The sequence below is a fragment of the Tiliqua scincoides genome, chromosome 13 (assembly GCF_035046505.1).
Source record: "Tiliqua scincoides isolate rTilSci1 chromosome 13, rTilSci1.hap2, whole genome shotgun sequence".
Lineage (NCBI taxonomy): Eukaryota > Metazoa > Chordata > Lepidosauria > Squamata > Scincidae > Tiliqua > Tiliqua scincoides.
In genome coordinates, this window is record NC_089833.1 from 6,793,883 (window position 1) to 6,854,830 (window position 60,948).

General features: G+C 50.1%; 2 protein-coding genes and 1 pseudogene across 3 annotated transcripts in view; 2 read left to right on the top strand and 1 right to left on the bottom strand.

Moving 5' to 3' along the window:
- Window positions 1–10,269, top strand: part of XPO6 (exportin 6) — a 51,683-nt gene extending 41,414 nt beyond the window's left edge. For both annotated transcript variants that reach the window (XM_066640431.1, XM_066640432.1), the window contains exons 17-24: window positions 484–673; window positions 1,135–1,290; window positions 2,042–2,156; window positions 3,217–3,388; window positions 4,177–4,338; window positions 7,231–7,329; window positions 7,736–7,966; window positions 9,573–10,269. In XM_066640431.1, the coding sequence (XP_066496528.1) occupies window positions 484–673; window positions 1,135–1,290; window positions 2,042–2,156; window positions 3,217–3,388; window positions 4,177–4,338; window positions 7,231–7,329; window positions 7,736–7,966; window positions 9,573–9,674 (1,227 nt within the window). In that variant the 3' untranslated portion in view covers window positions 9,675–10,269. The remainder of the gene's footprint in view (window positions 1–483; window positions 674–1,134; window positions 1,291–2,041; window positions 2,157–3,216; window positions 3,389–4,176; window positions 4,339–7,230; window positions 7,330–7,735; window positions 7,967–9,572) is intronic.
- Window positions 10,270–17,136: 6,867 nt separating this feature from the next.
- Window positions 17,137–24,266, top strand: LOC136663862 (nucleoside diphosphate kinase A-like). Its single transcript, XM_066640822.1, has 5 exons — window positions 17,137–17,251; window positions 19,760–19,890; window positions 20,861–20,962; window positions 22,204–22,316; window positions 24,108–24,266. The coding sequence occupies exons 1-5, from the start codon at window positions 17,137–17,139 to the stop codon at window positions 24,226–24,228; spliced, it is 582 nt and encodes a 193-aa protein (XP_066496919.1). The 3' UTR covers window positions 24,229–24,266.
- A 739-nt stretch (window positions 24,267–25,005) lies between these two features.
- On the bottom strand, window positions 25,006–51,641 carry LOC136663639 (zinc finger protein 420-like; annotated as a pseudogene).
- Window positions 51,642–60,948: the final 9,307 nt, after the last annotated feature.

Consider the following 60,948-nt stretch of genomic DNA (forward strand, 5'->3'; position numbering starts at 1 on the left):
TACCACAATAGGAGCAGTGCGGTGCATACCACATAGGGCACAGCTATGTCAGTGCTGGAAAGTTGGTTAGGATTGCGCCCTTTGTTTTAACCAATTTTTGCCCGGCCCCCAGGTATATGCATTTGATCCCTGTTGCATCTATGCAACGTTGGGCAGAAATGGCTTAAACAAGTTCATAGCTCTCATGATGGTGGAAAAGGGACAGGGCAGCTTGGGGATCTGCAACCTTCCAGGCAGCAGCTACAACATTTAAAAATCAAGTTGTGCTGCCAGTGCAGCTAGATAGACCTTCTGTGACCTTCCAACTTGGCTGTAATAATGTTAAATGAAGTCTTATCATCTCTGATATAAACAAGGCTATACAGTGGCAGCAAGCCAGGCCACAGTGAACTGTCTGGTTTCAGGAGTCATTTTAGCTGCTCATCTTTTTTTTTTCTCCCCCTCCCCCATTCTTTTTTCCCCTCCCTAACTTATTTTCCATAGGCTCAGATACTGGTCTGCAGAGCACTTTCCAATATACTGTTGCTACCATGGCCAAACCTACCAGAGAGCGATCAGCAGTGGGCGATTCGCTCGACGGACCACGCCAGCCTGATCTCTGCCCTCACCAGGGAGTATCGCAGCCTGAAATCCAGTGCCATCTTACCCCAGAGAAAAACACAGCAGGATGACAGTAAGTCTCCTGCCTCTCAGTAACCCCAGAAGAACTACTAGCATAGTTCTAACTGAAGATAAGGTCTTCCAGTCGCCAGGGCTTGCTTGTGGCTACAACACTGTACCTGTGGGCATAGCTGCAGTAGCATAGCCAGAGGGAGGGGCAGTGTGGTATGTGCTGCAAGGTCTGCATTAGGAGCGGTTTTATGATTTGACCGTGCTAAGTTCAGAGGCACAGCAGGACTGCCCACTCTGGTGAAAGCTGCTTACAAGGAGTCACTGTCAGAACCGTGAATCATACAGGGATGTGACAGCTGTCAGCCTCGATGGGTGGGTACTCTGGGCTCACTAACTGTAGCTTTATTTCCTGTGACACGCTGGCTGTTCAGGGAATAAACAGCTTGGAAACGACCGGCTGATCACGTTTGGCTTAACTGATGATGGCGTCCAGTTTTTGAATGTACATCCTTGCTTTTGCAGCCAAGGGCACTATTCATCAGACACTTAGCGTCTTGGATGATATTGTGGAGAGCATCTCTGGAGAAGCCACCAAATCCCGCCAGATTTGTTACCAGTCGCTGCAGGAGTCGGTGCAGGTTTCGCTAGCCCTCTTCCCAGCTTTCATTCATCAGTCAGGTATAAACTCCAGAGTAGCCTATTCTACTGTGGGTACTTCAGGAACTCCAGTTGGGGAATCCTAGTAGACTACAAGCTTGGTTCCCTTACTGTAACCAAGCTCCTACCTGTTCTTAACCCTCCTGAGACAGAAGTCCCGTGAGATTGGGTTGGCCAGGCTAGGCCCATCCCAAGGCCGTGTGAGGTGCTTGCCTCAGGCAACAACTGGTGAGGGGTTGTCCTCCCACTTGTCACCGCTGCTGCTCCCCTCTCCCCATGGGCAGAGGAGAACAGGGTGGGAGAGGAGGGTGGGCTCCTAATTGTGCTTGCTTGAAAGGAGGCTGGAGAAATAATTAGCATTATCATTATATAATAGTAGTAGTTAATTTTTCCTTGCTATTAGTCATTACAATGAATTATCTGGGATTGAGTGTGGATTTTTTTGTCCCCTTTTGACCCTGCAGTGCCACATTGAGCCACCAGAGTCCGATAGAGTCAAGAATAATCTCTTGTCATGGGCTGTGGAGTTCTTAAAGTGGCTAGCACTCAGCCATGTCATCAAGCAGTTAGCTACCCATTCCTGGCACCCTGTTGGGGACTTGAGCTAAGATATCAAACCTGTGGTGACATGAGCTTGGCAGCGGCGGGGGAGAGGGGTGTTCCCTGTTGATAAGTCCCAGCATCAGATAGGAAAGCAGGCTTCTGACCCCCGTGGAGCAGTTCGAAAATTTCCAGCTTGGTTAATGCTTTGGCTCCTCCCTTTTTTTTCTAGATGTGACAGACAAGATGCTGAGCTTCTTCCTCACTCTGTTTCAAGGGCTGAGGGTACAGATGGGTGTGCCTTTCACCGAGCAGGTCATACAGACCTTCCTCAACATGTTCACCAGGTAATCTGCTTGCCTCTCTTGTTATTGGGGAAGTTGCCCTTGCCCTGGTTTTAAGAAATCTTTCTCTGACCCCAGGGAAGCAGTTGTGCAAATATATTAACTTCACCATTGGCCCAAAAGAGCCTAGCAAAATTTAGCAAGCTGGTCTGAATGGCTCCTTGTGTTGTGCTGAGCTCCCTGGTCATTCTTAAGTTGGAATCCTCCTGGCAATTATAATAGTGCTTATGTAGTGCTTCACAGCAGGCCAGCACCCATACACGAGATCCTCATCAGCTGCTGGAGCCCCAATATCCAGGCAGCCCCATTGCTGACGCTGGGCCTCTCTTGCTACTGCCATCCAGGGAGGATTGGACCTGACGCTCACGCAATGCAAGGTTAAAAGGAATCCGTTGCCTTCCCCCTCCACCCTGCAGAAAGCCCTAAATGTCTCAAGTCAGCTGTGCTGAGGCAGTGTGTGCACTCTTGCTCTCTCCTTGTTGGTCATTGAAGAGTCACCAAAAGGAGGATCAGCGAGGATTAGAACCTCTCCCCTCCTCATCGAAAACAAGGGGACAGTAGCTGCAGTAGGCTAGACTCCTGTCCTCTTGTTCTGCCCCTGAAAAGCTAAAGGGCCCACTTGTTGGCAATACAGCCCCTCCAAATGCGAGTGGCTCCCTGAATTTAGCTGCTCTATGCATGCCAAGTCTGTTCAGTCATGAGGACTAGAAACATCGGTAATACCTCAAGTAACACAGTTTCTTATGGTGCTGTTTTGTTACGGCACTCTTCTTCCTGGGGGCAGTTTTTTTACACAAATAGGTTAAGATCCATAAAAAAAACTGTTCACAAGTTCGGTGTGAAAAAGAACAGGTGTCTTTAGGGTGCTTCCAGCAAATGGGAGCCATTTAATTTTGGCTAGAATAGTCTGGGCCGATGAGATACATCTTCACTGGAGTGTGAAGTTCCATGTTTTTGAGGCTGGAACTGAACTCGGTCAGAAGCAAGTCGTCCTCCACGCCTGCCGCTCTGCTGGCCTAAAGTCTCCCTGGAAAATCACAGGCTTCTCCCTGTTGTGCCTTAGAGAGCAGCTGGCAGAGAGCATCCTCCACGATGGGAGCACCGGCTGCCGAGTGGTGGAGAAGTTTCTGAAGATCCTGCAGGTGGTGGTGCAAGAGCCTGGCCAAGTCTTCAAGCCATTCTTACCCAGCATCATCTCGCTCTGCATGGAGCAGGTCTACCCAATCGTCGCTGAGGTAGGTTTGTTCTGGGGCTGGGGAACTCGGGAAGCCGCCCGATGCCAGGTTCAACCCATTGGTGTACCTAGCTCAGTATTGTCAGACTGGCAGCAACTCCCCAGCAGAGGGTCTTTCCCAGTCCTACCTGGAGATGCTACCTGGGAGCTTCTGCAAGGAAATGAGATGCTCTTCCACTGAGCTTCAGTTCCTTCCCTTGCGGAAATTTGTAGTAGGAGGCTAATTAAATCAGGACCCAGGGGAGCCAGAGTCTCAGCACTCCAGGGACTCACCTGTGGCCTTCTGGAGGTCATATACTGCCTTCCTGCACCTTAGAACACCTCTGAACTCAACTGGAAGTCACCGGCAGGACCCAGAAGTGACTTCTGGTCATGTCCAGGAGGCCTTCTCAAACATCTCAGAACACCTCCTGGATGCAACTGGAAGTCACTTGTGGTTGCATCCAGGAGGTCCTCTGAGGCCATCCAACCACAGGCTGAGGCACCATATCTATTGCCACTTCACTAGCATTATCGCTTCCCTGGCTGAAATTGAATATCACCATCCCAACACACATCTTATGTGGGGTGGGATATATGGGCTGAAAATCCTTTTTACTTAGTGCTGTTTATCAAAGGGAAAAGACGATGTCCAGGAGATAGTACTGTTACAGACTGTAACCCTCAGTCACCAGCCATTGCTGCCAAATAATGGAGCCCTCTGTCCAGCCTTCTGCCTTGGGTGGTATTGAAAATGAGATCCATTCAGGCACCGTATGCTGCAGCCAGTGTGCTCTTCTTGTCCCCAAGCGATCCTCTCCTGATGTGAAAGCAGAGCTGTTTGAGCTGCTGTTCCGGGTCCTTCACCACAACTGGCGGTACTTCTTCAAGTCGAGCATCCTGGCGAGCGTCCAGCGAGGGGTCACCGACGAGCAGATGGAGAACGAAGCTCAGTTCAGTGCCATCATGCAGGTATCGGAGCTAAGCGTTGCTGGGGCCCTCTTGTGAGCACCCAGGTGCAACTGGTTGGTTGCTGGAACTGGAGTGCTGGATTAAGTGAACCTCTCTCTAATGCAGCAATGCAAGTCTTATGCTCTAAAATGTGTATTCCTGGTGGGATGCCGGGAGCTAATGCCTGCAGGAAAGCAGCTGCTGACAGCTGTGGTTTAGGGTGATTGGGCATCTTGTCCTGACGTGTAGATTAGCCATCTTCCACTTGTCAAGAGCTGGGACCCACCTCAAACCCTAGCCTGCAACAGGGGTCCCACCTTCAAGAACCAAGGGCAAGCCGAGCAGGTGGGCAAGGGAGCGACCATGGCTCCTCTGGTTCTTGCCTACTGGTAGCCAGTCAGCTTGAGCTGCTTCTGTGGAGTTCTACCCCTTCCCTTCCAAGCCAGTTGGAAGGAGAGGCAAGGCAGAGAGTGACATGGCAACAGGATGTCCTCCGTTGTGAGAGGTAGAGGAGGAGAAACGAGGGGAAGACGAGGCAAGTCAGCTCAGAGGAAATGTCATGATGGGAAGAACTCTTCCAGTGGGTGGAAGAGTGTTGGGCAGATTTCCCAGATTTTCCTCATCTTTGGATACTTGGCCCCAGCTACTGTGCAGTCCTGAACTTCAAGACAACAAGAGAGTGGCAGCTTGTCTGAGGTTTGGTCCTCACTCACCTATTGAAGATCTTGGGTGTAGAAATGCATTCTAGAACCCTTTATCACGTACTCCGTAGTGTTGAAAGAACTGGGGCTGGTTCAAAACCCACAATGCTTAAAAGTACAATCCTGCATTCTAACCTAGTGACCCTGCAAGGGTATGAGTCAGTGGCAGGATGAGAACGAGCTGTAGGGGTTGGCCATAAATCTCTGAGCACAGCAAACCTCCTCTTGGCCATGTCCCCAGACCACAGTGCAGAGCAAGAGCTCCAGCATCCCTCTTTATTGGTGAGGTTGGCCTGGACACAGAGTACTAGCCTGTGCAGAGTTCGCCAGCATTCCCAGCCTCCTCTTGGGGAGGTTTCCTTTAGTACCCTGCAGTTTTCTCTGTCCAGTCATGTTATCTGTGGATTCATTGGAGGGTTTTGTCATGCCTGGTGCTGCCTAACTGCGCCCCTTTCTCCATACTTCCCTTCTCCCTGCCCAAGCACTGAACATCCCGTTAGTTACTAACCAGGCTATTGCTAACTAACCAAAATCTTCACTGCCTCTTTTCACCAGTGGCTGGTGCCACTGCCAAGAGCGTCTGGCCTTTGGTGTTCCTGGCTGGGTCATAACCTTTGGAATGAGGCTTCTGTTTAATGTCCTCGGACTGTTGTGCAAGGCCCAGCACGCCTTCATCCAGCCAGGTGGCCTCACTGCCACAGAGGTCGGAGTCCAGCCTCTTGGATCTGTGCCCACTTCTATAACTTGTGCAGTTAATCAGAGTCACCCTCTGAACTGGGGAGGAGCTTCCCTCCCTGGCTCTGTTTCCTTTATACAAAAATACAACCAGAGTACAACACCACTGGCAATAAATACAATTAAAATGGTATGACGTGTGCCCTTTATTTCCCCTGTAGCATCAGCTTGATGTTGGAGCAGAGCCACTGAACTCCCTCAGTTCCTGCTTTGCTTTGTTATTTAGGAGGTTGCTCTCCCTCATATTTCTTTGAGGTAGTGTGTGTTGCAATACCTCAGGGTGTCTTAGTGCACTGCAGGAGTCCCTGGTGGCCCTGTTTTCCTGGATGCCACCATCTTGGATCTCAATAAGATTTTGTGAGATCCAAGATGGCAGCACCTGGCTGAGCCTGGAAGAAGGGGCTGTGGGGGCGTCATGATCCAAATAAGTTTGGGAACCGCTGCTTTAAGGGGTCTGTACCAGTGTGCAAACCCCTCTTCAGCTGTGCCAAGTCTTGGGGCACCACAGGCTCCTGAAGCCTTTGTTTCCATCACCTTTTCTTGTTGCTCCTGGTGTTTTAGTCTCTTTCAGAGTTTCCTTATACTCAGGACTGGTCCTTCCATCAAGCTGATTGAGGTGATCTTGCGCAGCAGAATAGCAGGGACTGCCCACCTCCATCAGCCCACTTGCTTCCAATGCTGCTTCTTCTCCTCTGCTACTCCCACCCCGCGCTTCCTTTTCTAGTCCATGGAGTGAGAGGAGCAGGGGTTGGCACATCCCCAGGTCAAGGGATCAAGGGGGGCAGCATTTGTCTTTGCCACCTTAGGTGCCACAAGGCCTTGAGCCAGTCCTGCTCACACTGTGTGTTTGAGGTTGCAAATGTGGTGAGAGGTTGCAAAGGGAAAGACATGAGTAGCAACCGTCTCAAAGTACATTTTCATAGCTGGGGAGGGAGTGCGTACCTCTCAAGAGCTGCCTGCCCTGCCCTGCATCTTTTATTGAGTCTACTGTAAGGATTAATAAATATCTCCATCAGAGTTCGGCTTATTGATCCCCCTCCTGAAAAGGGGCCTACTGGATTGGTGCCATCTAGCCAACATCCTATTTTCCACGCAAAGTTCCACCAAGTGCCAAGGACCTATGCAGCCCCTTCCCACCACTACTTACTTCTAGGCTCCAAAGGAGGGAACATGCAACCATCATGACTAGTCACTGCCAGTAGACTAGCCTGCCATGAATAAAATCTCATTACCTGTGCCAGCTGGAGAAAGCCGCAAGGGTTGTGTTGTGGCAGTGGAAACACCCCACTTGTCATCATGTGCCCCAGGTAGCTGCTGTGCAGCACAAAGTGGGGACAGGCTCTGGAACCAGGCAGATCTACAGGGACTTGTTTTTGAGCTGTATTTTGTGGGTGTTCAGTGCTAGCTTTTGATCGCCTTTGATTGGTAGCCCTGTTTGGTGTTTGGCCGCATCTTGAGAGGCTTTTCTGTCCTGTAGGCATTTGGCCAGTCCTTCCTGCAGCCCGACATCCATCTATTTAAGCAAAACTTGTTCTACTTGGAGACTCTGAACACAAAGCAGAAGCTGTATCACAAGGTGAGCCCACTGATTGTCAGCAGGGACTAATCGGTAGTCCACTGTCACGAGGTGCTGGGGGAAGAGGGACACAATAGATTCCAAAGGCTAGGAGTGATCATTCTCATTGGGCCAGGGCAGGCACAGTCTTACTGCCGGTGTTTTGGAAGAACACAAATCTGCCTTGTCTTTTCTTCCCGATGTTGGTTTCTGGGGGCAGCAGCAGACCAGGAGGCCAGTCACAGGGTCTTAGTCTTACCAGTCTCGCGGAGTTGTTGAAAGGAGGTCGCCTATACGTGGATCACAGCAGAGGAAGGGCAGGACATAGCAGGCCCGCTTAATAAGCAGGCCATTATCCTATTCTGCCCAGTGGTCCTGCAGGGCCTCCATGTTCTGCGTTACTGAACTGTTCCTCCTTGCCTTGCAGAAGATTTTCCGGACAGCCATGCTCTTCCAGTTTGTGAACGTGCTGCTTCAGGTGCTGGTCCACAAATCACACGACCTCTTGCAAGAGGAGATTGGCATCGCCATCTACAACATGGCCTCTGTGGACTTTGACAGCTTCTACTCAGCCTTTCTCCCCGAGTTCTTAGCCAGCTGTGATGGTGTGGACACCAATCAGAAAAGTGTCCTTGGCAGGAACTTCAAAATGGACAGGGTGAGGTTGGCTTGACGCTCAGTTAGTTACCCCTTCTCTCTGCTTCCCCCCCCCCCAAGAAAGGGATGGGTCACCTGCCTTGTACGAGTCTTTGAACATCTATCTGTTATATTTGAGGAATTGTTACAGCCTGGTGAAAGAATGCCTGTTTTGCATGGCAAAAGCTCTTGGGTCAGTCCCTGGCAGCATCTCCAGGTAGGGCTGAGAACAGCCACTGTCTGAAATGAAAGAGCTGCTGCCAGTCAGTGTGGGCAGTGTCTGGCTGAGAGGGACTGAGGAATGGACTTGAGAAGAAAGCAGCTATGATGCAATCTGATACAGCCATTCTCAGTTGACTGGCAGCAGTTCTGCTAGATTCCAGATGGGGGTCTCTCTCTCTCTCTCCACCTTCATTGGAGATGCCAAGGATGGTACCTCCTGTGCACTAGGGCTCTTCCAGTGAGCCACAACCCTATCCATGTGTGTGTTGAATTTGCTGTCACATCATTGTCCTAAGCTGTGAATGGAACTCCACTGGCACCCATGTGCTCGCCACACCCACAATCTCCTTTCCTTGGTCCGTTCTGAATGTGGGGCAGGAGAACCCAGAGAATGTGTTCTGCAGGCATGAAGGTCTATGGTTCAGTCCTGGCTTCTGCAGCAGCAGTGACCTGGAAGAATGGCTGCCATTTGGAGTACCTGAGACCTGGTACTGCCATTTGCCAGTACCTGAGACCTGGAAGAATGGCTGCCATTTGGAGTCACCAGCACTGCCCTTATTGGGCCAGTGGCAAGAATCTCTGCGATGCGCCATCCACTGGCACTTGCAGGAGTCAGATCTAAGATTTGTGTGGAAACAGGGAAGAGAGAACAAGCCAACTGCCTTCACGGCAGGCTGTTGAGTAGCACGGCTGAACTGGGAGCTGGTGGTGCTCTGGCTTCCTCATTGACACAGCCTCCGAAGTGTGTGGGGCGGCAGGCACTGCTACTTCAGAAGCCAAGGGCTTGCACCAGGCGGGCTTTTCGCCCAGCTGGGAGCTTGTGCCGTTCCTGGGGGTTCCCACATCTGTTGCAATATGTCCTGCTTAAGTGTCTACTTGTTAAGTGGGGCTTATTTAGGCAAAGGGGAAGTGGTAGCACCTCCCAGAAAAGGTAGTAGCAGAGGGAACTCTGGAGCACAGTGACATTCTCCTGGTGTTCCCCAGTATTTGTGGGAATAAATTCGGGGGGGGGGGGGGGGAGGTTATCTTTTGATTAGTTCCTTTCTATATCCCGTCCCTTCTCTGAGCTCTTGAGCTGCATTTGTGTCTGCTTAGCTGTTAAAAATAATGACCCCACCTCGTACTGTTTCCTGGACTCATCAGCCTGTCTTTCCTTCTGTTTGGGGTTCATCCCCAAGTGCTGTAGGTGTGCAGACGAGGCTCAGAGCTTCCTGCCGCTTCTGCCCTCCTCTTATTAAGTCAGGACTTAAACCCATTTCTGCCCAACGTTGCGTATGTGCAACAGGGGTCAAGTGAGTACACCTGTGGGCAGGGCAGAAATGGGCTAAACAGGGAGGAAAAACCAGTGGAAACCCGTTCCCTGCAGTGGCTGTAACCCCTTTCCCTTGGACTGTTCTCCCTTTCAGGATCTGCCGTCGTTTACACACAACGTACACAGGCTGGTGAACGACCTGCGCTACTACAGACTCTGCAACGACAGCTTGCCCCCTGGGACTGTGAAGCTATAGTTCTCCGCACTGGACTCGGGTTCGAATCACTGAAAACAGTGGATCCCTACGCCTCGTGTTGCCACTGCCTCTGCTCTCCGATTTTCGCCAACCCTGCAGGACGCAGCACCGCGCATGTAGGGGACCATGCGTGGGAGTCGCACATGGCAGCCCCTCCCTAGTTTTTTCCCCACCACCCCAGCTCATCTCCCCCCCCCCCATGGCTGAGTTGGCAGCTCTGTTTCTTCCAGGTTGTCTTAAGGCCCACCACAGGCCATTCCTCTCACCGGGCGTGTTTGTCTTAATACTGTGGCATTCAGTTGTGTCTGCAGGTTTCAGTGGCTGGTCTTGTGGATCAATCATGAGGCAGAAATGCCAAAGACTACTTCGGTTGTTCCCACCTTCGCGTCATTCCACCTGCCGTCGGGGGATGCACCCCTCCAATCACCCCTTCTTTGTTTTTAAATTGCCTTGAAGCCAGCCCCCCCTTCTGTTGGTGGGGGAACTGAGAAAGAGAGAGAGACTTCTGGTTTTTTTAAGAAAAACATTTTTCTCATTCCATTGTGATACTAAAATGTGCTTAATGGAAATAAAGTGCTTACTTGGTTGTTTTAAATGGACCTGAGTTCTGCTTAGATGCCCCAAAAGCTTTCAAAAGAGACGGGGAGGGAATGGGCTACTACGGCCCTCGAGGTATTCGGCAGGCAGAATGTGCCGGTGGGTTTTTTGTGTGTCCCTGGCCTGGTGCAACAGGTCAGCAACCTTACAGAAAGGCTTCCCTATCACCATAGCCTGTTTACCCAGAATGAAAGTGCATGTTTTCTCTGTTGGGATCAAGGTTGTGGATTTGGAAGACGCCCATCCCCAGCTCCAGATGCAAAGCCACCACTCGTCTCGTCTCCCCAGAAGCTTGGGTTCTCTGTGTGGCGTCTGCTTAATCATTCAGAATTTAATTTATATCCTGCCTTTTTCTTCCACGGAATCCAAAGTGGTGTATTTGGAGGAGCTGGAACTCTGTGTTGGAGGACATGAATGCAGAAAGTCTTGGGCTCAGTCCCTGCCTGAAACCCTGGAGACCTGCCACCAGTCAGGGCTAAACAGAGGAACGGATTGCTAGATCAGGAAGTTTCACATGTTCTGTGCTTTCCAGGTGGTCTCCTGTCCAGGCACCAACCACAGCCAAATGTGGCTTCACCAATATGGCTACATCATAATCCTGGACCAAATATACAATTGCATTGGCCTCTGTAGACTGAATCCCCAAAGCCATTGCCGTTTGATTTAGAGAAGCCCCAATCTCCCCATTCTGCCGAGTGGGGTGGTTGAGTCCTGGACTGTTCCACTTCAGACTGTAGGGCGGGAGTTCTGTTTTGGAATACGCCCGTATGCAAAGGGGGAGCTGTGGGCGTGCAGCCTGTTCTGGACAGGGTTGCACTCCCCTTGAAGGACCCAGGTCCTCAGTTTGGGAACGCTTTTCTGGATCCAGCCTTCACCCTAGAAAACCAGGTGTGCCTTTTGGCTTGTCTTTTAGGAAGGCAGATCTGACCACTGTAAACCAGAGGCAATGTGACCGTAATGTGGTTTCCATGGGGTTGTGGGAAATGGTTCAGAAACTTCAACTGGTTCAGAATGTATCCGTGTGGGCCCATTGATCTGACTACATTACTCCCATGGGTTTCTGGGCCCAAGTGAAGGTGCTGGTTGTTACCACGATAGCCCTACAAGGCTTAGGATCTTGAAGAGACTGCCTTCCCTCAGTGCTTGCCCAAGACCTCCTGGCACCGGTGCCAGTGTGCCCCATACCTCTTACCTGGTAATGTGCCAGCCTCTCCTTCCACTCATTGGAGAATAGGCTGTAGCTGCCACTCTTCTTCCACTCCATCTTTTTCCAATCCAAGGAGTGGAAGAAGGAGCAATGGAGGCAAGTGAGCACTGTGTGAATCCTGGCCGCGTGGATGGGCTGACCCAGTTTCTCCTACAAACCTGCCTGTGTGCTTTGTTTCTCATCTGGGGCCTTAATCCAGACCCTGCCTCTGGATGAAGTAGGACTCACAGCAACAAGGGGCAGGGCCTTTTTTGAGGAGCAGCAACTTGCCTGGGTAGCCTTTTCCCTCCAGGAGGCACGAAATCGCTCAGTCCCTGGCCATCTCCGAAGATAGGGTCAAAACCTATTCTGATTGTCCTATTGTCTATTGATGTTCTGCTTGCTCTAGTATTTACTACTGCTTCCTTTTATATATCATGATCTTTTATATTTTGTTGATTTTATTGTTTTAGCATGTATAAATTGGGGGGGTGGAAGGGCAGGGGAGGACAAACTATTGTTAATGATAATGCAAAAAAAAAAAAAACAGTGCAGGTGCTAAACAAACCCTAGATCTCTCTCTCCTTGAGTACTTTGCAGGGTGTTTCTTGCTCAGAAGAGAATTCAAGACTATGACTCTCCACCTGCAGACTGATTTTTGGAGCAGCCCAAATCCTACCACCTTCTGCTGTAGTGCACGGATTGTGTCTTTAGTGCTTCTTACAATTCCTACTCTTAAAAAAATGGAGAATGCAGTCTAACGGTGCTTAAAATGTACTGAATGTCTTGCATGTAGGGGGGGGAAATATTCAGTATTTTGAGCATTATGTTTGGCTTACAAATGTCAGCTGATTTGCTCATCTGGGGAAGAGGCTTCCTGTGGGGATTGGGACAGCTGGAGCATCAGATGAGGGTTAGGATAGAGCAGGGGGGTGCCCAAACATTTTGGCAGGAGGGCCACATCATCTCTGGTGGGCCAGCGGCTTGTTGAAGATTGGGTGCTCCCTACAGGCTGGATTCAGGATCCCTGAGGGCTGCAAATGGCCCCCAGACCAGAGTTTGGACACCACTGGGATAGAGCATGGGGAGAAGAGAACATAAGAACAGCCCCACTGAATCAGGCCATAGGCCCATCTAGTCCAGCTTCCTGTATCTCACAGCGGCCCACCAAATGCCCAGGGAGCACACCAGATAACAAGACCTCATCCTGGTGCCCTCCCCTACATCTGGCATTCTGACATAGCCCATTTCTAAAATCAGGACGTTGCACATACACATCATGGCTTGTACCCCATAATGGATTTTTCCTCCAGAAACTTGTCCAATCCCCTTTTAAAGGCATCCAGGCTAGACGCCAGCACCACATCCTGTGGCAAGGAGTTCCACAGACCGACCACATGCTGAGTAAAGAAATATTTTCTTTTGTCTGTCCTAACCCGCCCAACACTCAATTTGAGTGGATGTCCCCTGGTTCTGGTGTTATGTGAGACTGTAAAGAGCATCTCTCTATCCACCTTATCCTTCCCCTGCATAATTTTGTATGTCTCAATCATGTCCCCCCTCAGGCGTCTCTTTTCTAGGCTGAAGAGGCCCAAACGCCGTAGCCTTTCCTACGAGGACCAAGTGGGCTTCCTTTAGAAGTGTCGGGAAGCAGCTGCCCCAGGTAAAAGTGTTGTCCTTAGGGCTTGTGCTAATATTTTTCATGGGCTGCCAGTCCAGAAGCGATGAACTCCCAAGAGGTCGGGCAGTGCAGTTTGTCCTCTGGATTACAGCCAGTTCAGTGTGAACGAGCAGTACACGGAAAGCAAGGGGGAGGGCTTTGCAGAGGGAAGGGGGAACGCTCCAGTGTACAGATCCTGGTTTCATGAAATAGATTCTACATAGCGCATGGGGTTAGAATGGAGGAATAGGAACCAAGGAGATGTCCTTTCAAAGCCATGCTTAGCTGTGAACCAGTACTGGTCATTCTTGGTTTGGCTGAGTGGGCTGTTGGGAGGATAGAAAGGGGAGTGCCAGTCTGAACTCTAGGGGGGGAGGGAAGATGGGAGAAAAATGCAAGGAAAGAATGTTTGTTTTGAGAGCCCTCTGAGGGAGCATGGACCCTTCATTCTAGTGGGGAATGTTGGGGGGGGGAGTGAAAGCAGCCGGATCCCATAGGTTACATAGAAAGCTGAGGCCAATCAAGTCCAGACCACTGGTTCCTCTAACTCAGTCCTACCTACACTGACTGGCAGCAAACAGGGAGATATCTGGGATCTTTGGAGGGCAAAGCAGCCACTTCACTGCTGAGCAGAGGAATAAAATACCGCCCCCCCCATTTCTGAAATAGCCAAGGGGAAGGCTTGATTCATTTTCATTAGGGCTGTTTTTTTAATGGGCTAATTAAAAATATTTTCAATGACTTTAAAAGATTCCCTTGAAACAAGCAGCAGATGTTGCCCCCCCCCCCTGAATAATTTCTCATACTAGGACTTGTGTAAACTGAGGCATTTCCCCTCTTCTAAGACAATACCTACTGGGACATCCTGGACAGTGTACAAAGCACTGCTTAGAATTATCGTGTGTTCTTACAAACTTCTGCAGACTTAATTGACCAATTAACAGAGCAGGCCCAGGTGCATCTCTCTGGAAGTGGGTTCCACTGAGTTCAGTGGGACTTTCCCAGCTTAAATGTGTGTTGGGGTTGCAGCTCCGGCCATGCAGTTCATCAAGTAAGATGTCTTTAATCAACCTCATCCTCTTCTGTGTGTCAAAGGGAAATGCTCTCCAAACAGCCCTATGGCTCTCAGACTTTTTTTGACTGGTGACTCCTTTAACCCTACTGGACCAATGGCTGCGGCTTCCCATTAGGGCTACAATGCTGTGCATTGTACAGGGTGGTGGTTTTCCAGAAGGGTTCTGTGGATCCCCTGGCTGCTTTCCATGGCTCCCTGGGGAGCCATGACTCACAGTTTGGGAACCACCGCTATATGGTAACACCTGTCCCGGGAGCATGATTTTTCACAGAGATCTTCAACTGGGAATATCCATTACGTTTTCTAGACTCCCAGTCCAGGTACCACCTTCACTGGGCTGGATTTGACCCAGGGATGAAGGGGTTGACTACTGGAGGGGGGGGGGAAGAGTTGAAAGCAAGCTGGTTGGATATTACAAAATCCCTGCATTGTGGTTGGGTTGTGGTTGGGGGTTAAGAATAGGCCCTCAGTTTGGCTGTACTTGTCATAAGAGGCAACTAAACAGCCACCGGGTAGATGGGACTCGTCAGCCTGGGAAGGCAGCTCATCTGAGAGAAGGACAACTCTGATCCCAAACCTCCACTGCCTTGTGGCTACATCCAGTTATGGAAAAGGCTTCAGGAGTCAACCTTGAGGCAAAATCCGGAGCCGGAGTCCCTGAGGCAGTTCATGGCTGAACACAGTCACGTTCTGGCAACTCCTGTGACGCCACTGGAACCAACCGTATTGGCCTCTGCCTTTCCATTGGACCATTTCAGCGACGTGGAGAGGGGGGGATTTGCTGCATGGGTAACAGTCTATCCTCCATATCTACTTTACCCAGGCTTCGTGCACTGGAGAGGATACTCTGTTCCAGAACACTATTCAGAGTGTGATACCATAGTCTTCCGAGACTGAAGGATGCCAACAAGGTTGGGTATCATTGCCGGTTACCTCCAGGATGACAAGTTTGTGATTGTGGTGTTTGTAAAGGATGAGGTCCACTGTATGGCTTGTTGTATCTTGGACCACACATCTGCTTGCACGTGGGTTAAAAGGCAAAGCTTTTTCCAAAACATGCATTCTTGGCCGCAGCTACATTGACGCGCAGGGCAGGATGGGCTGTGCTACAACAGACCTTGTGTTTTCCCTTAATCTCTCCTAATTAGATGTTCTCTTTATTGTCCCCAAGAGCTCTCACTGTCCAGGAAACCAGACTCCCTTGTTCCTGCTTTCCTGCCTGGCTTTTGCCCCTTGGCCTGATGGAGACACATTCAAAGGAAAGGCTCTCTTTTATCTGCTCAGCCTAGCCCAGTCTTCACCAACTGTTTTGTGGCTTCATCCCTACAGCATAGGCTAGCGTTGGTGGCTAAAGGGTCCAATCCTATCCAATGTTCCAGTACTGATGCAGCCATGCCAACAAGGCATGTGGTGGTGGGGACAGTCCCAGAGGTCTCCTCAATGTTCACTGTGACTGCATCAGTGATGGAAAGTTGGGTAGGGCTTGGGCCTAGGGGACTGAACTACAGCTGGGGAAATCCTTGTCTCGGAATCCTCAAGCCGAACCAAATGCACTCGGCCTCAGTCATTCAAGCTGCAGAATGGGAATAATGCAGACCTAGTTTATAAAATACTGGCAAGAATTACAGCAACTGCCTTGAATGGAGAAAGGCCCAGGGTTCAACCCCTGGTAGCTTCAAGTAACTTTAGGAAAGACCCCTGCTTGGAACCCCTGCAGTGTTGCTGTCAGTCAGGGTCCATGATCCTGAGCTAGGTGGGCCAGGGGTCTGGAAGGTCGCTTCTTCCATTCCCAGAAGGAGCAACAGTTGGGTAGACCTCACTGCTGTCTTGGCGTGGGATGGTGCTGAATTATGGGCAATGGAAAGGGTCTTTCTCCTGGGGTGGTTCAGAATTGAAAGAGCAACAGACCTGATGTGTCATTCAGTTGTGTCAGACTCTTCCTGACCCTATGGACCACAGCACACCAGGCCCCCCCATTTTCCACTACCTTCCAAAGCTTGTCCAAATTCATGTTCACTGCGGTGGTGACGCTATCTAACCATCTCATCCTTGGCCATCCCCTTCTTTTGCCTTCAATTTTTCCCAGCATCAGGCTCTTTTCTAAAGAGTCCTCTCTTCTTGTGAGATGGCCAAAGAGTTGGGGTGACCTGGGTTCAAAACTTGATGTGACCGTGATGCTCTAGGGGCTTACAATGAGCCCCTTCCTAGGTCAACAAAACATAGAACATTAAGCTGTCCTCATCCTCCTGAACCTAAGCAGAGCCACACTTGATCAGACCCAAGGCCTAGCTACTCCAGCTTCCTGAGTCTCAGGGAGTACCCAAGACCACAAAAGGCCTGCATCCTGTTGGCACTCCCTTGCACCTGGCATTCAGCCTACTTCTAAAACCAGGAGGTTTCACAGACCCATCGCGGCTTGTTGCCTGTGCTGGACTTTTCCTCCAGAAATCTGTCCGATCCCCTTTTAAAGGCATCTGGCCCAAGTGCCATTGCCACATCTTGGGGCAAGGAGTTCCACAGGCCAATGAGCTGCTGGCTGAAGAAAGATTGTGCCTGTCCTAACTCTCCCCACCTTCGCTATAAGTGCTTCTGGACGAGGGAGTTGTAGGGAGGGGAAGCAGGTAGGGGCTCCCAGGGCAGAGCAGAGATGGTGTGGGGCGCTGGGAGAGGAGAGGAGGGTCCCATCCCCCTGGCTTGTGTCCTCCCCTGCAGGGAACAGAGCCTGCCCCAAGGGAGCTGCCTGCAGAAGGGAAGCCGGCTTGAATGGGCAGGACTGTAACTTGATCTTCACTCCGCCCTCCTGGAAGCTCAGCTAGGGGGGCTAGCCCCCCCCCCCCAGGCGGCTGCGCTCCGTCGGCGGAGTATAAACCCTGCCGGGCAGGGCTCCTCCTGCCCGGCTCGGTAGGCACCAGGGGGGCATCCACCCACCTACCCACCCACTCTGATGGGCTTCCTCCAGCGCTGCCTGGCTCGGAGCCTCCTGCAGGGCCAGCGGAGTTTGGGCAACCCAGAGCGCCTCAAGCCACCCCTGCCAACCTGGGGGCTGCTGTACAGCACGGGTGAGTGTTCAGCCACGCTGGCATCCCCCAGCCCCTTCCTTGGGGTTTGGCTTTGCTGTGCAGAAAGGAGCCAGGAGTTCCTTCTCTCCTCCCCCCCTCTAGGCACATCCTTCAGGAGGGGGTGTGGGGGGGGGGAGCCTGCATTGGCTGGCCCTCCCTGGCATCCCTCCTGCCTGCAGAAACTGGCACTGTTTGGCCTGGAACCCCCTCCCACCTCCTCCATACCCCTGGAGTTCTTTTAAGGCAGCACCCCTCAACCGTCCCCATGCCACGACCCACATAAATGCATCAGGGATGAGACTGGGGACCCACCACTGAACGTACTACGCCTCCCGGAACCCAATCCACCCTTCCAGTGGCTTGCGTCTTCACAACAACCCTGTGAGGTAGCAGCACAAGCAGGGCCAGCTTTAGGAACTGGTGGGGCAAGTCAGTGAGAAGAGGCTGTGCAGGATTAGATCAAGAACTCAGATTTTTTGATCAGGCAGAACTATTAATGGATTGGATCCAAGCCCCTTCTCACACAGGCTTTGAAAGGTTGCTGTGACACCCCCCCCTTCCAGGAGGCTTCACAGCCCCACTACTTTGAGGAATACTTTGGCCCTGCAAAATGCTGGGGTGGGGTCACTTTTCCGAGAGCACCCCCTTTGGACATTCCTTTGGGGTGCACCCTGTGGGGCATCATCCCCTGTGGTTGCAACTTGCCCAGGATGGGGAATTTGGACAGTCTTTTCATTATTTTATTATTTTATTTTCCACATTTTTATACCAGTCTTGAATCCTTCTCCAAATGCACTTCCTGGGCATATCAGAGATGCAGGCTGGCACTTCCTCTTTTGGCATAGACAGTGCCAAACAGTGCCCTTCTTGAGTGCCAATCCCTGGTTTTGGCTTCTGGTGGCACAGGCTGGCACCCCCTGGAGTGCTTCTGCAGGGGACACAATGGGCTCTGGAGCTAGCTAAGACAAGGATCTTGCATGAACTTGAATCTGCAGTGTCTACGACATCACCCTTGGAGAGACCTGTGGCTTGAAAGCCTGGAGACCTGGGCTTTGACACTAACTGGTTCTTAAACAGCCTTTTGGACATTGCCTTTGTAGTGGTTAGAGGTCCCTGAAATTCCTTTACTACAGGCAACTGCCTGTAGTATTATTTTACCTTGCCTGTAAACTGCTTTGTGAATTTTTGCTGTTGCTGAAAAGTGGTGTATAAATACTGTTAATAAATAAGACTCAAGCCCATGGTTGGCAACCTTCAGTCTCGAAAGACTATGGTATATAAGCCTACAGCACCCAGTATTCCCAAGCGGTCTCCCATGCAAGTACTAACCAGGCCTGACCCTGCTTAGCTTCCGAGATCAGACGAGATCAGACATGGAAAGACTATGGTATAAGCCTACAGCACCCGGTATTCCCAGGTGGTCTCCCATCCAAGTACTAACCAGGCTTGACCCTGCTTAGCTTCCAACAGCAGACAAGATTGGGCATGTGCAGGGTAAGCCCACTGTTAAGCTTAAAACAGAGTGCACTACGGTGCTGGGGCCAAGGGCAGCCCCTCTGTTAGGCAAAGGGATGCGGGTTGCTTCAGTGACCAATTAGGGGAGTTTAAGAGTGGGGGGTTTGGGGGGGCCTTTGCCCCAAGTCTGCTGCTGCCACTACCTCCAGCCTGCCACAGATGCAACCCCTGATCTGATTTTTGCCTGCTAAAAGCAGGTGAAAAGTGGTGAAAAGGTGGATCACCCCCTCCCCATCACCATTTTGGGTGATTTTTTCCATTGCAGAAGTGCAGGACTTTTCGTTTGATTTAGAAACTAGAAGGCTCAAAAACAAGCAGGCTAAACAAGAGCGCAGTCCAGCGAGGTGTGAGTCTTCTCTATCCCAGGCTCTCATCCCACGCAGGCAATTACCATGCGCTTTGGAGGAGATGTGGCTTTATGAACAGAGACTTCTCCCCTGAGGCCTGCCCACAGCTTGTGACCTGAGGCTTACATTTCCCAGTATCCCACAGAGCCACAGTGATTATATCTGGGAGTGAACATCAAGCAGGGCCTCCTGTTGTGACAGTATTTCAGTGACTGTAAATATTGTAACAACAGAAGCCGTGGGAGGCCCTGCTTCAATGACCGCAGAACAAGGAGAGACCACTTTTGCTGTCACCAGAAGCTCAGTAGAGAAGGAACCTTTAGACCAGGGGTCTCCAAACCCTGGCCCGGGGGTCAGGTGCGGCCCACAGCGAGACTTTTTCCGGCCCGTGGCCAACCTCTTGTCCCCTGAAATCCTCTGGCCCGCTCAACTGAACATGACCAGAACTGTGCTCTGGTTGTATCTGGAGGGTGTTCTGAGGGCCAGAGAGGTTGAATGAATGAGCCCATTTATTCACTTATCTAAGTTCCATGCTCTGGTACGGGAGGAGGTCCACCATGGGGGGTAACACGATGAGTTCTCACACCGGGTAACCCAAACCCTAATGCAGGTGTCTGGCTCTAACTGCCTCTTCTCCCCCCTCCAGGTGTACCTGGGCTACAGGAGCGCACGCTGATCGCTGTGAAGCCAGATGGGGTACAGAGGAGACTGGTGGGTGATGTGATCAAGCGCTTTGAGCAACGAGGCTTCAAGCTGGTGGGTCTGAAGTTGCTCCAGGTACAGTACCAGGGGGCAAGAAACGGCACCCCAGGGAATTTTCCTTCCACAGATAACTCAGATGTTCTTCTCGACCGGGTATTTCTGGAATCCTCCTCAGTGCACTCCGGTGGTGTAATTTGCAGCGAGAGGAGCCCCACTAGGGTGGCCAGCTTTCTCACTGGCCCTTTTCCAGTGTGGCTTAAAGCAGCAGCCTGATCTGCTGGCATTCCCTGTACCTCCTTGCTGGGAAAAGCCGTCACTTGTCGATTCCTGCACAATTCCATGTCAAGAGCATGGCTGTCCGGTCCAAGAGGCTGGGGGAGTTGGTCCTCTCAGGCCATGGATTGGTGAAGGCACTTACCTCCAGCAATACTTCTCCCCTTCCCACATCCTGGATTTAAAAAGAAGAGGGGGACAGAGTGGAACCAAGAGTGGTAGGCCGGAGTGTTAAAGACATTCTAGCCAACCTCTCTCCTTGCTGCCATATTTTCTCTTCCTTGCCGTCCTCCTCCTTCAAGTCCAAGAAGTAGAGATGGTGTCAGATGTGCTAGCAGAGTAAGGTGAGCAGTATTTGACCCACCACCACAAGTGCTGGGAGGTGAGAGAGAGGAGTGGAAGCTGGCATCAGGAGTTGGCAACCCTAGGAAAACCTCAGGCAGCAGAAATGCGGAGAAGCTGAAGATCAGAGTGGTGGGTTTGGGGGATTCCTCTTCCTTTGAGGTCCCAGATCACAACATCACAAATTTCTAAACAAAGCCCCCTGATTGCAGATGACAAAATCCTACTGAAATCGATATATTGCTAGGGAATGAATTCCAGTACCAGGCGTCATCCACTGAGAAAAGGCATGGTGAATGCACTGAAAGACGACCAAAATTTCTATACAGGGGGATGTGAATTGGGGCCTGGCTTGCAGATCTCGAACAGTGGGGAGGTGGATGACTGTGGGTGCAGCTGTGATGACTGGGAGCGTTCCTCTCCTTTGCAGGCCAGCGAAGGGATCCTGGCAGAACACTACCATGAGCTGCGCAGAAAGCCCTTCTACCAGGAGCTGCTTCGGTACATGACCTCTGGACCTGTGGTGGCCATGGTGAGGCAGGCTGGACGCTGAGCCTGGCTGATGTTTTGGGGGGTGCTTGTGTAGCCTGGCTATGAAGTGGTTAATGCACTGAGGACAAGCATCTATGTAAGGAGAGAGACTGTGTGTGTATAGGAAGAAACTGTAGCATAGCACCAAAAAAAGATTTTTAGGTTAGGTTAAGCCAGTGGTTTCCAAACTGTGGGTTTGGAGATTGGGGGGGGGGGTCGTGACCTGATTTTTGGTGGGTCACAACAGAATGATGGAAAGAACTAATTGCTTCAGGCCCGGAGGCTATTCAGAAATCAAGTACTGTAGCTGGTAATTACCCTGCAAAGAGCTCAGCTGCTGCAGTTTGCAAGCATGCGTAAATATAGGGAGATAATGTTTGAGGGTCTGATTATCATTACTTATAAATAAAATATTTCTTTCTAGATCTCCTTTTTTGAAGAAAAAAAAAAAGTCTGATAAACCTAGGTGGGCACCTGATAAGGGTGTCATTTAAAAAAGTGGGTCCCGGCGCTCAAAAGTTTGGGAACCACTGGGTTAAGCCATTTGCTTGACTTATGGCCCACCAAAGCCAAATGCCATCACTTATCTAGCAACTCCCCTGGAGTACCATCAAGCTTCTGATGGCTGCCTGCCTGGGCTTGGAAAAACAGGACAGCAGGCCTTAAAACAGACTTGTCAGCGGAATTTGGCTTGGTGGCTAATGGGTTGTGCAATGGGACATACACCCCCAATGAGTTTTGCTACCTTGGGCTTTTGACAAAAGTACCAGCCAGAGAATCACATAGTAGTCTGTGTTTTCCCTTCCTCCAGGCTTCGGGTGGGCTGTCTACCTTTTATTTTTTTTAAAGCACAACGTATACAATATACATCTCTCTGTCTAAGGAAGAAACAAAAACCAGAATCAATTTTACAATGTTGAAAAACTGCTTTGGGGAGGTGGGTTAGTGACACCACTGGTTTCTAGCCAATTGGTGCTGGGCACAGCTAGCTTCTGCACCTTAAGGGCACAGAATTGCTTCCCCCTGGGCGTGATCTGGGGGAAAGGATTGTACGGTGCACCCTGATGCATTTGAAGAGACATGAAGTTTTGTCCTTGATACTAGTGCAAGCCTTTAAATCCATAACGATCAGGGAGAGCAGCATTCTTAAAGAGCTGCTTCCCCACAGGGTAGGTGTGCATGGGAATCTGGAGCCCCCAGCTTGATGACTTGTCTGCCCTCCTCCTCCGGTGTCTGTTACAGGTTTGGGAAGGCTACAATGTTGTCAAGACCTCTCGGTCCATGGTGGGAGAGACGAACCCTGCAGAAGCCAAACCAGGCACTGTCCGGGGAGATTTCAGTGTCCATGTGAGCAGGTAGGAGCTGGGCCAAGGTCAGTTGTGATGTCACTGATGTCACTCATTTCAGACCTGGAGAATCCCCTCCAGTTTTTTTTAAAATATGTATTAAAAAAACTGGGTGCAAATATAAACTGCTGCTGTGGGTAAGTCCTGTGCCCTGATCTAAACAGCTTGACGCATGAATGGGCTGTAGTGGAGGGGTCCATGCAGGTATCCGAGATTGCCGAAGAAAGGAAAGAAAGCTTGTGTCCCTGCTGGGCCAAAATCAGATACCATCAGAAACAGCAATGGGCGCCCCCGAAACCGAGGCAAGCACCTCCATTGACCTCATGGACAGGCCAGCCCCAAACACTGTAATGCATGAATAATGGCAAAAAGTAAACATTTGTTTTAGGTCAACTCAGTGGCATAGCTAGAGGGGGTGCAAAACTTAGCACTTTGCATCCCCTCTAGCTATGCCACCGGGTCAACTAATTTATTACAAACAGTTAGTAATATCTAGTCACTAACTTTGGCATGACAATCTCCAGTAGATAATCTCCTCCTTTCTTTGCTCTTATCTTCCCAATTTGTTGTACACGAAACCAGATTCAGTGTTCAAAATTGTGGCCTTCAAATTCGGTTTTCTGGTCAACTAACTAGAGTTTGATCTCTGCCTGCAAACAGCCCAATCCTAACTAACTTTCCCGAACGGATGCAACCGTGCTAATGGGGTATGTGGGGGACATCATGTATGTCGGGGGGGCACTTATGGAGGCCGTGTTTGTTCCCTCACCTCACCACACCAGCACGTTGGATAGGACTGGGCTGAGTTGGTAGAGTTCAGAGCTAGTAGGAGAGGCTGCACCATGTCAGACTACAGGGGGAGACAGGACTGCATGTTTCAATGCCCGCTTAAAATAAAACATACTCTTTGTAAGGGGGAAAAAAAAGTAGCCATTCAAACAGCAGGCTAAAAATGCCCCCGTTTCTGCCTGCAGCCAACCTGTTTACATGGGGGACCGTGATAAATGGTCTGGCTCTACCTGCAGCCAAAGTGGCTCAGAGCCCAATCCTATACATGACTACTCAGAAGTAAGTCCCATAATAGTCAATGGGGCTTACTTCCAGGAAAGTGAGGATAGAAATGCAGCCTCAGAGCCCAATCCTATGCATGTCTGCTCAGAAGTAATTTCCATTAGAGTCAACAGGGCTTACTCTCAGGAAAGTGTGGCTAGGACTGGGCTGCCAGTCCATTCTACCAGCCCAGATGCCACTGTGTTTTGGATGTCTCATTCTACTTCATGCCACACCTGGGACTGTGGCCCAAGCTAAAAGGTTCTTTCTCCATCCAAGGAGAGTCTTGTGGCTTGACCACATCTGAATGACCACAGAACTTGACTTTCGGGGAGGAAGGGGATGGTTCAAGAGCTGATTTTAGAGCCACTGAGGGCATATCCATGTGATGGCTCAAAGCTACTGATCCTTTCCAGGGAACTGCAGTTCTTGCAAGGCAGTCTTGGCACCAGTTTGCAAGGGGCCGTGGGGCAAAGCTCTGGACTGGGCCTCCCATGGCCTCCTCCACCTACCTGCTTAGGGTGAATTTGGTACTTCCACTACCTCTGTACGTGGAAGTTCAGTGTTTGGCCCAGCTGGATGGACTCTCTGGTGGGTGTGGACCTTCAGCAAATGCCCAGCCTGGCTGACCTCTGATAACACCAGCAATTCCTTGGAAATTTGTCATTTTTAGTGCTCTGAAGTTTGCAGTGTAGCTAAGGCTTTACCATTTCCAATGGTCTCACTGTGGCTTCCCTTGTCTGACTGTAGGAATGTTGTCCATGCCAGCGATTCCGTGGAGACGGCCCAGAGGGAGATCAGCCTCTGGTTCCGCCACGACGAGATTGTAGACTGGGACTGCTGCGATCACAACGTCATGTATGAACTCTGAGGGTGTCGCCATGGCCACATTCTGGACATAAGGTCCTACTACCTCTGCCAGCACGGCCAAGTGCAAGCTGACCCCTGTCCCAAACTGTGCGTTCCTTTGAACCCAAGGGCAGGAAGGCATAAGCTGAGGATTTGATGCTTCAGCCATCAGCTCAGCTCAGGGGAGAGGATGCCTCTTGCACAGCCACCCTTTCCATCTGCTCAGGGCATCAGACTGAGCCCAGGGCCCAAACTCTTTGCACGTGTGGCAGGATCGCCAAAGGTTCTGAAAGGAATACGTATTAAAAGCAGGTTTATACAAACTGGATTCTGTGTTTCGTTTCCAAATGGTTGTGATGGAAAGAACCTCTTTTGTCTGGCTAGCAACTTGTCAGTCTTACATCTCCATTTTGTGTTGCATTTATATCCCACATACCTCCAAGGAGCTCAGGTAGGCAGACACTCTCCTCCCTCCCCTCTCTACTACTTCAATAGGTAGATTAGGCCAGGAGGGGTTGGCTGACTGAAGGGGTCACCTTGTGACATCTAGCCAATCTATTGGCCACATCTAGCCAATTGTGGGGCCAGCTGAGCAGGAAAAATGGCTTCAAAGGAAAGGGTCAATTAATCCCACCCTTCCACACCAGGGCTGATTATTCTGGAGGAAAAAAGAGGCTTTCCAGTTAACAATTTGTTGTGTAAAATGCTTATCTGTTTATTTATATCAAAATTAGTAACAGATATACATATACAATACAAGCACATAAACTGTCTAAAATTAAAAAAAAATATAGCAGGTACGAAGCTGTATAACATATTTACTTCTATCTCTCCCCCATTCTGTACTTCAAATCACCCTACAACATTGCGCTAGCCCTGTACACTGGCAGCCAAAGATCACACCCATTGCTGCAGAACGAGGGAGAATGAAGCCCCTCTGTTGGGCTGAAAGGCTCAATCGGCTGAGAAGAGGACTAAGAGCACCAGCCAAAACACATCAGAAACTTCGTTAATTTTAGATCTGCATCAAAGCTGGACTGCAACACACCATACAGCCAACTAGGGTCATTCCGCTTGAGCTGCTGCCCGCTAAAAGGAATGGATTTAGCCGAGAGCATTAGAAGGACTTGTGTGGTTCAGGATATTCCATCCCAAGAGATCCACACAAGGGCATATGCTGGTGGACATCTGAACGTGGCCTGCTTTCTGGGCAAGTAGTAGGGTGATGAGATGCAGTGCTGAAGTTGCATATAACAGGGGGAGGGAAACAACATGGTTCAAATTCTGGGAGCCGGTCCATCCATGAGACAGACTGAGACAGATGCCTCAGGTATACTGGGGAAGGGGCCAACTCTGCCTCCTTGTCATTCTCCACCACTCCCTGGATTTCACAAGGAAGAGGGGGATGGAGCAGAAAGAGGGTAGAAAGGGGTGACTGTGGTTGGAGTTTTTCCCCATTACCTGCAGCATATGCCAGGGCAGTGTTTTTCAAACTGTGGGTCGGGAGCCAGTTTCAGGTGGGTCCCCATTTAATTCATTTCCATGTGTGTTTTACTTTTAATATATGACACCTGATGCTACCCTGGTATGTGATGCATTTGGGGAAATGTGACAGATCCATCCATTTAACTGGCTACTCTGTATTTGCTTTTAACCATGATAGTCAGGGGGCTCACTCCTGAGTAATTGTGGATAGGATTGTGGCCATTGGGAGGTTGGGGGAATTATTTCAAATCAGCAATTGCTTGGAAAAGTTGGGAGCTTCTTCTTTATTTTATATAATTCTTTTAAACTTATACCTTACCCGAACTTTTGATTTTCTTAATTAGATTTGACTTTGTTGTATGGGGGGGGGGGAGTGGCGTTAAAACGTTCCTGCTTGTTGATGCCACTTCCAGCCATGACAAATCTTCCATGATAATTACATCACTTCTAGTGAGTCCTGATAGACTGTTGTTCTAAAAGTGGGTCCTGGTACTAACATGTTTGAGAACCACTTGGCCAGGGCAGAAGGAGGCCAGAAGGAGCTTTGTTGCCCATCACAGCTGCAGCTCATCCACCGCAGGATTTGGTTCCAGTCAATGACATGCAACATGAAATGTACGTCATGCTTGTTGCTCCTTCTAACTTCTCAGTCGTTCTGTCCTTTCTCTTCTGTGCAGAAAGCTACCTTGTGTGAATTCTCTGATGTACAGCAAGGCTTCTACTCTGCCTGAAATACTTTCCATACTCCCAGCATTTATACGGCTTCTCTCCTGTGTGAATTCTCTGATGTAAAGTGAGACTTCCGCTCTGACTGAAGCTCTTTCCACACTCCAAGCATTCATACGGCTTCTCCCCTGTGTGAGTTCGTTGATGTGTAGTGAGGTTTGCGCTGCGACTGAAGCTCTTTCCACACTCAAAGCATTCATACGGCTTCTCCCCTGTGTGAGTTCGTTGATGTAAAGTGAGGGTTCCGCACCGACTGAAGCTCTTTCCACACTCCAAGCATTCATAAGGCTTCTCCCCTGTGTGAGTTCGTTGATGTAAAGTGAGGTTTTCGCTATGACTGAAGCTCTTTCCACACTCCAAGCATTCATAAGGCTTCTCCCCTGTGTGAGTTCGTTGATGTTTGCTCAGGTTTTGTCTATAATTGAAGCTCTTTCCACACTCAAAGCATTCATACAGCTTCTCCCCTGTGTGAGTTCGTTGATGTAAAGTGAGGGTTCCGCACCGACTGAAGCTCTTTCCACACTCCAAGCATTCATAAGGCTTCTCCCCTGTGTGAGTTCGTTGATGTAAAGTGAGGTTTGCGCTATGACTGAAGCTCTTTCCACACTCCAAGCATTCATAGGGCTTCTCCCCTGTGTGAGTTCGTTGATGTCTGCTCAGGCTTCGTCTGTGACTGAAGCTCTTTCCACACTCCAAGCATTCATAGGGCTTCTCCCCTGTGTGTGTTCGTTGATGTGTAGTGAGGTTTGCGCTGCGACTGAAGCTCTTTCCACACTCAAAGCATTCATAGGGCTTCTCCCCTGTGTGTGTTCGTTGATGTGTAGTGAGGTTTGCACTGCGACTGAAGTTCTTTCCACACTCCAAGCATTCAAAGGGCTTCTCCCCTGTGTGTGTTCGTTGATGTGTAGTGAGGTTTGCGCTGCGACTGAAGCTCTTTCCACACTCCAAGCATTCATAAGGCTTCTCCCCTGTGTGAGTTCGTTGATGTGCAGTGAGGTCTCCCTGTCGGCTGAAGTTCTTTCCACACTCCCAGCATTTATACACCCTCTGTCCTGTGTGAATTCTCTGATGTAAAGTGAGGTTTGCCCTCTGACTGAAGACCTTACCACACTCCGGGCATCTATACAGCTTCTCCTCTGTGTGAGTTCGCTGATGTCTAGTGAGTTGTTCATGCCAAATGAAGCTCATTCCACACTCTGGGCATTCATAAGGCTTCTCCCCTTTGTGAAATCTTTGATGTACAGTGAGGGCTCCACATGTATAGAAGGCCTTACCACACTCTGGGCATTTATACGGCTTCTCTCCTGTGTGAATTCTCTGATGTACAGTGAGACTTCCACTCTGAATGAAGCTCTTTCCACACTCAAAGCATTCATAGGGCTTCTCTCCTGTGTGAGTTCGTTGATGTTTGCTCAGGCTTCCTGTGTGACTGAAGCTCTTTCCACACTCCAAGCATTCATAAGGCTTCTCTCCTGTGTGAGTTCGTTGATGTGCAGTGAGGTTTGTACTCTGACTGAAGCTCTTTCCACACTCCAAGCATTCATAGGGCTTCTCCCCTGTGTGAGTTTGTTGATGTTTGCTCAGGCTTTGTCTGCGATTGAAGCTCTTTCCACATTCTGCGCATTCATACAGCTTCTCCCCTGTATGAGTTTGATGATGTAAAGTGAGGTTTCCGCACTGAGTGAAGCTCTTTCCACACTCCCAGCATTTATATGGCTTCTCTCCTGTGTGAATTCTCTGATGTACAGTGAGACTTCCACTCCGAGTGAAGCGCTTTCCACACTCAAAGCATTCATAAGGCTTCTCCCCTGTGTGAGTTCGTTGATGTATGCTCAGGTTTTGTCTGTGATTGAAGCTCTTTCCACATTCTGAGCATACATAGGGCTTCTCCTCTGCTTGAGTTCTCTGAGTTGCAGGGGAGTATTTATGCTGAGGAAGAAAACACGGAGACTCCTCTTCCTCCTCTGCTTCTGTCCTCTGCTGTCCTTCCTTCTTATGCTGGGCTCTTTCCAATGCTCCATGTTCTTCTCTGTCATCCTCAGTTTCCCCCCCATCATCTGGAGGAATGAACAGAGAAACCAGTAAGAGACACAGCCAGAAAAGGAATGGCAGCTCTTTCAGTAACCCAAGTTAAAAGTGTTCTGATGAACTACCAGAGTCAAGAGGGAGGCTGTCATTAACTACATGCAGTAGCGCCTAGTGGTTAGCACCCTCATTCCCTTCCTGCTTCCTTTTCTTTCCTGTTTGGACACACACCTGAATGGCACAACACCTTGGTTGATGGAATCTGCTGCCACCAGCCCAGGAGATCTGTCTAGCCAGAGGGGCTCCCTGGGCAGAACCTCCCTCCTAGAAAAACTGGACCTCAGGCATTCCTCTCAAAATCATTCTCAGGGTAGCACCTGCAGAACAAGAAAACGTGACTGCACTGCCCTGCCCTTTCCGTGCCAGGCAGACTCAGGGTTCAAATAGCTGATTAAAGTTCAAATTAGCAAATCAGGTGAACCAAAAAAATGTATTAAAACTGAACCAGGAAAAGTAGCTTAGATATCTTTAAGATGAAAAAATACACATTTAAGGTGTCCAGGAGACATGCATCCATGCGCACACACTGGAAGCTGCCTGCCTGCCATGAATAGTTCCACAGGCCAGGAAAGTCACTCTATTGATTGAGGCCACAATCCTGTGCACATTTTCCTGGGATCTGGCTGCAAGGGGACTTAGGTCATAAACCACGCCTCCCATTTCTCCCAGACACTCCATACATTCAAATGGAGTTCTTGGCTCCCATTCAAATATTCTGCTGGAAGACCAGAAATGGCACCTTCTGACCACCAACACCTCTCAAGAGCTCTTGAGTTTCAGAACGAAAAGTTTGACCAAACTCTAGAGGAATCCCCACCAACTCCAGGACAGCTGAATTCTAACCTGCCTTGGAACAGCTGGACCACATGCCTTGCACTGTATGCAGCACAGGTTAGGAGGCCTGATGTCTACTTGGGTAAGGGGACATTTGTTCCCTTGCACCAGGTAAAGTCACAGCCTGCCCAGTGTGGCTTCTCCATTTGCACCAACAAAACAGTTGACCCAAGTCCTGGAAGCCCTGTGTAAATCCTGTGGGTGCAAGGAACCAGGTTAGAACACAGCAGATGCCTGGCAGGCCTGCCCCACTGCCAGACCTATTCCAGCCCCCATTCTGCCATCCCCCTACCGTGTTACAACCTCTCCCTGCCTCTGGAACAACCTCCTGCCACCCTCTCCCAGCTTCTGCACTGCTTGGCCCTCTGCCTTCCTTCTTCATTGGCCCTGAGCCACCCCGGCTCCTGCAGGCATTAAGATTCCCCTTGTGTGGCACCAGAGCAAGTGTGATATTTCTGAGGGTTCCAGTTGAAACTTCCTGTTTCGTTCCAGAGCGCCCTTCAAGGAAACTTTGGTGCCCTCAAGTCTTCCCTCAGTCGTCCTCTCGCAGGGGACAACTACAGGGATGTGTCCTGAGTTTGGATTCCTCCACCTGACAGAGGACCCAATCCTACCCAATTTTCCAGTGCCTGTGCCCCCGTGCCAATAGTGTGCGCACTGCATCCTGCAGGGGGGACACAGTCACAAAAGCCATCTCAAGCTATGGAAACATTTATTCCCTTCCCTTGGGGCTGAACCGGTGCTAAAAAGTTGTGTGGGATTGGGGCCTGATTCTCTCATCATGTGTGCACATGGCATGTACTGAAAAAAGCACTGCCTGGAACAACGGGGGGTGCCACTTCACGCCCCATCTGCCTGAGACCTCTGTTCAGCTTCTCTTTCTGGCCAGAGGCGTAGCGAGGTCATTTGACTACCCGGGGCCCACAATTCTTGTCACCCCATACAACACTATTTATTTATTTATTTATTTATTATTAATTAATGAATTCACATCTTTATACCACCCTTCCCCTAAGCAGCTCAGGGTGGTGTACATGGTTCCTCCCCTTATTTTGTCCTCACAACAACCCTGTGAGGTAGGCGAGACCGAGAGATAGTAATAGTCATGTCATGAAATGAATAATAATAATGGCCAGAAAATAAATGCAGGGAATATTTCCCCACAAGCAATGGATGAAATTCTGCATCAAATGGTATATAACATGATGGTATTATTCCTAAAAGCCATGATTTCCAGAATTTTGGTCACTAGGGTGTCACACCCCCCCCAGATGTCTCATTGGCCTGCTTTGAGTTAAAGCAGTGGTTCCCAAACTTTTAACACTGGGACCCACTTTTTAGAATGACAATCTGCCCAGGACCCACCAGAAGTGATGTCATGGCTGGAAGTGACATCATCAAGCAAAAGAGAAGAAAAAGGCCTCACAGGCCAGAAACAGAGGCCACTGCGTTGGCTGGCAAGAGGCACAAATGGAGCAGCAGGGCCAGAAGTGATCCAAAGTGACTCTGAATTTTCAGGGGCTTCTATCAAGCCAGGGAAAGAGGGAGCCTTACCTAGCGAGGCCACGTCCCCCACATTCGCCTCCATGACTTCCTGGGGAGATGTTTTTTGGTCTGGATCCAGATGAGCCCACTCCTCCTCGGAGAAAGACACAGCCAACGCCTCCAAGGACACTGGACTCTGGAAGAAAAAGACACTTGTCTCTCTCAGGTAACTGAATTAACCTTCAATGCACCATTTCAAAGCCTGCTCTCAGTGATCAGAATGGCAGACTGTAGCGTCACCCCAGAAGTCTGCCTTTGGCCACGATTTCCATGAGCTAATCAAGTTCCCAGAGATCAGGTGCCGAATGAAGACTAGGATCCTGCCCGTGGCCTGGCTTTGTGGTGATCCTCCAGAAAAGTACAAGGGGGCCACTCAATTAACCAGACGGCATATGACAGCTTTGCTGTTCTCATGGAGTGGGGCTCTGGAAGCCTTCCAGCTAAGAGTCTCCCTCCCTAAGCCCCACCTGGGAGGTATCTCTGATGCCACTGGGATTAGAGACACAGCCAGGTCAGGCAGAAGATATTTTTCCTCCCCTCAGTGACTATCTGATGGCCATCCTGGAAAACCCTTGAGGAAGACATCACACCTGTCCAGAGAGGTGAAGATCCCTTTGCTCTTTGGCCTCCCGCCCTCTCCCGCTTGGCTAAAAATCCTGTCTGTATCTCCAGGACTTGCCCCACTTGTCCTGGGAGCAAAGAAAGCCGCAGCACAGCTTTGCTGGAATGTCCGCCTTGAAAGAGGAGAAGGTGGAGCTCAGAACCAACCCTGAGCCCCTTTCAATCTGGATTCCTTGTCCTGGGGCAGCTTCTCCAGTTCAACTCCTAACAAGGCACCCCTCATCTCAGGCAGCTTCCTCTGGTTCCCCCAACACTGGCTGGGTTAGAGGATCACAAATTGCGCATCAGACGGAGAAAGTGCCTGGGCTGAAGCAGGACTGGCAGCAGGCCCCGTTCCCAAGATCAAGCTGCCTTCACGACTGATGGTGACTGACTCCAGAACCGCCTCTCCGCTTCCCTTTGCCTGCTTTTTTCTTCCCATATGGGACCCTGAAACCATCCACTCCCCCCCCTTCAGCCTGCAAGGTGGGTGGGATTCCCCGGAAGTGTCAAAGGTTTGTGAAAGGCATTTGCAGCTCCCTTAGAGGGCAGATTCAGTGGAAGGAAAGCGAGGCAGGTTCCTTCAGGGCCTCAGAGAGGTGCTGGGGAGCAGAGCGCCTGGCCTGGCCTGGGACCAGCCTCCCCATGACCCTTCCCTACCTGCGCAGGCTGCACTGAAGCTGCTTCTGCCCCACCTCAAGGAAGGAAGAAGGTGCACAACCTGCCAGTGTCGCTCCAGCACCTGTGAGGAAGAGGAGAGGGAGGAAGATGCTGCATGAGGCTCCCCTTGGTGCCTTTCAATGGGGTTTGTGGTGCAGGTGCCATCGGATCAGGGCCACTGAATACATGCACAGAAGCACCAGGACTGATGCTCCAGGTCCACATGCTGACATGTTCTGGGCAGGGCTGGAGACCTGCCTCCCTCTGTGCCCTCAGGAGCATCCAAGAAGGAAGGACTCCTGGTGGGGGAGATCTCCACTTGATCTCCCCCCCCCCGCCCAGTGGCGCCCCCATCAGGGCTTCTCCCCAGTGCCCCCTGGGTCTCAGGGCTGGGGGTTCACAGTCACAGGCTTGGGGGACTCCAGTCCTGCTTGGGGGCAAGGAGGGGGGTCCCTGCAAGGAAGCCTCTGGAGGCCTCTGGACAGCAGCGGGTCTTTCCTTGCAGGGAGTCGGACGTACATGGAGGCTGGTGGAGGGATCGGGATAAGGGAGCTGCGCCCCCCCCCAAGCCTCTCCTGCCAGCCCTGCTCAGCCCTTCCCCTGGCCGGGGTCAAGGGGGCGTCCCGGCTCCCTCCCTCCAGCGCTATCTCCGGACCAGCCTGAATATAAGGGGAGGGGCTGCGCGTGGGTGTCCTCGGGGCTGACTGGTGGGAGGGGGCACCGCTCAGCCCCCCTGCCCTGCATCTGCTGCTGCCTCCATTGGCCCAGATCCCCCCACACGCCTGCCCCAGACCGATCCCCCCAGGTCAGCAGCCCCTCCGGTGGTCTCAGCGCAGCCCCTCCTCCAGCCCCCCCCCCCGGTCGCGGGAGATGCCAACACCCTACCCAGGCTCTGGGCGTCCCCTCCCCGGGAAGAGACTCTGCTGGCGGGCAGCAGACGAGGAGGAAGAGGAGGAGCGGCGGGGAGGAAGACCCGGCCAGGAGCCCCGCCTGCGCGGAGCGGGCACTCCGGAGGGGGGGGGAGCTTCCCCGTGCCCGGCCTGAGTCCCTGCAGCACAGAGGGGGCTTCAGCCCTTCCCTGCCCTGAGCCCCTCCAGGGGGTCTCCCAGCGCCCCCATCCCGACCTCTCCAACTCAGCTCCCCCCCCATCGTCTGATGGAGACCTTCCCTGGGAGGAGGCTGGCGCCCTCTGCAATTCGCAACAGGATCGGGGCCCCTCTCATCGGGAGGGAGGAAGGGGGCAGCCCCACTGAATTCCCAGGGACGGGCTACCTTGGAAGGGGGTGCTCAGGTGGGCTTCCCGGGGCTCGCCGGGAGGGGGGCTTCCCTGCATGGGATACAGCACCTTGACGGGGTGGGCAGAGCCAGTCCTACTCGCGAGTCCAGGCAGAGACCCAGAATTTCTCCCCACTGACAACTAGATCCGCCTCAGGAGGAGCTGAGAGTCTATGTGTGCCTACTCAGAAGTAAGTCCAATTACAGTCAATAGGACTTCCTCCCAGGTAAGTGTGGGAGCTCTAGCTCAGCCTCGGGTTCCACCACGAGGAGGTGGGAGGCTGGGACATGTCTGGTTCTGGATGCCCTTCCTCCCACCTCTGCCAGGCAGGGCCACCCGCTGCACCAACCCACTCTGACCTGGGCATCCTTCGCACCCAGCTCCAAGGGAAAGGGTCACTTCCTCCCCTTGCTCCCTCCCTCCCCTGGGCTGCTTTTTCGGGGGGAAAAAGAGGCTTTCCAGGGAAACTTATTATTTGGGTATGCAAGTAGAAAGAGAACAAGATGGAAGTTTTCTTCTTAGCCAGAAAGCAAAGATTCTGGACTTGCTGGAGTCACTAGGACTCAAAGATGCACACCCAGCAGCTACACCAATGGAGACCAACTTTCTCAAACAAACAGATGAAAGTGAACCTCTCCCAAACAATACTCAGTACAGAGAAGCAGTGGGCCTATTGCTTTATGTTTCAAACACAACTAGGCCTGACATTGCAACTGCTACTGGAATTCTGTGTAGGAAAAATAATTCTCCCACAAAATGGGACTGGCTTGGAGTTAAGAGGGTTGCAAGGTACCTGAAATGCACCCAAGACTTCAAATTGAAGTTGCCAGCCAGTGAAAGACCCAGGTTAGTAGTCTACAGTGACTCAGATTGGGGAGAAGACAGAACTGACCGGAAATCGACCAGTGGACACTGGGTTCTGTATGGAGATGGAGCAATCAGTTGGTCAAGCAGAAAACAAACCTCTGTTGCTCTTTCTTCCACAGAAGCAGAATACATGTCTGCATCAGAAACATGCAGAGAGGTAACATGGCTTTGTAAATTGTTGGATGATTTGGGTATAGAAGAACCAAGCCCAATCCAGATGTTTGAGGACAACCAAGGTTGTATTAGGTTGGCACACTCAGAAAGCCACAATGCACGCACTAAACGCATAGACATTAGAAACCACTTTGTGCGTGACATGGTTAAGAAAGGACTTGTCAGGATGGACTACTGTCCAACTCAAGAAATGACAGCAGATATCCTGACCAAGCCAAAAGATAAGTTCCAGAGTCTACGTGAAAATATGAATCTGCTGGAGTTGAGAAGGGGTGTTGGAGTTGGTACAACTCCGTCTGCTTCCAAGAGGTGGCAGGAGACTGTCCTAAAAAGGGTTAAGCTGTAGCCCAGTGTCCTTTGCATTTTTACCTGTCCCTTTTGGATGACCTATGTGGGGCGTGGCCCCAGACCCTATATAACTCCCTTCTTCTCTGAGCACACTCTTCTCTTCTTCACCTGACACTGACCAGACGAGATGGGTCACAGCAGGGCTCTGCTGGTGACGCCATCTTGACCACATGGCACATGCAGGAGGAGGCAGCTTTAGGGCCTTGTTATCTCTTAAGTTAGTGTACCTCTGAACATATTCAGATGCTATAACCATACTATTAATGAATCCTGAGTAAATGAATCTCCTTTGCAACTACAACCAGCAAATGTTGTCTGTGTTTCTTGAGTAGCAGGCAGCCGGGTGTGGGAGGCTCCCTGGGGTTGATTCCCAGCAAGAAGGGGGGTCTGCTGCTGAAGCTACTCTGCTTCCCCCTTAAGGAGGAAACCAGGTTTAAGAAATTCCTCCAACACAATCCAGTCTCTCCTTGCTTCCTCAAGCTTTCCTCCTCCTACTAGCACAAACCTTTCCTGCATCAGGTGCTCCTTATATTCCTAGAGACCTCATTGCCTCTAGTGCAGCCATTTTCAATCTTTTCAGCTCATGGCATACTGACAAGGCACTAAAGTTGTCAAGGCACACTACTAGTTTTTGATTACATTATTCTGTTACCATTAATTTAATTAATATAACTAAGGGCACAATCCTAAGGTCTCAGAAGTAACTCCTATTTTGTTCCATGGGGCTTACTCTCAGGAAAGTGTGGTTATTCCACAGCAGGATTCACTGGGGTGGGGGGAGAGAGAATGGGAGGCAACTGACTCTGGAGTTTGGAAGGTGGGGAAGAGGGAGGGGAGGGGAGGGGAGGGGAGGGCAGAAAGAGAGGGATAAACTGCAGTTATGGGGGGAATGTGTGTGCAGGAGGGGAGGAGGTGGGGTGGGGGAGAAGAAAAGCCTCACTTGCCTGCTCAGCTATTCAAGAAAGAGTGCAACCAAGCCTTGTATGCCTACTCAGAAGTAAGTCCCACTATAGTCAATGGGGCTTACTCCTAGGTAAGTGTGGACAGGATTGTGGCCCAGCGCCCTTACTGCCAAAGCCCTGCCAGTGGTCACTTTGGGGTCTCTCAGGGATCCTTTTCCAGCCAGCTGCTTCTGGCTCTGGACCCTTTTCCACCTTCCGGCTGGCCCTCACTTCCTCCACATTCCTCAGGCCTGGAGCTCTTTCAAGCTTCTCTCCCTATCAGCGCACCAGCTGGCAGGCAACAGCAGGTGTCCATCGTTTTCTTTGTTGTGCCATCCACCCCTTGGTCTGCCTCATCCTCTCCATTCCTGTTGCTGAAACCCCCATACAGCCCAATCCTGTTCTAGCCATCTCTATTCCGGATCAGTTCATGTCATGCCCCATTCCAGGGGGAAGCTTAACTGCAGGACCACTGAGATTGATAAGACCAGAGGCCAGCCTATTAATTGCAGGAATGCAGGCTCCTCCCCCTCCACCTGATCCCCTCTCCAGGGCATCCTCAAAACTGTGAGGCATTGCATTTCTTGGGAAGTCTCTTTCAAACCCACCTCCAGCTCCATTTCATTCATCCTGCCAAGCCCCCTTTTAGGAGGGAAACAGCCCAAGCTCTCCATGCCAAGGAAAGGGCCTTCTGTTCCTCCCATGGTGTTCATCCTAAAGTCCAAGCTTTTTATACCCATTCCCCCAGGTCACAGGTTGCCCATCCCCAGGTCTGTGTTCAAGTGGTTTGCATCAATAGGTATCCCTCCTGGTCCCAGCCCCATAGCAATGTCCCCAAGTCCATGAGGAAGCTGCTGGAGCCGCTCTGGAGGGAAGCAGTCTCCTTTTGGTAAGGCTCGTCCATCCATCTTCACATGCGCAGGTCTACCAAACAGTAACCGCCCAATGAACATGGAGATGGCCTGAGCAGCTCCAATCGCTTGCTCAAAAGTCACAGTGCCAGTCCCTCGGCTGACTTTTGCCATCTACGTCTTTAAGAATGTCTACAGGAACAACCACACTGGCCCTGCTGAATACCTCCTTCAGCTTCTTCCAGCCAACTTTGTAATTCAGATTAGACACAAACACTTGGGTGCTTCCCAATCTGCCGGCCTGAAAAGAGTCAAAAAAGAGCTGGGAGGCTGGGACATGTTTGTTCCTGGATGCCCTTCCTACCACCTCTGCCAAGCAGGGACACCTGCTGCATCCAACCCACTCTGAATTGGGCATCCTTGGCACCCAGGGGCAGCAGAGCACAAGGGTGCAGATTCCGCACTTCAGCCCCTGCCTCCACCCACCCACCCAGCTCCTGCCTCTTGCCTCTCCCTGCTCCTGCAGCCCTGCCCCTTTACCTCTAGCCAAGGCTGGCACTTCTGTTCAGCCAGGTGTCCTGCCTGGACCTTCTTAAGGCTTTCTGCTGCCTTTCTTGCAAGACGGCAAGATATCTCTCTCTCTCTCTCTGCGAACTATCCCTTTTAACTTGGCAACCTCCTCCCCCAGGGTGTTCTTTTCCACATCTGACCCTCTGAGCCTTTTCAGGGAGCGGATGCCACATTGAGTGAGTCCCCCCCATATACTGCATTACCTGAAATACGGTCCCCCAAAATGCTTCAAGTAGCCCAGGCATTCCATATTATAGCAGGGGCACTTGCGTCCTTCATGGAGAGATTCAGCAGCTCCCACATCTGCCACGGATCCATTTGCTCTCCTCCTTGCTTTGCTCTCCTATTAGTATCACAGGGGGTTACTAATTGCTTTGGGCTCACACCCCACTCCTGGCACCAATTTGTTTTGCCTGATTCCTAATCCAAGCTCTGCCTAGAGAATTATGCCCACCTTAAGCTAACTAGCTCCCCTTCTTTCCCCAGCAGTGACCCTAGTTCTGCCCTGCAGCACTGCTGGATCCCATCACCTAGGGTAGCTCGCCTGTTCAAGCTGGAGAGGTCCTCCTTCCTCCTCTCTCCTACCCGCAGTTTCTCCAGCCACTGCTTCGTCCTCCGCAGGTCTTGGGCCTGACAGCCACACACCAATCTCAGTGTCTCCAGCAGTCTCTAGTAGTCCTCAGAAGTCCATTCATTCATCTGTCCATTAGTCAGCTCGTCCATTGGTTCCATAGTCCATTCATCCATTCATCCAGGGGTGGCCAAACCCTGCACCTGAAGCCACATGTGGCCCTCGAGGCCACACAATGCGTCCCTCAGGGAGCCCCCACTCTCCAAAGAGCCTCTGGCCCTCCGGAGATTTTTTGGAGCCTGCACTGGCCCAGCACAACTGTTTGACCTCTCCTGTGAGCTTTGGGATGAGGGCTCCCTCCACTGCTTGCTGTTTCATGTCTGTGAGGCAGTAGCAGCAGCAAAAGAAAGGCCAGCCTTGCTTTGTGCAAGGCCTTTCTGCAAGACCCTCATTCATTCATATAAGTTCCATTTCTAATATATTCATTTATGTAAACTTAGTTAAATTTATTCAAATTTTAAATGTATATTAATTCTTTTTTGCCCTGGCCCCAACAGTGTCAGAGAGATGATGTGGCCTTCCTGCCAAAAACTTTGGGACACCCCTGCTTTAATCCATCAATCCAGTCTCCCTTCCTCAAGCTTTCCTCCTTCTACTACCCACAAACCCTCCCCCCTCCAAGAGGCTTCACAGCCCCACTACTTTAAGGAATACTTTGGCCCTGCAAAATGCTGGGCAGGTCACTTTTCCGAGAGCACCCCCTTTGCACATTCCATTGGGGTGCACCCAGTGGTTGCAACTTGCTCAGGATGGGGAATTTGGACAGTCTTTTTATTATTTTATTTTCCACATTTTTATACCAGTCTTGGATCCTTCTCCAAATGCACTTCCTGGGCATATCAGAGATGCAGGCTGGCACTTCCTCTTTTGGCATAGACAGTGCCAAACAGTGCCCTTCTTGAGTGCCAATCCCTGGTTTTGGCTTCTGGTGGCACAGGCTGGCACCTCCTGGAGTGCTTCTGCAGGGGACACAATGGGCTCTGGAGCTAGCTAAGACAAGGGTCTTGCATGAACTTGAATCTGCAGTGTCTACGACATCACCCTTGGAGAGACCTGTGGCTTGAAAGCCTGGAGACCTGGGCTTTGACACTAACTGGTTCTTAAACAGCCTTTTGGACATGGCCTTTGCAGCAGTTAGAGGTCCCTGAAATTCCTTTTGGCAGGCAAGTTGGCTCACAAGATAAGAATCAAACCACATCCCAGGTAAGGGGCATTTTGAAAAGACTGGCACAGAATGCCCGCTGGAATGTGCCAGCCCCTTCCCAATGGGAAGAATGTGCCAAATGTCCAAATGCATTCGAGGAATGCATTAAATGAAGGCCATGATCCTACACATGTTGTCTTGGGAGCAAGCCCTCTTGAGCACAGTGAGATGGACTTTCCTCTTGGGTGCCTTGATAGAATGACTGTCGCAATTCTCTTGCTCGCTGGGTAGAACCTGTATACCATCACTGCAGCCAGCATGTACCTTCAGCTAACACTCTCACCCAGCCACCCATATGTCCCCCTCTTCTCAAATAAAGTGAATGGAGTGATTCATTTAATTGATTATAACTGGCCTGCTTTGCAAGGCTGTTGTAGCCATTCCTGAGTCGGCGTACATGTGAAAGGGTTGCCATCTTCACCTCTACAACAAAACCTGTAGACTAATGGACTTTTGATGGTTGAAGCTTTCATGAAGGAGAGCTCATTTAACTAGGGTTGTAATCCTATCCTCACTTTTCTGGGAGTAAGTCCCATTGAACACAATAGGACTTACTTCTGAGTAGACCAGCATAGGCTTGTGCACTAGATAAATCAAATGCTGGCAGAGAGCAGGCTTTTGTGCCCTGGTTGAATTGGGTTCTCATGAAATTGTGTGCCACCAGGAAGCCTGTAAGAGGCCACAAAACACTTTGTAAAGAATGGCTAGGAAATGTTTGGCATTCTTGAAATGTGCCCTATGAAGTCAGAGTAGCATAATTAACCCTTTCACTGTGATGTTTTTTAATGGCTGCTCTCAGGTGATTACTGGCTAGTTTTCCACCTGTGGTTCCACCTGTAGCTTAGTTAGCTCCATCCCTGTGCTAAATCCTTCTGGTAGCTCTTTCCCTTTTGTGAAGAATTCCTGCTGCTCAGTCTCCCTCCATTCCCAGGCAGCTTGGTTTTCTGCTGCAGGAAGCAAAGGACCTTTGGGATAAGAGGAAGGGTGCATCAAGGCTTCTATCTTGCCACTTCCTTTGTCCGGCCTTCCCAAACTCCTTCAGTAGCCTCTAGACCAAAGCTGCTTAAAAGGCTGGAAATGAAGGGTAGCCCCTTCCATCTCCCTGATAATCTTCCTCTTGGGTGCTTAATACAATTTGATGCTTGTTGTCACAGCCGTAAGTTACAACACAAACAAAAAATTACAGGCAGCCGTGCCAGCCCTTTAAAAGAAAAGTCCTTAGTCCAGAGTAGAACCAGCCAGAAAGGGTCAAGGCAGCGAACAGCAAGCAGCTTTTGGGTCTGACAAGAGTCTTCTTTGGGCTAGGTAGCTAGCAAAAGGCTTGCTATTGTGAAATCAAAAGGTGGCATTTAAGAGGTTTCCATGCAGAATTTTGTCCACCTCGAAAGGACCCAGGATGGTTTCAACACACACACACACACACACACACACACACACACACACACACACACACACACACACACACACAGGGCTGCGGAGACCAAGGAAGTCAAAAATGGTTGAAGACCTGCCCCCCTGCAAAGTACTAGAAATTGGATTGACAGGCACTACCTCAGTCCAGTCTCCAGTGCTAACTTGGAACCCAGGTTCCTTCCCAAGGCACAGGCACCCAGGAAAGGTGTAGAGCATTGTTGGTCTTCAACCCTTCTTGTGCCATGACCCCCATCAATAATGAAACTGCGGACCACCAGTCCCACCCTGCTTCTGGTACCTGATCCATCCACACCCATCCTGTCCCCTAACACCCACCCAGTTTTCCCCTTATGTCTCATGTCTTCACAACAACCCTGAGGCTGCAGCCTGAGAAGGGCTGGCCTTAGGAGCTGCGGGGCAAGACGGCAAAAAGCAGCTATGGAGGATCACATCAAGAACTCAGTTTTGAGAAGGAAGGACCATTATTGGATTGGGTCCAAGTCTCTTGCATTCTTGATAGAAAGAATTTAGATTTCTTTGTTTTCCAATTAGGAGCCGAAATCAAAAATCAAGAGTTGCTCTTTCAGATGGTTTATTTTACTAGCAGGCTCGGACAGACTTGTCAAGGACAAGACCATACCCCCTTGTACCTCCCCTTTTGTGATCACTTTTATAACAGTAGAAAAACAACTGTCCATAACAACCATGACGCAGTTTGGCTTCTCGGGACTTTCCAAACTTTCCAGAATTCATAAACCTGAGTCATTGCGCCCTAGTACTGTCTGACATGATCTTCTCTGTTCCCTTGCAAAAGTCCCTGGCTGTCAGCCACAGTTTAAAAGCTGAAAAACACATTCCTTCTTATCTGCGTAACCAGACAACTGCACAACCAAAGTCTGTATCCATATTTGTAGGCCCGAGAACCAGTTTCAGAGAGCAATATACATTACTTGAGTTAGACAAATACATGAGTTTACATAAGAAGATATAGCAATACAGGTAAACCTTAAAAATCTCCCTCAGCTTGTTGGGGAATAACAACACTGAGTAGTGGTTATTAGTTGAGTATCTGGTTCTTTAATGTTGAAATGCTATGTGGTCCCTTTAATGGTCTTTTTAAAGGGTGTGTCCCCTTGCTGATTCCTCCTTATGTATATATAGCTTCTTGTTTGCTGACTTTAGTAGAACAGGAGAGTGTATTTTAATCTCTGTTTTAACCAGGGCTTTTTTTTGTAATGGAACAGCAACTTTTCCCCCCCTCCTCTCTGCCCCCACCCTTTTCCCCCCTGCCTGCACAGCCCCACCCCCTTTTTTTCTCTCCTCCTTGCCCCCACCTTTTCCCCCCTGCCTGCACCACCCCACTCCACACTGCTGGCTAGGGAGGGATTCGAACCTCCAACCTTGTGCTCCACAGCCCAGCACTCTCTCCATTGGGCTATAGGAAAGCCTATTGTTAGAGTGTTCAGAACTAATATATAAGGTCTTCAGCCCAGCTGGTGGCTATCAGTGCCTCAAGTGTTAGTTCCAAACGCTTTGAGCCTAAGAGCTCTGGTGGCTCAATGGATAAACTGCAGGTCTGCTAGGGGTTCAAATCTCAGTGAGGAATAATTTTTTTTTTTTTAGGTGGGGAGGTGCTCCATGGCTGCAAAATATAAAGGTTGGTTGCTGGTTGCCAAAAGGGGGGCCAGTTGAGGCTGCAAAACTCCTCAAATTTCAGTCCCAGGCAGGCTCTTTTTTGACCTTTATTTTTTTTTTAAGTCCCAGGTAGGACTTAACCCACAGCCTCCAGCAGGGGGCTCACTCCAGGAGCTTAACTGTGGGTTAAGTCCTAACTGGGACTTAAAAAAAAAAATAAAGGTCAAAAAAGAGCCTGCCTGGGACTGAACTTTGAGGAGTTTTGCAGCCTCAACTGGCCCCCCTTTTGGCAACCAGCAACCAACCTTTATATTTTGCAGCCATGGAGCACCTCCTCACCTAAAAAAAATTATTCTTCATAGGGATTTGAACCCCAATCCTCTGGCTCTACAGATCTGCAGTTTATCCATTGAGCCACCAGAGCCCTTAGGCTCAAAGTGTTTGGAACTAACACTTGAGGCGCTGATGGCCACCAGCTGGGCTCAAGACCTTATATGTTTGTTCTGAACACTTTAACTACTGTATAGGCTTTCCTATAGCCCAATGGAGAGAGTTTCCTATAGCCCAATGGAGCACCTCCCCACCTAAAAAAAATGGGGTGTTTCACGCCAGCTGTTGCAGGAGTGCTTTTGCTATCAGGGAGCTCACATGGGATGGACGTGTGTGTGTGCGCGCGCGCGCGCACGCGCGTGTGTGTGCGTGTGCATGCGCGCACGTATAAAAATGGTTTAAAAATAAATAAATAAATAAATAAATAAATAAAAGTTGTGAGTTCCTGCACCTATTTTTTTTTTTACAAAAAAAGCACTGGTTTTAACTATTGTTTTATCATACTTGCATGCATCCAGGGGCAGCTTTTTAGGGCTCCTGGTCTTCTAGTTTTAAGAACCTTGATGTGAGAAATGTTTGTATAACTCTGCATCAGATTGTAAGTAAACTGCCTTTGTTCTTAACCTTTGGATCTGAGTTTTTGTGCCTTGGCTTGCAAGCAGCCTGGGTAGAAGATGTTAAGAGTTTTTCCCTGAACCAACAAGGCTTTGAAATGTTGCCGTGATGCCCCCCCCCCCAAGTGAGGCTTTTCAACCCCTGTGGGGTCCTGCTGAATAAAAGTGGTACAGAGTAATTTTCCCCAGAAATTTTCAACATTTTAATTCTCATGGCACACTGACCTCTGTGGTCTTCGCCTCTTGTAATGTCACATCCAGCTTAGGGGAATCTCTTCTGGGTTCTGAGGCTCTGTTTCCAGGGCAACTGCCTGTAGTATTATTTTACCTTGCCTGTAAACCGCTTTGTGAATTTTTGCTGCTGTTGTTGAAAAGCGGTGTATAAATACTGTTAATAAATAAGATTCAAGTCCATGGTTGGCAACCTTCAGTCTCGAAAGACTATGGTATAAGCCTACAGCATTCCTAGGCAGTCTCCCATCCAAGTACTAACCAGGCTTGACCCTGCTTAGCTTCTGATAGCAGACAAGATTGGGCATGTGCCGGGTAAGCCCACTGTTAAGCTTAAACCAGAGTGCACTACGGTGCTGGGGCCAAGGGCAGCCCCCCTGTTAGGCAAAGGGATGCGGGTTGCATCAGTGACAAATTATGGGAGTTTAAGAGCGGCGGGTTTTGGGGGGCCTTTGCCCCAAGTCTGCTGCTGCCACTACCTCCAGCCTGCCACAGATGCAACCCCTGATCTGATTTCTGCCCGCTAAAAGCAAGTGGAAAGTGGATCCCCCCCCCCCCACCATGCATTTTGGATGATTTTTTCCATTGCAGAAGTGCAGGACTTTTAATTTGATTTGCAAACTAGAAGGCTTAAAAACAAGCAGGCTAAACAAGAGCACAGTCCACCGAGGTGTGAGTCTTCTCCATCCCAGGCTCTCATCGGATGCAGGCAATTGCCATGCGCTTTGGAGGAGATGTGGCTTTATAAACAAAGACCTTGCCATACCTTGGCTCAGGTTATGCTGATAGGAGACGCCTTAAATTTGACTGAGGGCACAATCCTAACCCACTTTCCAACACCAATGCAACTTATGGGTGAAGGATCAAACCTTGCCATACCTTGAGGAGGCCTCCATGACTGCCCCTTCCAACTGCAGAATGCAGCACATGTCCCACTGGTGCAGCTATGCCTGTGCTGGAAAGTTGGTTAGGACTTACAGGGCTGCTTGGAAATCCAGTTTGTATTCTGCAAGAGAATGTCCCTGGCTGCCACTGTTGCCCCCTTTCAAAATGGAGGTGGTTCAGTCCTATGCCAGAGGCAGTCCTACACGTTTGTGACTTGCACCGCTAATGACAAAAGGCAGCAAGCCCCATCAGTTTGCAGTGCATCAGAACCTTCACTTTTGCTCTGTCCAACCAACCAGTAGTGTTACTAGGAATGTACAGGGAGTGTGGGTCGCACAGCATGATGCGCACGGGTGGGGGGGGGAAGGTCACACCACTACTAGCCCAAATTTGGTATTTTTGAATAATACCATCATGTTATATATTGTTTGATGTGTAGCCAAAGATCACACTGGCAGCCAAAGCTCTCACCCATGCTGAAGAAGGAGGGAGAACGAAGCCCCTCTGTTGGGCTGAAAGGCTCACTTGGCTGAGAGGAGGACAAAGAGCACCAACCAAAACTGAGAAGCTTCCTTAGTTTTAGATCTGCATCAAAGCTGGGCTGCAACACACCATACAGCCAACTAGGGTCATTCCCCTCAAACTGCTGCCCACTACAAGGAGTGCATTTAGCTGAGCGTATTACAGGGATTTGCTTGGTCCAGGATATTCCATCCCAAGACATCCACACAAGGCCAGATGCTGGTGGACATCTGAACGTGGCCTGCTTTCTGGGAAAGTAGTAGGCTGATGAGTTGCAGTGCTGCAGTTGCATATAATGGGGAGGTGGGGACAGAAAACATGGTTTAAATTCTTGGAGGCAATAGGTAGGTTAGGCCAGGAGGGGTTGGCTGAGTGAAGGGATCACCTTGTGAGTGGGTGTCACTGGCTGGGGGAGATTTCAACCCCAGGGCTCCATGGTCCTCGACTGACACCCTAACCCCTGCGCTGTCCAGACTGAAGGGGAAACAACATGAAAATCTCCAAGAATGGTGGGGCGGTACGTCTTTGCTCCCCTGCCCCGGCCCTACTACAAAAGGTCATGGAGTATTAAAAGTAGTTTCGTCACACAAGATACTATCTACTGTGATATTGGAAGTTCTGCAACCCTCAGAATGCTCTTTGCAACAGCCACAAATAGCCAACTGTGGGGCAACTTCAGCAGGAAGAATGGCTTCGCAAGAAAGGGTCAATTTATCCCACCCTCCCATACCAGGCTGATCATTCTGGGGGGGAAAAGAGGCTTTCCAGTCAACAATTTGTCTGTTTAAAATGCTCTCCTATTTATTTAGTTATCTCTCCAACTAAAGTTCTTTTTACACTCCTAGAATTTACATAGCTCCTCTCTCCTGTGAGTTCGCTGGTGTCTAGCGAGGTTTCTCTGAGCATTTATGTGTGAGTTCTCTCCTGTGTGAGTTCGTTGCTGTTTAGAGAGTGATCCACTATCATGGAAGCTCTTTCCACACTCCCCACATCTCTATGGCTTCTGCCCTGTGTGAATTCTATGATGTACAGTAAGGGCTCCACCCTGTCTGAAGCACTTTCCACACTCCCAGCATTTATATGGCATTTCCCCTGTGTGAGTTCTCTGATGCTTTCTGAGGCTTCCACGCCAACTGAAGCTCTTTCCACACTCCATGCATTTATAGGGCTTCTCCCCTGTGTGAATTCGTTGATGCAGACGGAGATTTCCGCTCTGACCGAAGCCCTTTCCACATTCTGAGCATCTATATGGCTTCTCCCCTGTGTGAGTTCTCTGATGCATTCTGAGGCTTCCCTGCAGAGTGAAGCTCATTCCACACTCTGAGCATTCATAGGGCTTCTGCCCTGTGTGAATTCTCTGATGTACAATAAGGTAACCACTCTGACTGAATGACTTTCCACACTCCATGCATTTAAATGGCTTCTCCCCTGTATGAGTTCATTGATGTTTTGTGAGGTCTCCCTTCTCACTGAAGTTCCTTCTACACTCTGCACATTCATACGGCTTCTCCCCTGTGTGAGTTCGTTGATGTTTAGTAAGGGATCCACTGTCACTGAAGCTCTTTCCACACTCTGAGCATTTATATGGTTTCTCCCCTGTGTGACTCCTCCAATATGTAGTGAGTTTGCTGTCATTGCTGAAGCTCCTTCCACATTCTAAGCATTTAAATGGTTTCTCCCCTGTGTGAGTTCGTTCATGGCGATGGAGGTGTCCAAGTCGACTGAAGCTCTTTCCACACTCTGCACATTCATGGGGCTTCTCCCCTGTGTGATATCATCGATGTATATGGAGGTTTCCCTGCTGACTAAAGCTCTTTCCACACTCCAAGCATTTATATGGCTTCTCCCCTGTGTGAATTCTCTGATGTAAAGTGAGACTTTCACTGTGACTGAAGCTCTTTCCACACTCCATGCATTCAAAGGGCTTCTCCCCTGTGTGAGTTCGTTGATGTTTGCTCAGGTTTCGTCTGAGATTGAAGCTCTTTCCACATTCTGAGCATTCATATGGCTTCTCCTCTGCTGGAGTTCTCTGAGGTGCAGGGGAGTATTTATGCCGAGAAGGAAAACACTGAGACTCCTCTTCCTCCTCTGCTTCTGTCCTCTGCTGTCCTTCCTCCTCCTTCTGGGCTCTTTCCAACGCTCCATGTCCTTCTCTCACATCCTTAGTTTCCCCCACATCATCTGGAGGAAAGAAGACAGTAATCCAAGTTAAAAGTGTTCTAATGAACTATCAGGTTCAAGAAGGAGGCTGGCAGCAATGACATGCAGTAGTGCCTAGTGGCTAGCACCCTCATTCCCTTCCTGCTTCCTTTTCTTTGCACACACACCTGAATGGGGCAACACCGATTGAATCTGCTGCCACCAGCCCAGGAGGTCTGTCTTGCCAGAGCGGCTTCATGGGCAGAACCTCCCTCCTGGAAAAATCCTGAACCTGAGGAGTTCCTCTCAAAATCACTCTCAGGGTAGCACCCGCAGAGCAAGGGAATGTGACTGCACTCCACTGCCCTTCCCGTACCAGACAGACGCAGGGTTCAAATACAAACAGTTGATTAAAGTGCAAATTAACTAAGGGGTGAACCAAAGGAGTGGAAGAGAAGATAGCAGGAGTTTGTCTTCCCCCCACAACAAGAAAATGTATTCAAACCTTGGCAGGAAAAGTAGTATAGACACCTTTAAGATGAAGAAATACAGATTTAAGGTGTGCAGAAGACATGCGTCCATGTGCCCATGCACACACGCTTGAAGCTGCATGCTTTCCTGCCATGAAGAAGCACAGGCCTGAGCAGTAAAGTTGCCACTTGGGAACCACAGTTCAGAATAGATCCACAGGCCAGGATGTTCACACTATTGACTGAGGCTACAATCCTGTGCACATTTGCCTGGGATCCGGCCACAAGGAGACTTACCTCTGAGTACAACCAAAGAGGATTTCGTTATCAGCCCTGCCCCCCATTTCTCCCAGACACCTGCTTACTCCTGAAATTCAAATGGAGTTTGATCTGGGCTCTGATCTGAGTTGGGCTCACACCTCAGGCAACACACCTGAGTTGTGAGTCTGGTCACAACACATGAGTCAACGTGCTCTACAGTTGTGCCATTGTGTATTGGTATTTAATGGTAGTCAGACACCCTGCCAATTCTCCCACTTTTAAGGCAGGATACACAAAGCTTTCAAGAAGAAGAAAAAGGCCTCACAGGCCAGACACAGGGCATTGCATTGGCTGGCAAGAGGCACAAACGGAGCAGCAGGGCCAGAAGTGATCCAAAGTGACTCTGAACTGTCAGGGGCTTCTATCAACCCAGGGACAGAAGGAGCCTTACCTGGCGAGGCCACGTCCCCCACATTCGCCTCCATAACTTTCTGGGAAGATGTTCTTGGTCTGGATCCAGATGAGCCCACTCCTCCTCGGAGAAAGACACAGCCACCTCCTCAAAGGCCACCGGACTCTGGAAGAAGAAGACACTTGTCTCTCTCAGGTAATGGAATCACCCTTCAACTCACCATTTCAAAGCCTGCTCTCAGTGATGAGAATGGCAGACTGTAGCATCACCCCAGAAGTCCGCCTTGCCTTGCCTTGTAAAGATCCTCCAGAAAAGTACCAGGGGGCCACTCCTTTAACCAGGTGGCACAAAAGAGCGTTGCTGTTCTCATGGAGTAGGGCTGTGGAAGCGTTCCAGGTTGGAGTCTCCTTCCCTAAGCCCCACCTGGGAGGTATCCCTGATGCCGCTGGGATTAGAGACACAGCCAGGTCAAGCAGAAGGTATTTTTCCTCCCCTCAGTGACTATCTGATGGCCAGCCTGGGAAACCCTTGAGGAAGACATCACACCTGGCCAGTGAGGTGAGGATCCCTTTGCTCTTTGGCCTCCTGCTCCACCCCGGCTCCTGCAGGCATTAAGATTCCCCTTGTGTGGCACCAGAGCAAGTGTGATATTTCTGAGGGTTCCAGTTGAAACTTCCTGTTTCATTCCAGAGCGCCCTTCAAGGAAACTTTGGTGCCCCTCAAGTCTTTTGTTCCCTTCCCTTGGGGCTGGACCGGTGCTAGAAAGTTGGATGGGATTGGGGCCCAATTCTCTCGTCATGTGTGCACATGACATGTACTGGAAAAAGTACTGCCGAGAACAACGGGGGGGGGGGATCACCTCACGCCCCATCTGCTTGAGACCTCTGTTCAGCTTCTCTTTCTGGCCAGAGGCGTAGCAAGGTCATTTGACTACCCGGGGCCCACAATTTTTGTCACCCCATACAACACTATTTATTTATTTATTTGTTATTATTAATTAATGAATTCACATTTTTATACCACCCTTCCTCTAAGCAGCTCAGGGTGGTGTACATGGTTCCTCCCCTTATTTTGTCTTCACAACAACAACCCTGTGAGGTAGGCGAGACCGAGAGGTAGTAATAGTCATGACATGAAATAAATAATAATAATGGCCAGAAAATAAATGCAGGGAATATTTCCCCACAAGCAATGGATGAAATTCTGCATCAAATGGTATATAACATGATGGTATTATTCCTAAAAGCCACGATTTCCAGAATTTTGGACACTAGGGTGACTCCCCCCCCCCCCGGATGTCTCATTGGCCTGCTTTGAGTTAAGGCAGTGGTTCCCAAACTTTTAACACTGGGACCCACTTTTTAGAATGACAAACTCTCCAGGACCCACCAGAAGTGATGTCATGGCTGGAAGTGACATCATCAAGCAAAATAGAAGAAAAAGGCCTCACAGGCCAGAAACAGAGGCCACTGCATTGGCTGGCAAGAGGCACAAACAGAGAAGCAGGGCCAGAAGTGATCCAAAGCGACTCTGAATAATCATAATCTGTCAGGGGCTTCTGTCAAGCCAGGGAAAGAGGGAGCCTTACCTAGCGAGGCCACATCCCCCAAATTCACCTCCATGATGTACTGGGGAGATGTTTTTTGGTCTGGATCAAGGTGAGTCAACACCTTCTTGGAGAAAGACACAGGCAGCTCCTCAAAGGACACTGGACTCTGGAAGAAGAGACACTTGTCTCTCTCAGGTAACTGAATCAGGCTTCAACTCATCATTTCAAAGCCTGCTCTCATGATGAGAATGGCAGACTGTAGCGTCACCCCAGAAGTCCGCCTTTGGCCATGATTTCCAAGAGTTATTCAAGTTCCCAGAGATCAAGTGCTGAGAGAAGACCAGGATCCTGCCCGTGGCCTGGCCTTGTGTAGATCCTCCCAGAAAGAACCAGGGGGCCACTCCTTTAACCAGGTGGCCTAATGGAGTGGATCTCTGCAAGCCTTCCAGATAGGACTCTCCCTCCCTAAGCCCAACCTGGGAGGTATTCCTGATGCCACTGGGATTAGAGACAGAGCCAAGTCAAGCAGTAGATATTTTTCTTCCGCTCAGTGACTATCTGATGGCCAGCTTGGGAAACCCTTGAGGAAGACATCACACCTGGCCAGAGAGGTGAGGATCCGTTTCCTCTATGGCCTCCTGCTCCCTCCCGCTTGGCTAAAAATCCTGTTTGTATCTCCAGGACTTGCCCCACTTTTCCTGGGAGCAAAGAAAGCCACAGCACAGCTTTGCTGGAATGTCTACCTTGAAAGGGGAGAAGGTGGAGCTCAGAACCAACCCTGAGCCCCTTTCAATCTGGATTCCTTGTCCTGGGGCAGCTTCTCCAGTTCAACTCCTAGCTAGGCACCCCTCATCTCAGGCAGCTTCCTCTGGTTCCCCCAACACTGGCTGGGTTAGAGGATCACAAATTGCGCATCAGACGGAGAAAGTGCCTGGGCTGAAGCAGGACTGGCAGCAGGCCCCGTTCCCAAGGTCAAGCTGCCTTCATGACTGATGGCAACTGACTCCAGGACTGCCTCTCTGCCTCCCCTTGCCTGCTTCTTTCTTCCCATATCTTATGGGACCCTGAAACCATCCATTCCCCCCCCCCCTTCAGCCTGCAAGGTGGGTGGGATTCCTGGGAAGAGTCATAGGTTTGTGAAAGGCATTTGCAGCTCCCTTAGAGGGCAGATTTGCTGGAAGGAAAGCGAGGCAGGTTCCTTCAGGGCCTCAGAGAGGTGCTGGGGAGCAGAGCGCCTGGCCTGGCCTGGGACCAGCCTCCCCATGACCCTTCCCTACCTGCGCAGGCTGCACAGAAGCTGCTTCTGCCCCACCTCAAGGAAGGAAGAAGGTGCACAACCTGCCAGTGTCGCTCCAGCACCTGTGAGGAAGAGGAGAGGGAGGAAGATGCTGCATGAGGCTCCCCTTGGTGCCTTTCAATGGGGTCTGTGGTGCAGGTGCCATCGGATCAGGGCCACTGAATACATGCGCAGAAGCACCAGGAATGATGCTCCAGAATTTTGGACACTAGGGTGACTCAAGTGGAGTGGGCTCAAGTGTGGATCCCCCAACCCAGTGCCGCCCCCAGTGCCGCTTCTACCTGCTGCCCCCCTGGGTCTCGGGGCTGGGCCGTTCACAGTCACAGGCTGGGGGACTCCAGTGCTGCACTGGGGCAGGGAGGGGGGTCCCTGCAAGGAAGCCTCTGGAGGCCTCCAGCCACCCACTGGCTCTGTCCTCGCGTGGGAGCCCTGAGCGCCGCTGCTGGTGGAGGGATCGGGACGGAGAGCGGGTCGTGCGCCTGGCCGCCCCCAAAGCCTCTCCTGCCCTGCGGAGGGTCCTCCCCCTGCCTGGGATGCAAGGCGGCCCCCTCCCTCCTGCCCAAAGACGAGGGCTGCACGTGCCTCCCTTTGGGGCGAAGGGGGAGGGAAGAAGATCCCCTCCCCCTTCGCAGCCCCCACCCCGATGATTCCCAGGCCAGGCACTTCCCCGCGCCCCCCCCCCCCGTGGGAAGGCGCGCTGCTCAGCCTCCCCAGCCAGCAGCTACTCCTGGCTGCCTCCCTGACCGAGATCCCCCCTCACAGCAGCAGAGACCCTTCCTCCGCCCCGCCCGCCGCAGCCCCTCTTGCGCCCCCCCCCCCAGCAGGGGGAGATGCTTCCCCAGACCTGTGCGGGCCACGACCCCGCAAGCGCCGGGATCCCTCGGAGCAGCCGATCGCGGAGGAGGCCGAGCAGAAGCGCCGCCCGGCGGGGAGAGGAGGAGCCTGGCGGGCAGGGCGGGAGCAAGACCCGGCCAAGGCAGCCCCGCCTGCTGCGGATCAGGCGCTCCGGGGCTGGGGGGGCGGTGGGAAGGGGGGGCGCTTCACCCAGCCGGCCTGAGTCCCTGCAGCACTCTGGGGGGCTTCACCCCTTCCCTCCCCTGAGCCCCTCCCGGGGGTCTCCCAGCCCCCCCATCAGACGAGCTGCCCCCCCCACCTCAAGGCTGGCGCCCTCTGCGAGTTCTGGCAGAATCGGGGCCCCTCTCCTCGGGAGGGAGGCAACCTCGTTGGGTTCCCAGGGAGGGCAGCCCCAGGAGGAAGTTCCCAGGAGGGCAGCCCCAGGACACCCCCCCCCCGCAAGAGGCGCAGCACTTGGATGGGCGCCGTCCACTTTTGAGTCCGGGGTCCCAACTCTTTCCACTTGAGGCAGGGCGGCCAACAATGTTCCCAAAAGGAATCTGCCTCAAAAGCAGCTGGACACCAACTGCATTCTGTGTTTCCTTCCTGAGTCTGTGATGGGAAGTCCCTTTTTGACTCTGGCTAGCAACTTGTGGGCCCTGCACCACCGTTTTGCTCTGGGTCTATATCCCCCACCACCTCCAAGGAGCTCAGGTGGGCAGATGCACTTCTCCCTCCCCTCTACTACTTCAATAGGTAGGTCAGGCCAGGAGGGGTTGGCTGACTGAAGGGGTCACCTTGCGAGCATCTGGCTGGGAGGGATTTGAACCCCAGGGCTCCTTGGTCCTCTGCTGACACCCAACCCCTGCACTGTCCAGTCCAAACTGGAAACCACGTGACAATCTCCTAGAATGGTGGGACAGTCTTTGGCCCGCTGCCCCAGCCCTACCGCAAACAGAGAGTTTAAAAAGTAGCTTCCTCGCACAAGATACTATCTACTCTGACACTGGAAGGTCTGCAACCTTCAGAAGGCTCTTTACAACAGCCACAAATAGCCAACTGTGGGGCAACTTCAGCGGGAAGAATGGCTTCACAGGAAAGGGTCAACTTATCCCGCCCTCCCCCACCTGGGCTGCTTATTCTGGGGGGAAAAGTGGCTTTCCAGTTCACAATTTGTCTGCTTGTGCCCCAGCCCAGTAATTGTTTCAGTGGCTCTCTTCCATTGCCACTATGTCCTTTTTGAGATGTGGCGACCAGAACTGGACGCAGTACTCCAGGTGTGGTCTAACCATTGATTTGTACAGCGGCATTACAATATTAGCTGTCTTATTCTCAGTGCCTTTCCTAATGATTCCGAGCATGGAATTAGCCCTCTTCACTGTTGCTGCACTTTGGGTCAACACTTTCATCGAGCTGTCTACCAGCACCCCAAGATCTCTCTCCTGATCTGTCACAGACAGCTCAGAACCCATCAGCCTATATGTGAAGTTTTGATTTTTTGCCCCAATGTGCATGACTTTACACTTACTGACATTGAAATGCATCTGCCATTTTGCTGCCCAGTCTCCCAGTTTGGAGATATCCTTCCTCACAATCTCTTCTGGTCTTCAACACTTGGAAAAGTTTGATGTCATCTGCAAACTTGGCCACCTCACTGCTCACCCCTGTCTCCAGGTCATTTATGAACAGGCTGAAAAGCACAGGTCCCAGGACAGATCCTTGGGGCACTCCACTTTCCACCTCTCTCCATTGTGAAAATTGCCCATTGACACCCACTTTCTGCTTCCTGGACCTCAACCAGTTCCTAATCCTGCCCTCTAATTCCCTGTGGCGTTTTCTCAGCAGACTTTGGTGAGGAACTCTGTCAAATGCCTTCTGAAAGTCCAGATATATGTCCACAGGTTTTCCCACATCCACATGCCTTTAGACCTTTTCAAAGAATTCTAAAAGGTTTGAGAGGCAAGACTTACCCTTATGAAAGCCAGACTGATTCTCCATCAGCAAGGTTTGTTGGTCTACTATGTGTTTTGAGATTCTATCTTTGATGAGGCATTCCACCATTTTACCAGGGACAGACGTTGGACTGACTGGCCTATAATTTCCTGGGTAGTTAGAGGGCTCTGCCATCTCTAAGTCTCCTTATATCTCACCTTCCCTCCTTCACCATCCAGAGGGCCAACAGGCTTCCTGCTTCTAACATATTTGAAGAAGGTTTTATTATTTCCCTTAATATTGCTGGCAATATATTCCTCAAAGTCTCTCTTGGCCTCCCATATCACCTTCTTAAATTTCCTTTGCTACTGTTTATGTTCCTTTTTAGTCTCCTCATTAGGGCAAGACTTCCACTTATGGAAGGAAGCTTCATTGCCCTTTATAGCCTCATTAGCCATGCTGGCATCCTCCTAGATTTAATCGAACCCTTCCACCTTCACAGCACACACTTCCACTGGGCCTCTATTACTGTTGTTTTAAACAGCTTCCACTGACTCTGGAGAGATTGGACCCTCCTCACCTTCCCTTTAAACTTCTTCCTAACTAGCCCCCTCATGTGAGGGAAGTCTGCCCTTCAGAAGTCAAGTGATTTTGTGTCAGATTTGTTTGGCACTCTTCCCCCGACACATGGTGAAACTAATTGCTGCATGATCACTGTTCCCCAACAGTTAAGTAACATTTACATCTCTAACCTGGTCCTGAGTACCGCACAATATTAAATCCAGAGTCGCCTGTCCTCTGATAATTAATTCGGTTTGATTTTGTCATGCTGGGGGAGGGGTGTTAAAATTTTTCCTGTTTGATGATGCCACTTCTGGCCATGACAAAACTTCCATGATAATTACATCACTTCTAGTGAGTCCTGAGAGATTGTTGTTCAAAAAGTGGGTCCTGGTGCTAACATGTTTGAGAACCACTTGGCCAGGACAGAAGGAGGCCATGTCACCTGGAGCTCTGTTGCCCATCACGGCTGCAGCTCCTCCACTGTAGGATTTGTTTCCAGGCAAATACATGGAATATAAAATGTACGGCATGCTTGATGCTCCTTCTCACTTCTCAGTAGTTCTATCATTTCTCCACTGTGTGGATACTTTGATGTCTGGGGGATGTAGGCTCACACTGAACATCTTTCCACACTCCAAGCCATGATCTGGCATCTCCCCCTGTGAGCTCCCTGAGGAAAGTGAGGTGCTCACTCCAACCTAAGTTCTTTTCACATGCCTAGCATTTATATGGTTCCCCTCTGGTGTGAGTTTGCTGGTGTTTAGTGAGGTTTCCTTTCTGACTGAAGGACTTTCCACACTCCAGGCATTTATATGGCATTTCCTGTGTGAGTTCTCTGATGCTTTCTGAGGCTTCCCTGCACACTGAAGCTCTTTCCACACTCTGAGCTTCTCCCCTATGTGTGAGGTCTCCCTGCTGAATGAATCGCTTTCCACACTCTGAACATTCATAGGGCTTCTCCCCTGTGTGAGTTCGTTGATGTAGACAGAGATTTCCGCTCCAACTGAAGCTCTTTCCACACTCCCAGCATTCATACGGCTTCTCCCGTGTGAAATCTTCAACTACTACTTCAACCTTCTCTCTCTCTCTCTCTGCAGTTGACCCAAGTTGGCCCAGTCACCCCCATTCAGCAGTGCTGCCTGCACCATTCCCTTTGTTCTCTGATCACATCTCACTGCACACACACCACCCCTGCCTTTGTCAGTCCATTCCCTGCCTTCTTGTCCCAAGTCACATCCAGCATTGGCCATGGCCATGAAGTTTCTCCAGTAGTGATCGGTAGGCACATTAAAGAATCACACAAGCGAACCTGTATTTTAAAAGAATAACAGTTTACTAAGGACATGCTTCTAATTCAGATTTCAACATCAAAGCTTGCAACAAATCTTGGTGAACGTAGGTGCTGGGGAAACTCTCTTCCAGCTGGTGGAGGGAACATGGGAACAGGATGAGGACTACTCAGTACAAAGCCTGAAAAAATCTAAAGAACAGCTTTACTAAATTCGCAAAAGGTATACAGCAGAAGAAATGAAAACCCCTTGTGACTTGATAGAATTAAGAACCAGATGTCATGAATGCAGTGATGTAGCTAAGACATCTGGCACCTGGGGGCACAAAGCTCTACCATCCCCTCCATTTTAAGCCCTAGGTGCCAGGTACCTTTTCAAAAGTGCCTTTCTAAGGCCTCCTGGAGGCCTTCGACTTCTCTTTTCACCTCGGGAGTGATGGACGACAGCCCCTCAAGGCATGGTACCAGGGCTTTTATCACCCCTACCCCCTTAGCTCTGCCACTATGAATGTACAGCAGTGGCCAGGGTATAAAGAGGCACCTGTAGCTCTTTAGCGCTTCATGGCTGCAGCACAACCAGTGTCAGATTCACTCCATACCAAACACAAGTGGAAAGAAACCTGTGGTGTGCATGAAGGCCCTTCCAAGCTACAAGCATTCAGGTGGTATCACCATTAAGTGGATTCTTTGATGTCCAATGAACTGTGTGCTCAGCCCAAAGCTCTTTCCACACTGCAGTCATTTAGATGGCCTCCAGTCTGTGAGGATTCTACAAAGTGTAGTTAGATGCCTACTCACAAAGAAGCTCTTTTCACACTCCACATTCTTTTCAGACATGGCTTCTCCCTCATGTCAGTTGGGATTTACAGCAAAAGCACATTCCAAGCACATAGATTCCCACTAACGCTGAAGCTCTTTCCATACTCCATGCATTCGTAAGGCTTCTCCCCTCTGTGAGTTCAGTGATGAGAAGCAAGGTTTCCACTGTCACTGTTAAGGGATCATCCCCGGGGCTGCTGATAATTTGCAGCCTGGATAGGAGCAGGCCCTGAAGCCTTGGCCTGACTAAGCCAGCACAGCATCCTGGGAGCAAAGGATGATGCAATATCTGGTGACACATACCAGGTGACTGTTACCTCTGTGTGTGTGTGTGTGTGTGTGTGTGTGTGTGTGTGTGTGTGTGTGTGACCACATGCAATGTCAGAGTGACTTGGCAGTTTTTACTGCACTCTGATTGGCTGTCACTCATATAAATTCCAGCAGGGGCAAGCTGGGTTGTGGGATGCAGAGTGGATTTTGTGCCAAAGGCTACGTCAGTGTGATCCGTGATTCGTGTACTATTTGGACTGTTGCTGTTGTAAATATTGTACATAGTAAAGAGGCGTTTGGTGGAGGACTTCTGCCTTGTGTCATCTTTGTTACCAGGAGTGTGTGCGCTCCGACCTTGGGAGATAGGCAAGCCGAGCAGCCGGAGAGCAGCTAGCTGTGTGAACATCTCTCCAGCTCGCAACAGTCACTAAAGCACTTTCCACACAAGTATAGATATGGCTCCTATGCTTTGTGAGTCTGTCGATGTACACTGAGGCTTCTGCTGTTACTAAAGCTCTTTCCACATTCCAAGCAATTATACGCCTTCACCGCTGTGTGAATTCTCTGGTGTTTGGTGAGACTCCTACTCACACAGAAGCTTTTTCCACACTCCGTGCATTTAAATGGCTTCTCACCCATATGTCTTCTCTTATGTACAGTGAGGCTACTGTTCTGACTGAAGCACTTTCCACACTCTGAGCATTCATAGGGCTTCTCCCCTGTGTGAGTTCGTTGATGTTTTGTGAGGTCTCCCTGCTGACTGAATTGCTTTCCACACTCCAAACATTCATAGGGCTTCTCCCCTGTGTGAATTCGTTGGTGCACACTGAGATATTTGCTGTCACTGAAGCTCTTTCCACACTCCATGCATTTAAATGGCTTTATCCCCGAGTGAATTCTCTGATGTTTAGAGAGGCTTTGACTCTCTCTGAAGGACTTTCCACATTCCATGCATTTATATGGCATTTCCCCTGTGTGAGTTCTCTGATGCACTCTGAGGCTTCCCTGGTGACTGAAGCTCTTTCCACACTCCATGCATTTATATGGCTTCTCCCCTGTGTGGATTCTCTTATGTACAGTGAGGCTTTTGCTGTCATTGAAGCTCTTCCCACACGCCAAGCATTTATAGGGCTTCTCCCCTGTGTGAGTTCGTTGATGTACACTGAGATATCTGCTGCTACTGTAACTCTTTCCACACTCCCCACATCTATATGGCTTCTGCCCTGTGTGAATTCTCTGATGTCTAGTGAGTTTTCCACTCTGTCTGAAGGACTTTCCACACTCCTGGCATTTAAATGGCTTCTCCCCTGTGTGGATTCTCTTATGTACAATGAGGCTTTTGCTTTCAGAGAACCGCTTTCCACACACTGAGCATTCATAGGGCTTCTCCCCTGTGTGCGTTCGTTGATGTTTAGAGAGGCTGCCACTGGCACTGAAGTTCTTTCCACACTCCATGCACTTAAATGGTTGCTCCCCAGTGTGAGTTAGTTGATGCGATGTGAGATGAGAACTCCGACTGAATCTCTTTCCACACTCTGGGCATTCATAGGGCTTCTCCCCTGTGTGAATTCGTTGATGTACTCTGAGGGCTTCGCTGATCCTGAAGCTCTTTCCACACTCTGTGCATTTATATGGCTTCTCCCCCGAGTGACTCCTCTTATGCATAGCTAGTTTGCTGTTAACACTGAAGCTCCTTCCACATTCTAAGCATTTAAATGGCTTCTCTCCTGTATGAGTTTGTTCATGTATACGGAGGTGTCCATGCTGACTGAAGCTCTTTCCACACTCTGCACATTCATGGGGCTTCTCCCCTGTGTGACATCGTTGATGTATATGGAGGGCGCCACTTGTACTAAAGCTCTTGCCACACTCCAAGCATGTATATGGCTTCTCCCCTGTGTGAGTTCGTTGATGTACACTGAGGTGGCTGCTGTTAAAGAAGCTCTTCCCACACTCCCAGCATTTAAATGGTTTCTCCCCTGTGTGAGTTCGTTGATGTGTAATGAGGTTTGAACTCTGACTGAAGCTCTTTCCACACTCCCCACATCTATATGGCTTCTGCCCTGTGTGAATTCTGTGATGTACAGTAAGCTCTCCACTGTTTTTGAAGGACTTTCCACACTCCAAGCATTTATATGGCTTCTCCCCTGTGTGAATTCGTTGATGTACATGGAGGTTTCCACGGTCACTGAAGCTCTTTCCACACTCTGAGCATTCATAGGGCTTCTCCCCAGTGTGAGTTCGCTGATGTATGTTGAGGCTTTGTCTGGTACTGAAGCTCTTTCCACACTCTGGGCATTCATGCGACTTCTCCTGAGCTTGGGTTCTCTGAGGTGCAGTGACATTTCTACACTGAATGAAACTATCTCTGCATTCCTGGCGTTGAGACCTTTTCTTACAGCTATGAATCTTTAAATGTTTCTTAATGTTTGATTTCCCACTGAAGTTCTTCCCACGCACATCACACTTAACTCTTTCCTCTCCTCTGACTCTTGTTTCCTGAACTCTCCTTTCAGGGGAGTGTCGATGCTGAGAAGGAAAACAAGGAGACTCCCCTTCCTCCTCTGCTTCTGTCCTCTGCTGTCCTCCCTCCTTCTGCTGGGCTCTTTCCAATGGTCCGTGTTCTTCTCTCACATTCCCAGTTTTCCCCCCATTATCTGGAGGAATGAAGTCAAAAAACCAGTAAGAGGCAGGTCAGAAAAGGATGCCAACACTTTCAGTAATCCAAGATAAAAAGGGAGACTGTTGGAAACCACATGCATTAGTGCCTAGTGGTTAGCAATCTCATTCCCTTCCTGCTTCCTTTTCTTCCCAGTTTGGACACACATCTAAATGGGACAACAGCTTGGTTGATGGAATCTGCTGCCACCAGCCCAGGAGATCTGTCTAGCCAGAGGGACTCCCTGGGCAGAACCTCCCTCCTCGAATAATCCTGAACCTCAGGAGTTCCTCTCAAAATCACTCTCAGGGTAGCATCCGCAGAGCAAGGGAATGTGACTGCACACCACTGCCCTTCCCGTACCAGACAGACTCAGGGTTCATATACAAACAGTTGATTTAAATTCAAATTAACAATAGGGGTGAACCAAATGAGTGGAAAGGAGTTTGTGCCCCACCACCACCATCAAAAATATGTAATAAAACCAAGCCAGGAGAAGTGATATAGATATCTAAGATGAAGAAATACAGGTATAAGGTGTGCAGGTGACATGGTCCAAGCACACACACTTGAAGCTACATGCCTGCCTGCCATGAGAGTGAACAGGCCAGACCAGTAAAGCTGCTGCTCGGGGGATCAGTGGTCACAGTTCAGAATAGATCCACAGGCCAGGAAGGTCATACTATTGACTGAGGTTACTATCCTGTGCACGTTTTCGTGGGACTCAACTGCAAGGGGACTTACCTCTTAGTAGATCCAAAAAGGATTGGGTTATAAAACCCGCCCCCCCATGTCTCCCAGACACTTGCTTTCTCCTTACATTCAAATGGAGTTTTCTGGCTCCCATTCAAATATTCTGCTGGAAGAGCAAAAATGGCACCTTCTGACCACCAACACCTCTCAAGAGCTCTTGAGTTTCAGAAAGACAAGTTTGACCAAACTCTAGAAGATTCCTCACCAACTCTATGACAGTAGCATTCTGACCTGCATTGGACCATATGCCTTGTACTGTATCCAGAGGAAGCGTGATATTTCTGCAGATTCCAGTTGAAACTTCCTGTTTCGTTCCATAGTGCCCTTCAAGAACACTTTGGTGTCCCTCAAGTTTTCCCTCAGTCGTCCTCTCGCAGGGGACAACTACAGGGATGTGTCCTGAGTTTAGATTCCTCCACTTGACTGAGGACCCAATCCTATTCCATTTTCCAGCGCCTGTGCAACCCTGCCAATAGTGCATGCACTGCATCCTGTGGTGGGGATGCAGTCACAGAAACCTCCTCAAAGTATGGCAACATTTGTTCCCTTACCTTAAGGCAAGGTGACCTTTGACCCTAGACCTGGATAGCCCAATAGAGTATAAGCAGAGTACTAAGAATTAGTTTAACACTATAGCATATGCATAACAGAAGAAAGAGCGGCTTGATTTTTAAGAAACAAATGCTTAAACAGCTTGAAAAATCACATTGCTATAGCATAAAGTATATAGAAGTAAGTTTTAACTGCCTGATTTTATTAAAGCACAGAAAAGCCATTTTCAATCATAGCTGGACACAGAGAACAGGACAAGCAGTTTGGAAAAAAGTATTTTTAGAAGCTGCTTGCTGACAGAAGCTACACAGAGATTAAAAGAAAGTAACCAAGGCAACCAAAGATAACGGGTTACTTGGCAGGAACAGGCTTGGGCAACATGCCAGGTGCCAACCTGTTTATTCTTCCAAGTTTTCAAAGGAAGGGAAAACAAATATAAATATTTAGTCTTTGCTTTTAAAGTGTAACCAACATATATGAAATATACATATGGTAGTAATTAAAGGTAAGTGTTAA

Bases quoted from the DNA above. Each gene is read 5' to 3' on its own strand.
- LOC136663862 (XM_066640822.1), top strand. From the start codon at position 17,137: ATGGGCTTCCTCCAGCGCTGCCTGGCTCGGAGCCTCCTGCAGGGCCAG. The intron at 17,252-19,759 runs GTGAGTGTTCAG...TCCCCCCTCCAG, and splicing joins GGGGCTGCTGTACAGCACGG to GTGTACCTGGGCTACAGGAG. The intron at 20,963-22,203 runs GTGAGGCAGGCT...TGTCTGTTACAG, and splicing joins CTGGACCTGTGGTGGCCATG to GTTTGGGAAGGCTACAATGT.